General features: G+C 45.8%; 1 protein-coding gene across 1 annotated transcript; it reads left to right on the forward strand.

Moving 5' to 3' along the window:
* Positions 1–21,492: 21,492 nt before the first annotated feature.
* On the forward strand, positions 21,493–51,539 carry LOC115464341. Its single transcript, XM_030194730.1, has 5 exons — positions 21,493–21,498; positions 37,521–37,525; positions 48,060–48,478; positions 49,519–49,625; positions 50,387–51,539. Exons 1-5 carry the CDS (start codon positions 21,493–21,495, stop codon positions 50,600–50,602), a joined length of 753 nt encoding a protein of 250 aa, XP_030050590.1. The 3' UTR covers positions 50,603–51,539.
* The last annotated feature ends 20,550 nt before the right edge of the window (positions 51,540–72,089 follow it).

The following is a 72,089-nucleotide window of genomic DNA, read 5'->3' on the forward strand; positions in this document are numbered from 1 at the left end:
TTGGCTCTCGTGCCCCCAGTTTGGCTGGTGGGTGTCCCCGACCCCAACCCCTGCCAGTTGAAGCGTTTATCTGTCCCGTGCTGGTCTCGCACTGGCCTCCTCTTCTGTTTCCAGTCGCACTGTGCATGCTCTCGTTTTAATAAAACTGAGCATGCTCGCACATGCTCAGTTTCATTAAAACGAGCGTGCAGTGCATGGCGCAAACAGGAGAGGAAGCAAGTGCGAGATCAGTGTGGGACAGATAAATGCTTCAGCTGGCTTGGGTTGGGGAACCCCACCAGCAAAGGTACCTTGCAGCGGTGGCGGGAGCGGGGGTCGTCGGCAGGGGGCGGGTCGTCAATGGCGGGAGGGGGTCAAAGTTGGTGGGGGGTTAGCAATGGCGGCAGGGGTTCAGCAATGGTGGCGGGGGGGGGGGGGTCAGCGGTGCTGGGGGGAGGGCTAAAATGTGCCCCCTCACCTCGGGCTCTGGACCTGCCGAAGTCTGGCTACGCCCCTGACGTTTCCCTCGTTGTTTGGAAAGGGCCAGCTCCCCCTACTCCTTTTCTGTCCTGGTTGACTTGCGTAGGGGTTAAGTGCACCTCCACTTCGTGTGGGTGTTCTCCTTCCACTTTCCTACCATGCCACGCAGGGGTGTTACAGGGGCAGAGGAGGAGCTGGCAGTTTTGTGAGTGCTGGCAGTATTCAATGCCGGCATCTACACAGTTAAACGAGAGAAATAAGACTGGTTTCAGTCCAAAGTTGGGTACCTAATTTTAGGCATGAGGCGCTTACGCTAGCACAAAATCTGGTGTAAATGCTCATGCCTAACTTCATGCGTAAGTGCTAGGCATGCCCCTGACCAGACCATATCTCTCCCATGTCCACACCCCCTTGCAGTTGTGCACGCAAGCTACTAAGTAGTAAACGTAAAACGAATCGGACAAAATATTTCTTCATTCAATGTGTAATTAAACTCTGAAATTCGTTGTCAGAGAATGTAGTAAAAGCAGTTAGCTTAGCGGGGTTTAAAAAAGGGTTGGATGGCTTCCTAAAGGAAAAAAATCCATAGATCATTATTAAAATGGACTTGGGGGGAAAACCCACTGCTTATTTCTAGGATAAACAGCATAAAATGTATTGCACTGTTTTGGGATCTTGCCAGGTACTTGTGAACTAGATTGTGAACTGTTGGAAACAGGATACTGGGCTTGATGGACATTCAGTCTGTCCCAGTATGGTAATGCTTATGTTCTTATGTTATGTTGGAACGGGCCAGCTGGATTGCAAGACCGGTTAGAGCACCGGTCTTGCAATCTAGAGATGGCCAGTTCAAATCCCGCTCCTGCTCCTTGGGATCTTGGGCAAATCACTTAACCCTCCATTGCCTCAGGTACAAACTTAGATTCTGAGCCCTCCTGGGACAGAGAAATATCCAGTGTACCTGAATGTAACTCACCTTGAGCTACTACTGAAAAAGGTGTGAGCAAAATCTAAATAAATAAATAAATGTATGTTCTAACAGCTAATTAATATACACCCCTAATTACTAAGTAGCGCTAAGGGTGCACTAGCATTTTTAGCGCATGCTAACCATTAGCGCATGCTAACTGTGTAGGCACCCATACTATTCCTATGTTAGCACACACAAATTTTAGGTGCACGCTAAATGCACTAATGCACCTTTGTAAACATACCCCATAATAAGTTACGATACGATTCTATACCTTGCATATATTACTTTGCACGCTATCGCCCAGATTCTATTTATGGTGCTAAAAATTGGATGTGCAAATTTGGGTGTGCGCTCAAGTTTTGCACACAATTTAAGTAATGAGCCAATTAGTGCCAATAATTGGGTCATTAATAATCAATTATTGATGTACATTAGCAACAATTTGGATTTGCGCATGCATCTTGCTAAAGGCTATTCTATAAAGATGCGCGTGAAAATCCTTTAGCGTGTAACTGAAAAGGGGACATGGCCATGGGAGGGGCATGGACAGGTTGAGGCATTCACTTAAGATGCGTGCAATATTACAGAGTTTGGGGGATCTGCGCCTAATTTGCGCATGAGGATTTACGCCAGGTTTCACTTGGTGTAAATCCTCATATCAGAACACCATTGACAACAGTGCTCAGTACGCATTTTTTTTCAGTGCCCAAATCTGGGTACCATTCACCAATTTGCTGCGCACTTAATTGGTGATAAGTACCAATAATTGGCTTTAACAATCATTAATTGGCACTAATTAAGTCACTATTCTTTAAATTGAGCGCCCAAAATCCATCACGCGCACCTGCAAGGGATCAGGGACCTGGAAGGGGCATGGGAGGGACAGGAAGTTATGCGCACTGGTTATGGAATACTAACTACCTACAGATAGGCGCAAGTGCTTCCACCAGCCATTGAACTGGCGTAATTACTCACACCTAATGTTGGGCGTTTAAATGCAGACTTATACCCTATTCTATAATGGCAATTGCCGTTATAGAATTCACACTTAGGGCTAAATTCAGTATTTGGGCACCAAAAACAGTAATCGCTAAGCACTATTTTATAAATAGTGCCCCGCGTTGGGCGCCATTTATAGAATAGCGTTTAGCACCGGGATCGGTGCCCAATTTTGGGTGTGAGGATTTCCACCAACTGAAACCTGGTGTAAATCCTTGCGCCTAACTAAAGTGTGGATCCAACATATTCTGTAACAGTGTGCGGAAACTCTAGAAATGTCCCTGAACCGCCCATGCCCCTCCCATTGCCACGTTCCCTTTTCAGATCTGCACGTAAGAATTTACACATGCATAAATTCATGTTGTTGCAGATTAGCACCAATATTTGTTTATTATTGCCCATTTATTGGTGCCAATTGGCTCATTGGTCAATTACATTGCATGCATTAGGCGCAGAAGCGTTGCCAGACTGTGACACCAGGGGGAGCATGCGTGTAGGGGGTAGGTAAAACGGACCACCTGAAAAATAGGCACTGGTGCCATCCGTAGTCCATATTGGGAGCGGTCACTCCCCTTGTGCCCACCTAGTTACGCTTCTGATTAGGAGGTCACCATTTAGGTGATGTTGATATACGATTATTCCTCCCCCCCACCGTGTACCGCTTTGGCTAATAGGAGCCCCTGTTTTTCTGTTTGCAGATTATATACTGCGTGAAGGCATCGAGGTCAGGCTTCATCACTTTTCCACGTTACTTCACCCACCTGGAACTGAGCGACCTGAGCTAAGGAGGACCAGTGAGGGCCTGGTTACTAGAAGTGTTCAAGTAATCCTGAAGGGAAAGGAGATGCCAGATGCAAATCTCCTGTCAATGCACTTTCTAAACTTAGCCGACACAGTCCAGTATTTATTCAAAGGTTTTAATGGACATGAATTGCATCATATGTAAAGACAAAAGTCACTTCCTCCCCTCTCAGGGAGCTCTTGACAGTGGTTCATTCATCATCGGGGAGGATAGTTGATCTCAATTGTGGTCACTGACTGTGACATGGATCGCTTGACCACACCATGACAATTTGGTAACCGTGGTTACTGACTGTGGCAGGAATGGCTGGCCATGGTGTGATAATACTATGATTGTGGTCCCTGACGATGGTGTGACAATGCTGGGGCTGTAAGAATGGTTGACCTCAGCGTGATGATATCGGGACAATACTAACTACAATACACCTAATGGTTATATTTTCTGTACTAACAGTATTTCAGTCTGTAATTGAACAAGACATAGAGAAATGCCCCAGAGTTGGCTAGGGTGACATAGAGGGGCATTTTCAAAAGAAACATCCAAGTTGGGATTTGGACGTCTTTGTAAAACGTTCAAATCTGGGGGTGGGGAAAACCGTATTTTCGAAAAAAGATGGATGTCCATTTTTCGTTTCGAAAATACCAAGGACATCCTTCGATTTGGACGTCCTTAGAGATGGACGTCCTTAGACATGGACGTCTTTGACTTTCGGCGATTTTCGAAACCACAGACGTCCATGTCAAAAACGTCCAAATGCAACCCATTTGGAAGTGGGAGGAGCCAGCATTTGTAGTGCACTGGCCCCCTGACATGCCAGGACACCAACCGGGCACCCTAGGGGGCACTGCAGTGGACTTCATAAATTGCTCCCAGGTACATAGCTCCCTTACCTTGTGTGCTGAGTCCCCCAACACCCCCCCCAAAACCCACTACCCCCAACTGTACACCACAATACCATAGCCCTTACGGGTGAAGAGGGACACCTAGATGTGGATACAGTGGGTTTGTGGTGGGTTTTGGAGGGCTCGCTGTTTGCTCCACAAATGTAACAGATATGGGGGTTATGGGCCTGGGTCCGTCTGTCTGAAGTGCACTGCAGTACCCACTAAAATTGCTCCAGGGACCTGCATGCGCTATCATGGACCTGAGTATGACATCTGAGACAGGCATAGAGGAAGGCACGTAATATTTTTAATGATGTTTTTTGAGGGTGAGAGGGGGTTAGTGACCACTGGGGGAGTAACAGGAGGACATCCCTGATTCCCTCTGGTGGTCATCTGGTCATTTTGGGCACCATTTTGTGCCTTATTCGTAAAAAAAACACATCCGGGTCAAAACGTCCAAGTTTTACTTTAGGACATCCTTGCTTTTTTCGATTATGGCTCAAAGACGTCCAAGTGTTAGGACCGCCTAAGTCCCGCTTTCACCAAGCCTCCGACATGCCCCCTTGAAATTTAGACATCCTTGCGACGGACTTCAGTTAGAGATGTCCAAAATCGGGTTTTGATTATACCGATTTGGACATCTCTGAGAGATGGACGTCCGTGTTCCGATTTATGTCGAAAGATGGATGTCCATCTCTTTCAAAAATGAGCCTGATAGTCTCAAATTCCAGAAAAAATGATTGGTGGACACCATTTTATCTTGAAGCTTTGCAGACGGTAAGGAATCAGTCTTGTGTTGTTCCATTAGAGGTTTCCTCTCACTCCTTAAGGATCCAGCGCTGCCACCAAATGGCCAGAGAGGCCGGTCTCTCCCTTAAAGGTGTTTCCTTTACCTGCTCGGCTAGGTAGAATTGGCTGGAGGCTGCCAATCTGTTCTCCAGTAGGGAACGCTACTCATCTCTGAAGCCGGAGGAGGAAATGAAGTATTCCGCCCTTCCACAGCGGACCGAAGATACCTCGGTGCTGAAAAGCAATCACAGTTGGGACGTGGATCAATTCTGCAGCTTTGAAACCTGTGAATATAAGAACAGTTAAAAAGAGAACTTAATGTAGCTCAGTGCTACCAATAAATTATTTATTATGTCTGCATCCTGTGGTATCATTTTTTTAAAATAGGAGTTTATATAAGACTAGTAAAAAAGGCCCGTTTCTGACACAAATGAAACGGGTGCTAGCAAGGTTTTCCTCAGAGTGTGTATGTTTGAGATAGTGTGTGTGAGAATGACTGTGTGAGAGAGAGAGTGAATGTGCGAGTGTGTGTGTGTGACAGAGAAAGAGTGAGACTGGGTGCGAGTGTGTCTGTGAGAGAGAGTGTGTGTGTGAGAATGAGAGTGTGTGCCATGGGCCCCCCCTCCCTCCCACCCTCCCAGTTCCAGGGTCCCCCCTCCCTCCCTCCGAGTTCCAGGGTTGTCACCCTCCCTCCCTCTGAGTTCCAGGGTCGTCCCTCCGAGTTCCAGGGTCGTCCCCCCTCCCTCCCTCTGTCTGAGTTCCAGGGTTGTCCCCCCTCCCTGCCTCTGAGTTCCAGGGTTGTCCCCTCCCTCCCTCCGACTTCCAGGGTCATCCCCCCTCCCTCCCTCTGATTTCCAGGGTTGTCCCCTCCCTCCCTCCCTCCCAGGTCCAGGTTCCCCCCTCCCTCCTTCCGAATTTCAGGTTCATCCCTCCCTCCCTCCCAGTTCCAGGGTTGTCATCTCTCCCTTCCTCCTTCCCTCCCTTCCAGTTCCAGCACCCCTCCCTCCGAATTTTAGAAGTCATCTTCACTTACCAAGTCGGGCTTATGGCGGCCGTCAGCAGCGGTAAAAGGCGTGCAGGCTCGGCCCTTCTCTCTTTCTCAGCTCTGGTCCCGCCCTCATTTCCTGTTTCTGCAAGGGCGGGACCAGAGCTCAGAGAGAGAGAAGGGCCGAGCCTGTATGCCTTTTACTGCTGCTGCCGGCTGTCGTAAACCTGACTTGGTAAGTGAAGATTTTAAAATTCGGAGGGAGGGGGCCTGGAACTGGAAGGGAGGGAGGGAAGAAGGGAGGGATGACGACACCCTTATGCGTGTGACGTCGCTTTACTTTGCCTGGCAACTCTGCAGCGTTCCCTTCCAGTGATTGGTCACTGCTGCTTGTTGTCCCGTTCCGGGCCCTTACCTGGGGCTCCACGGGCCGGAACAGGTGGTTGGAGCGCCCGAGGAGGACGGGGCAGCGAGGAAGGGCTCCCACGGGGATCGCAGCAGCTGCAACTTGCTCCGAGGCCGGCGATCCCGGGGAGTTAGCGCCGGCCTCGGAGAGGGAGATCCGCCGGCCAAAATGGCGGCGCCGGCGTCGGCATCCTCCTCGCTGCAGCAGGACCAGCGAGGAGGCACCGCCCACTCGCGCCGGATTGGCGCATCTTAGGAGGAACTCCGCCCCGCGGAGGGGAGCACCAATCAGGGCCCCGCTGCCGGCCCCGGCAGCGAGGATTGGCTCCAGCTGTTCCACTGCTAGGACGAGCGGGGAATTTAAACGGAAGCACGGAGGGGATCCAGTGCTTCCGTTTCCTTGTTTGAAGCCACTCAGCTAGCTGTCCTGCTAGCCATTTCAAGCCTGTGTGTTTCCTCGTGGAGCTAGCCGTCCTGCTAGCCATTTCCAAGCCTGTGTGTTTCCTCGTGGAGCTAGCCGTCCTGCTAGCCATTTCCAAGCCTGTGTGTTTCCTCGTGGAGCTAGCCGTCCTGCTAGCCATTTCCAAGCCTGTGTGTTTCCTCGTGGAGCTAGCCGTCCTGCTAGCCATTTCCAAGCCTGTGTGTTTCCTCGTGGAGCTAGTCGTCCTGCTAGCCATTTCCAAGCCTGTGTGTTTCCTCGTGGAGCTAGCCACCCTGCTAGCCATTTCCAAGCCTGTGTGTTTCCTCGTGGAGCTAGCCGTCCTGCTAGCCATTTCCAAGACTGTGTTTTCCTCGTGGAGCTAGCCGTCCTGCTAGCCATTTCCTAGACTGTGTTTTCCTCGTGGAGCTTAGTCGTCTTGCCAGCTGTTTCTTAGACTGTGCTTGTGTCCACCTCCCGCTAGGCCAGCCGTCACCCCGTGGTTCCAGCAGTCCCGCTGGCCGCCAGCAGCTGAGGGCTCAACCCTCGGTGAACGGCGGTCGCCGCGGGTGAAGAGTCGGGGGCGCGGTTATCTCCTGGGACTAGTCAAGCTCGGGAGAACTCAAGAGCTCACCTACCTCAGAGTGGCATCAGGACCACGACAGAAAACGGAAGCCATGAGCTCACCGACGCAACCTGATCTCCGGGACCTGGCCAAGGTTCTCCAGCAGCAACAGGAACAGCTTAATGCCCTGTCTGGGGCTCTCCAGAACGTTTGCTCCCAACTCTCCACGCTTCAGGTACAGAACCAGGCGGCTACGGCCCAAGAGGCCGTAGCCGCTCCCCGTATGGGAGGGTTCCGCGTGGGACCTCGGTTCCCTGAGCCAGCACGATACGATGGGAACCCGGAGGGTTGTCGAGGGTTCCTTCATCAGTGTAATCTAGCCTTCCGGATGCAACCGGAGGCTTTCGCTTCGGATCAGAGTAAGGTAGGCTACGTCATGGGCCTGTGTACGGAGAAGGCCCGGGACTGGGTGGTCCCTCTGGACGAACAGCACGATTCCCTTTTGGGGAATTATAGCGAATTTCAGCGCCGGTTCCGGATGGTGTTTGATATTCCGGGACGACCCTCCTCCGTGGCATCCGAGCTGCTTCGGATTCATCAAGGAGAAGGGACAGTGGCCGACTATGCCATCCGGTTTCGTACCTTAGCCGCCGAGTTGCGCTGGGACCCGGAGTCCTTGACGGCCATTTTCAGAGAGGGGTTACATGAGAGAATCAAGGATGAATTGGCGGGACGGGAGACCCCTGGGTCTCTGGATGCCCTCATATCACTCTGTATCCGGGTGGACACCCGATTCCGGGAGCGGGCCAGGGACCGGGCGGAGCGGCAGAAGTGGGGACGTAGTTCCGCCAGGACGAGCAAGGGACCGTCGCCCCGTCAGGTGAACCGGGACTCTACGGAGCCCGGAGAGGAGCCCATGGTGTTGGGTCGGCAACGTTTGACCCCCGCCGAGCGAGAATTCCGTCAGTCTAAGGGACTGTGTCTATACTGTGGGCAGGCTGGGCATTTCCTCCGGAATTGCTCCCTTCGGTCGGGAAATGCGCTCCCCAAGACACCCTGAGGGGAGGGTTCTTGGGGCACGCTGCTCCCCTACCTGAGACCTTGCTTATCTTGTCAGTGACCTTACGCTGGCAGGAGACCACGGTCCAGACTCGGGCTCTGGTGGACTCGGGATCTGGGGGCAACTTTATTGGGCTTGAACTGCTTCAGCAGGTGGGCTGGCCCACGCTTCCCCGCAGGCCTATCCTGCGGATAACTTCCATCCAGGGCACTACACTTCCCCAGCCGGTCACTGAGATTACGCCTATGCTGGGCCTACAGGTAGGGGAGGGACATTTGGAGGAGGCCGAGTTTTTAGTATTACCCCGGACCATCCACCCGGTAGTCCTGGGCTTGCCATGGCTACGCCGCCACAACCCGGTGATCGACTGGGCCGGGGGAAAGATTCAAGGTTGGGGAAGATCCTGTCAGGAGACCTGTTGTAAGGACCGGGGTGGGAGCTGCCCGGCCTTAAATACTTTGCCCGGGGAGCGAACCGAGGAGCTGGGTTCCCTGCCCATGGATTATAGAGACTTTGCTGATGTGTTTAGTTCCAAGGAGGCAGAAGTACTACCCCCACACAGGCCTTTTGACTGTGCCATTACTCTGAAGACCGATACGGTTCCTCCCCGAGGCCGCCCGTACAAATTGTCCCGAGGAGAGGCCAAGGCTATGCGAGAGTATATCCAGGAGAATCTTCGGAAAGGGTTCATCCAGCCGTCTACATCTCCAGCCGGGGCGGGGTTTTTCTTTGTCACCAAGAAGGATGGGACCTTGCGACCCTGTATAGACTATCGGAGATTAAATGCCATCACTGTGAAGGACCGATTCCCGTTACCACTTATTCCCGAGCTCTTGGATAGACTGCAAGGAGCTCAGATCTTCACGAAGTTGGATTTGCGGGGAGCTTACAATCTAGTACGAGTCCGGGCAGGGGACGAATGGAAGACAGCCTTCAATACCCATGAGGGGCATTTTGAATATCGGGTAATGCCATTTGGACTTTGTAATGCCCCTGCGGTGTTTCAACGGCTCATCAATAGTGTACTAGAAGACTTGCTCAATTCCACGGTGATCGTATATCTGGATGATATCCTAATTTACTCTAAGGACCCCAGGGAGCATCCGGGGCATGTACGTGAGGTGCTGTACCGCCTACGTCAAGCCCATCTGTTCGCGAAGCTAAGTAAATGCGCCTTCCATCAACGATCCTTACCATTTTTGGGGCATGTACTGCTTCCAGGGGGGCTTAAGATGGAGCCAGACAAACTCCGGGCCATTCGCGAGTGGCCCCAACCGAAGGGTCTGAAGGCCTTACAACGTTTCCTGGGTTTCGCGAACTACTATCGGCAATTCGTCCCACAATATTCCCGGTTGACCATCCCATTGACGGAGCTCACCCATAAGGGCGCTAGGGTGAGGGATTGGCCGCTAGAAGCGCAGGCAGCGTTCCAGCAAATCAAAGAGGCTTTTGAATCCGCGCCTATTCTACTAACCCCCGATCCTGAGAAACCCTTCACGGTAGAGGTGGACGCTTCCGCGTTAGGGGCCGGGGCGGTCATTTCTCAGATCAACCCCGAGGGTCGGCGGCAACCTTGCTCCTTCTTTTCACACAAATTCTCTCCTGCCGAGCGAAACTATACAGTTGGAGATAGGGAACTCTTGGCCTTGAAACTCGCACTGCAAGAGTGGAGGCATTTACTGGAAGGAGCAGAGCACCGGTTCACGGTTATCACGGACCATAAAAACCTCCTATACCTTCAAGAGGCTCAGCGGTTGAATCCCCGACAGGCCCGATGGTCCTTGTTCTTTTCCCGATTCCAGTTTCAACTAGTCTTCCGAGCAGCCTCCCAGAACACTCCGGCAGATGCGCTCTCTCGGGCCTTTGAGATACCCGAGGACATTCAGGAGACTCAGCCTATGTTAGATCCCGCTTGTCTCAGCACCGCCACCGGAGAGCTTGCCCCAGCCCAGAGCTTCGTGGCGGTCGCCGATCGGAAGAGAGTCCTGCAATGGGGACACGCCTCTAAGTGCGCGGGACATTTCGGGTTCCACAAGACCCTCCGGTTCATTGCGCGACACTATCGATGGCCTCAGATGAGACGAGACATCCTCCAGTTTGTTACCTCGTGCCCAGTATGTGCTCGAACCAAGCCTGTAGGAGGACCCCCTGTGGGAGACCTACAACCGGTACCCATACCGACCAGTCCTTGGTCGGAGATATCCATGGATTTCATCACCGATCTACCTCGTTCCCAGGGTCAGACTGTGATCTGGGTGGTGATAGATCGATTCTCTAAGATGGCTCACTTTGTTCCCTTCACAGACCTTCCGACAGCTGCAGCGCTAGCTCAAGCATTCGTCCACCACATCTTTCGACTACATGGACTGCCCATTCGAGTCATTAGTGATCGAGGGCCTCAGTTTACCTCTCGTTTCTGGAGAGGGTTATGCAAAGCCTTGGGGATGGAGAATCATTTCTCATCCGCGTACCATCCGCAGACCAACGGCATGGTGGAAAGAGTAAACCAAACCCTGAAAAACTTCTTAAGAGCTTTTGTCAACCAACGACAAGATAATTGGGTCTCACTACTTCCATGGGCCGAGTTCGCCTATAACCAAAGTGACCACTCATCCTCAGGCCAGTCCCCGTTTTTCCTGGTATATGGACGACATCCACGGCTTCCAGGCCCATTCCCGACTACCACCATGACACCAACTGGGGACCAAGTAGTAGCCGACCTACAGAAGGTCTGGAGGATAGCTAGGGAACAATTAGAGAAGGCCGCAGCTAAAGACAAGCACTTTGCAGATCGCCACCGGCAGCCGGCTCCCGTGCTCCACCCTGGACAAAAGGTGTGGTTAAGCACGAAACACCTAAGACTCCCAGGACCCTCCCGAAGACTAGGACAGAGATACGCGGGACCCTTTGCGATCCAAGAACGGATTGGACCTGTAACATATCGCTTACGGTTACCCACCACCCTACGAGTGCATAACGCCTTCCATATCTCGCTCCTCAAGAGGTTTCGAGAGTCCAGGTGGCACCCGCCTCCCGTCCCGGAGAAGGATCTCCAGGTGTCTCCAGAACCGGAATACGAGGTAGAAGACATTCTTGACTCCAAGTGGCGGTGGGGAAGACTGTATTATTTGTTGGCATGGAAATCGTTTGGTCCCGAAGATAATTCCTGGGAATCCGCGGCTAATGTTCATGCTCCCGAATTGGTCAAGGCCTTCCACGCCCGATATCCGTCCAAACCCGGGCCCCGGAGGAAGGGGTCTTCCGGGGAGGATACTGTCCCGTTCCGGGCCCTTACCTGGGGCTCCACGGGCCGGAACAGGTGGTTGGAGCGCCCGAGGAGGACGGGGCAGCGAGGAAGGGCTCCCACGGGGATCGCAGCAGCTGCAACTTGCTCCGAGGCCGGCGATCCCGGGGAGTTAGCGCCGGCCTCGGAGAGGGAGATCCGCCGGCCAAAATGGCGGCGCCGGCGTCGGCATCCTCCTCGCTGCAGCAGGACCAGCGAGGAGGCACCGCCCACTCGCGCCGGATTGGCGCATCTTAGGAGGAACTCCGCCCCGCGGAGGGGAGCACCAATCAGGGCCCCGCTGCCGGCCCCGGCAGCGAGGATTGGCTCCAGCTGTTCCACTGCTAGGACGAGCGGGGAATTTAAACGGAAGCACGGAGGGGATCCAGTGCTTCCGTTTCCTTGTTTGAAGCCACTCAGCTAGCTGTCCTGCTAGCCATTTCAAGCCTGTGTGTTTCCTCGTGGAGCTAGCCGTCCTGCTAGCCATTTCCAAGCCTGTGTGTTTCCTCGTGGAGCTAGCCGTCCTGCTAGCCATTTCCAAGCCTGTGTGTTTCCTCGTGGAGCTAGCCGTCCTGCTAGCCATTTCCAAGCCTGTGTGTTTCCTCGTGGAGCTAGCCGTCCTGCTAGCCATTTCCAAGCCTGTGTGTTTCCTCGTGGAGCTAGTCGTCCTGCTAGCCATTTCCAAGCCTGTGTGTTTCCTCGTGGAGCTAGCCACCCTGCTAGCCATTTCCAAGCCTGTGTGTTTCCTCGTGGAGCTAGCCGTCCTGCTAGCCATTTCCAAGACTGTGTTTTCCTCGTGGAGCTAGCCGTCCTGCTAGCCATTTCCTAGACTGTGTTTTCCTCGTGGAGCTTAGTCGTCTTGCCAGCTGTTTCTTAGACTGTGCTTGTGTCCACCTCCCGCTAGGCCAGCCGTCACCCCGTGGTTCCAGCAGTCCCGCTGGCCGCCAGCAGCTGAGGGCTCAACCCTCGGTGAACGGCGGTCGCCGCGGGTGAAGAGTCGGGGGCGCGGTTATCTCCTGGGACTAGTCAAGCTCGGGAGAACTCAAGAGCTCACCTACCTCAGAGTGGCATCAGGACCACGACACTTGTGACAAACCAGGAAGCACGCAAACGTCAGGACAGGAGATGGATACAGCAGGCAGCACGAACCCTTCAAACCCTTCACTGCCATGGAGTCAGCTTCAGAACGTTGGAGGTGCTTTTTATTATAGTAGATATGATTGGCAGCAATCGTCTATGCGCGTAGAATGATGATTACTGCCCGATTTCCGCTGTGTGCAGGAAAATAAAAATTATTTTCTGGCATGCGTAGCGCACACGGAAAAAATGAAATTACCTCTTGGGGCCACACGGTAGCTGGGCGGTAACTCCAAATTGACGTGTGTAGGATGCACGTATGCCAGGGGTGTAGCTACATGGGGCCATGGGGGCATGGGCCCCCGTAGATTTGGCCCTGGCCCCCCTGCCGACGACCCTCTCGACCCCCCTCCGCCCCGCCAACCTGCCGCCACCATCGCCGTCGGGTATCTTTTTTGGCGGGGGACCCCAACCCGTGCCAGCCGAGGTCCTCTTCTCCGGTGCATCCGTGTTGCTGATCTGCAAGGCTTTGTTCTGTTTCTGAGAGTCTGAGACTCACAAAAACAGAACGAAGCCTTGCGGAGAAGAGGACTTCGGCTGGCGGGGATTGGGGTCCCCCGCCAGCAAAGGTACCCGACAGTGACGGTGATGGTGATGGCGGTGGCGGGGGAGGGTTGGTGGCAGCGGAAAGGGGGGGTCAAAAGGGTTGGCGCTGGGGGGAAGTCAAAGTTGTTGTTGTTGGTGGTGGCGGGGGGGGGGGGGGGGGTTGGCGGCGCTGGGGGGGGGGGCTAAAATGTGCCCCCTCACCCCGGGCTCTTGACCCCCCTCCCGCCGATGTCTGGCTACACCCCTGACGTAGGCACCTATGCGGCTTAGTAAAAGGGCCCCTAAAAACTCAAAGATTTGATATTCAAAGCGATTTAACAACTCGAGAGGCTCCTGGCCGGTTAAACCCCTTGTTCTGGACTCTGCTGATACTCAGTGACACTTAACCAGTTGAATATCACCGTAGAGCAGGGGTTCCCAAACTTTTTCTCCGTACATCCCCCCCTGCTACATGGGTCTCCACAGCCGCCCCCGGCCACAAGGTTGTCCCTTTCCCTGCAGCCCCCTCTTCCCAGAAAGTCCAGCACACCTCTGCCTTCCCCAAAGCCAGCATCGTTAGCTACAGTCCTTCCTGCAGGTCCAGGATCACTGCCACTTCCTTCTCCTTCCCCTGCCACTGCTGCAGTGCTTTGCAGCTTACATTTTCAGGCCATCCACGATTCACACAGGTAGGCACTCCGAGGCCTTCCCAGTCTGCCGCGTCCGGCCCTCTCTGATGCAACTTCCTGTTGTGAGGGCCGTACGTGGTAGATGGAAGTCTCTGCAGTGTCTGTGTGAATCGTGGACAGCCCAAAAATGCAAGCTGCAAAGCACTGCAACGGCAGCGGGGGAAGAAGCAGGAAGCAGCAGATTCTGGACCTGCAGGAGGGGAAGTAGGGATTGGGTTACCATATTTTGTCTCCCAAAAAGGAGGACACATGCCCCGCCCCCACCTCACACCCACCACGCCCCCTTTCAGACCCCACCCGCCCCCTTTCACGCCCTCGCTCCGCCCCCTGTCACATTTTCCCCTCCCCCCTATCACACACCCCGTCACCCCCCTCCCTGTCACCCTCCTCCCCTTACCTTACTACTGCCCTGGTGGTCTAGTGACCTCTTCGATGCAGGAAAGAGCCCCCTCTTTCCTGCCCGGAGCGCTGCCCTGCATGCATCCTTCCTGTTGCTGATCTCGGCGCTGATTCAAAATGGCCACCGAGAGTTGACGTCTCGCGAGGTCACTTCAACTCTCGGCGGCCATTTTGAATCGGCGCCAAGATCAGCAACAGGAAGGAAGCATGCAGGGCAGCGCTCCAGGCAGGAAAGAAGGGGCTCTTTCCTGTCCCGAAGGCAGAAGAGGTCACCAGACCACCAGGGCAATAGTAAGCAAGGGGAGGGGAGGCTAGCAATCTGCCCGTTTGTCCGGATTTCTGGACAAACGGGCAGATTGGCAAAACCTGCCCGGTTGCCTGGACTTGTCCTCAAAAAGAGGACATATCCGGGTAAATCTGGACATATGGTAACCCTAATTAGGGAGCAAAGCTGGATTGTGGGCGGTGAGAGGGAGGTCAAGATGTGCTGCGGCACACCTGAAAGTTCACTGCAGTGCACCAAGGTGCCGCGGCACACAGTTCGGGAAACGCTGCAATAGACCACTAAAGTGAAAGCTGGCTATTTTGTGGGCAGTCGGGGGGCGGAGTCAACACTTATGCGGTTTAGTGCCTATATTTATTACTCACTGGGTGGTAGAACAGAGCTAGCATTAGGGGTGATTGCCCTGTGCTCTCATATCACAGGGGCCACAAACCTGCAGTAAGTTAAAAGATCCACAGTCTACAAAACAAGTCTTGGGGCCCCTTCCCTAGCATCTGCCCCAGGCCCCATCATGTCTATCACCGATCCTGTGGTGGAGAAAAGGTTCTAGTTTTCCCTTCAGGGTGCAGATGAGAAACAAATTCCAAATCTTCTTGAATATTTATTTTACAAGGATTATATGTCATGTAAACAGTTCCTTTTAATCTTGCGGTTTGGAAATCTGCAAGCTATTTCTTTTTGTTTCTGTGACAGGTATAACAGCTCTTGCAGACAAGGGTTTTCCATCTTGGGCCATTACCAGTGATTTGAGGACCCCCTGTTCTGCAATGCACTAGAACGGGGGGGGGGGGGGGGGGGGGGGTGTTGTCTTCAAATTACCGATTCTCAACTCACTGCTCTAACCATTAGGCTACCCCTCTGCTCTGCGTGACCACCTGTGTGGCCATTTTCTAAGATGGATGCTCATCAGTGGCAATCCTTGGTCAGCTGCGCACCCCCCCTCCCCCCCGGTGCAGCGGTGTCCGCCCCCCCCCAGGTGTAGCACAACCCTCCCCCCCCGAGAGCAGCATGTCATCCCCCCGGCGCATCAGTGTCCCCCCCGGCGTATCACCCAAGCCCCCCCCCCCGGGTACATTCTTACCTGCTGGGAGCAGTCGTGCGGCTGTCGGCTCCGCTGGTTCCTGCTCCCTCTGCCCTGGAACAGGAAGTAACAGCAGAGCGAGCAGGGAACCAGAGGTGCTGACAGCCACGCTGCTGCTCCCTGAACCCCTCCAGGAGCGCGAACCCGGTGTGGACCGCCCCCACCGACCCGCCTTCGGTATGCCACACAGATGTCCATACCCCTTGCTTTTCCCACTCATAATTTGGGAATTTCAGTTTGTACAAATGGACGTTCGTGCTGGATGTTTTCCGTTCTAAAATACACATGAGACGGACGTCCATTTATGAGGTACTAACTAAAACGCTGCTCAGAGTGATAAAACAGTCCGAGGAAAAAAAAAACATTGCAGGAAAACATCACCATTTTATAAGTACATAAGTATTGCCATACTGGGACAGACCAAAGGTCCATCAAGCCCAGCATCCTGTTTCCAACAGTGGTCAATCCAAGTTACAAGCACCTGGCAAGATCCCAAAAAAGTACAATATATTTTATGCTGCTTATTCTAGAAATAAGCAGTGGATTTCCCCCAAGTCCATTTTAATAATGGCTTATGGACTTTTCCTTTAGGAAGCTGTCCAAACCTTTTTTAAACCCCGCTAAGCTAACTGATTTTACCAAATTCTCTGGCAATGAATTCCAGAGTTTAATTACAAGTTGAGTGAAGAAACATTTTCTATGATTCATTTTAAATTTACTACTTTGTAGCTTCATCGCTTACCCCCTAGTATTTTTGGAAAGAGTAAACAGATGCTTCACGTCTACCCGTCCCACTCCACTCAGCCGTCTTCCAATTTACCATAAGCCTGAGTCATGAAAAAAGAGCCAGGTTTTAGTGTATTTTTCTAAAATTTATAATTAACACCATAACAAATATATAGCCCCTTGCTCCAGCATTTAATCCCTCTCCTTCCTAATCCCCCCAACTCTGACCCCAGGAAACATCTTTTGCTAAACTTTAATCATTTTCATAACAGCTAATTCCCCCTCCCAATTTATTCCAGACCTTATAGAAAGAGGCAGTTATATTCTTCATGGAGGGACACAAATTCTATGAATGACACAACAACAGAGGCTAGATCTCACCACTCCTTAAACAAGTTTAAACCAAGGCGTTTCCAGGTTCTGAAGATAATCCCTCTCTGCTAATTGCGATAATATTTTGCACTCTGCTAGCTGCCTAGCTCCAAGAAAGATGTAACTCTTTCCCTGTCAGACAATAGAGCACTTTTTGCCAAAAGGTTTACACTTCAGGGCAGGATCAGATCATGCGTATAAATGCTCCTTTTTGCGTTTTGTCAGCCAGTGCCTCGGTAGGGGAGGGAGTTTGTGTTGCTGCCCCAGACCTAATTCCCATATAAGAGGATTTTGCTTTCTGGTGGTAGGGCTGAGGGCCAAACAGGTTTATAATATATGTTCCACCGGGAGGTGATGTCGCCAAACAGATTGGTCTAGCAAAAATGAGGACGTTCTAATGCCTTTGTATTGCTCCATGGTGTGACCGCATCTCGAATATTGTTCTGGTAACCGCATCTCAAAAAAGATATAATGGAATTAGAAAAGGTACAGAGAAGGGCGACGAAAATGATAAAGGGGATGGGGCGACTATGAGGAAAAGCTAAAGCAGCTAGGGTTCTTCAGCATGGAGAAAAGACGGTTGAGGGGAGATATGATAGAGGTCTATAAAATAATGAGTGGAGTGGAACGGGTAGACGTGAAGCGCCTGTTTACACTTTCCAAAAATTCTAGGACTAGGGGGCATGCAATGAAGCTACAGAGTAGTAAATTTAAAATTGGAGAAATTTTTTCTTCACTCAACGTGTAATTAAACTGTGGAATTCGTTGCCAGAGAATGTGGTAAAGGCGGTTAGCTTAGAGGGGTTTTAAAAAAGGTTTGGACGGCTTCCTGAAGGAAAAATCCATAGACCGTTATTAAAATGGACTTGGGGAAAATCCACTGCTTATTTCTGGGATAAGCAGCATAAAATGTTTTGTACTTTTTTGGGGATCTTGCCAGGTGGATTGGCCACTGTTGGAAACAGGATGCCGGCTTGATGGACGTTTGGTCTGTCCCAGAATGGCAACACTTATGTACTTATGTGCTTGGGATTCTGAATGGAATCTTGCTACTCTTTGAGATTCTGAATGGAATGTCGCTACTCTTTGGGGTTCTATATGGAATGTTGCTACTCTTTGGGGTTGTACATGGAATGTTGCTACTCTTTGGGTTTCTGCCAGGTACTTTGGACCTGGATTGGCCACTGTTGAAAACAGGATGCCGGGCTTGATGGACCTTTGGTCTGTCCCAGTATGAGGAGTAGTCTAGAGGTTAGTGCAGTAGATTTTGATCCTGGGGAACTGAGTTCAATTCCCACTGTAGCTCCTTGTGACTCTGGGCAAGTCACTTAACCCTCCATTGCCCATGGTACAAAATAAGTATCTGAACATATGTAAACTGCTTTGAATGTAGTTGCAAAAACCTCAGGAAGGCGGTATATCAAGTCCCATTTCCCTTATGTACTTATGTATCATGTCAGCAATGAACTCCTAAGCCGGGCCATGTAAAGTATGATCTCAGTCTCTCAAATTTACTGCTAATGCTCGCTGTATTATTTGTATTGCGCCAAAGACAGCTTCTTTCTGGCGTTCATAAGATGTAACATGTATAGGCAACGTGTGCACCTATGCTTGGAAATTCTTTTTCATCAAGTTTGTGACACCCAAAATGATGGGAGATATTTTTGTATCTTCTTAACATTTAGGGGCCTTTTTACTAAGGCATGCCTAAAAGTGACCTGCGCTGTTGTAGGCGTGTGTTTTGGACACGCGCAAGTCCAATCGCTCAGCGCGCCTGGAAAAAAGGCATTTTATTTTGTGCCGGAAAATGGACATGCAGCAAAATTAAAACCAGCACGCGCCCGTTTTCAGGCTGAGACCTTACCGCCACCCATTGACTTAGTGGTAAGGTCTCACATGCTAACCAGGCAGTAAGCGGCCAGTGCGTGTAAACTTCAAATTACCGCCAGGTAAGCGCCAAGTGGTAGAAAATAGAATAAGTTTTCTACCGCGTGTTTTGGGCACGCGTCAAAATTGGAATTACCATCTGGGGTACGCGGTAGCCGGGCATTAGTGCCAATTTGACGCATGTTGGACATGCGTAGGTGCCTATGCGCTTTAGTAAAAGGGTCCCTTAGTGCACGCTAATTCCATTAGCCCATGCTAAGCTTTAGTATCACTATATACTATACATCATTCATCATCCATCTTGGTCCACCTGGATTTCCACCGTCCATCTTAGTCTCTCTTCCCTTTCCCTTTTCCTTCTTACCCTGTTCTTTCTCTCCTATCTAATGTAATTGTAATTGATTTATCTGTGCATTGTAAGCCACTTTGAGTCTGCTTCATGTGGAAAAAAGTGGGGTATAAGTGTTCATAAATAAATAAATATACTATACAAGCAAAAAAGCCCGTTTCGGAGCAAATGAAATGGGCCCTAGGAAGGCTGTCATCTAAGTGTTTTCTCATCTCTCTCCCCTGCCCTCCCCTCCATGTCCAGCGATTCTCCCCTCTCCTCCCCTCCCCTCCCTGTCCAGCAATTCTCCCCTCCTCTGCCCTCCCATCCCATCTCCTCCATGTCCATCAATCCTCCCCTCCCCTCCCCTCCACTCCATACCTGAGGTCGCAGCGGCGGCTTGCGTCACCTCCAGCCTTCCCTTGCCTTCCCTCTCAGCGTCCTGCCCTCCTCTGATGGCATTTCATCTTTCCGGGAGGGCGGGACACAGAGGGAAGGAAACGCTGGAGGCGAGCTGACGTAAGCTCATTAGCATACGGCTATGAACCCAGCGAGCCAGCCACCCAGGGACGCAGATTGACCAATTATTATATAGAGAGATAGGAAAACGTGGTACATCATTTAAAGCTTATTACAACTTACTATAGTGCCCAAGCTGACTCACAGATCTGGGTGGTTTATAATCTAAAAACAAACAAAAATTAAAAGAGGTTAAAAAGAACTAATGTGTGGATACTGAGCAGTAAAAACAGACTAACCAGCAGACAAAGAAACAAATAAAAAGAAAGGGTCAAGGGGAGGGGAAGGGGATAATCCAAAAAGGGAAAGAAAAACCGGGATTAGGCAGGGAAGAGGAACGAGCAGTGGAGATGGTACAATGTACTCTCAACCCCCCTTTAATCTTCTAAATCAAATGACTGTTTAAATAACCAGTTTTTCACGGCTTCCTTAAATTGTGTCAATGATAATTCCGAAACGAAAAATAAGCAAGAGAGTTGCAGCAAAAAGGTGCCTTGAAATAAAAAGCGCGACGGTGGGTTGATTCTAACTGGGCTTGTTTCGGATTTGGTAGAACAAGATGGGCGATCACTAATCACGCGGAGCTGAGTTAAGAGTTGAGTTGAGAGATAGTCTGGTAGACCAACCCTATGTGCTTCGAAAGTGAGTGCAAGTAACTTGAAAAGGATGCGTTTTTCTACAGGTCACCAATGAAGTTCTTGAAATAAGGGAGGAGTGTGGTAGCCGTGTTAGTCCACTCTTAAGGTTATCAATAGAAATCAAACAAAATAAAACATGGAAAAGAAAATAAGATGATACCTTTTTTATTGGACATAACTTAATACATTTCTTGATTAGCTTTCGAAGGTTGCCCTTCTTCCTCAGATCGGAAATAAGCAAATGTGCTAGCTGACAGTGTATATAAGTGAAAACATTCAAGCATTACTATGACAGTCTGACAAGGTGGGACAGCACTTCACAGAACCAGGACACTGTACCAGTGACTTCACAGTGAGAATCCTGAAAGGTAACTTTAAAACCATACAAGAACGTAAGACCTTTGAAGTCAGAATGATTGAATATTTTAACACCCAACAGAAAGGACTTAACAAGGATCTGGGGTTCCTAGCCCATTATAAACCATAAAGCTGTATGTCTCTGTTGATCACCCCACCCCTCAATTATCCACACCCATCCTGTTAGAATATCAATGATATGCTTTGATGTCCCCATGCATACTTCCTACCCATCCCCCTCCTCCCACCCTGTCAGACTGTCATAGTAATGCTTGAATGTTTTCACTTATATACACTGTCAGCTAGCACATTTGCTTATTTCCGATCTGACGAAGAAGGGCAACCTTCGAAAGCTAATCAAGAAATGTATTAAGTTATGTCCAATAAAAAAGGTATCATCTTATTTTCTTTTCCATGTTTTATTTTGTTTGATTTCTATGAAATAAGGGAGAAACACGGTCAAATTTGCATGTGTGGCAAATAAGTTTAACAGCTATATTTTGTATTAATTGAAGCCAAAGCCGCAAAACTTTAAAACTGCCTACAGAGGCCAAATTGATAGAGTTGAGTACATTGTGATAAATCTTAATCCTTATAAACACTGTACACTCATTATACTCAACTTAAAGCTACCGGATGTGCTTCTTGTCACATAGCCTAGAGTGTGGTCTACTAAAATTTGAATGTACATTGAAGATTATTTTCTGGAAAATCATTTTGTTAATCTTCCCATAGGGCTCAGAATTTGCAGGAGGTCTCCAGTGCCTTCAGGTTCTCTCTCAAACTGCTGGGGTTGGGGATAAAGGATGTGGATAAGATTAAATTAGAGTGAGATTTATTTATTTTTTAAAAATTTGGACAAGTGTCAGGCGAACTGATTCTTTAACAAATATTAGCCAGATGGATGTGGGAATCGCCACCTCTTAGACATGAGGGTACGAAACAGCTGGATATTTTCTTCCCAGTGATCTGAACTAGCCGGTGTCAGAGCCTGGATTCTGAGCCTGACAGCCCTTGGTCTGATCCCACATGGGTAGTTTTGTAAAGGTGTAAAGCCAGAGAATGTGGTAAATACAGTTAGCTTAGCAGGGTTTAAAAAAGGTTTGGCTAGCTTTCTAAAAGAAAAGTCCATATGCCATTATTAAAATGGACTTGGAAAAATCCACCGCATATTTCTGGGATAAGCAGCATAAAATGTTTTGTACGTTTTGGGGATCTTGCCAGGTATTTGTGACCTGGATTGGTCACTGTTGGAAACAGGATGCTTGGCTTGATGGACCTTTGGTCTCTCCCAGTATGGCAATGCTTATGTACTTATGTACTTCTGAATGGAATCTTGCTACTCTTTGGGGTTCTACATGGAATGTTGCTACTCTTTGGGGTTCTACATGGAATGTTGCTACTCTTTGGGGTTCTGGAATGTTGCTACTATTTGGGTTTCTGCCAGGTACTTGTGACCTGGATTGGCCACTGTTGGAAACAGGATGCTGGGCTTGATTGACCTTCGGTGTGTGCCAGTATAGCAACACTTATAAAGTGTGGACCTAGTTTTAGAGAATCTGGGGTGAATTCTGTAAAGTCCGCCAAAGTGCTGGATGCTAAGGGCTAGGTTCTATAAGTGGTGTCTATAAAATCGGAACTGAAAAAAACCTGCTTATGTGGTAAGTATAGAATAAACACTTAAGCGGACAGGTCGCTCATAAATGTAGGCACCGACAAAACCATGATGCCTGCGCCTAAATTTATACATGGAGCACCATTATTCGATACCTATGCTTGTAACTCAAAACCACACCCGTATCAGTCCTGAAACGCCCATGACTCTCCCATTTCCACGCCCTCTTTTCAGGCCGTGCGTAAATTTTAGGTGTGGATCCCACATCTAACTTTATGTGTATATTCTCCAATTAAATTTAATGAGGAAAACAAAAGGGAGAGAGAAACGGCCGGACTAAGTTAAATTGCTGAATTATTATAATTAGTACAGAATGCAGAGGAAACGAGCAGTTTACTTTTATAATATTAACTTTGTGGAGTGGGCCTTGTGCCCATGAGGATTTTATATTGTATATCTGCACACGCATCTGTATGGAAGATTGATGGCGGCAACTGTTGGCAACTTGTGTTTTTGTTCTTATATTTGTATTCGTATGGTGTGTTTCTCCACTCTATAAAAACATTAAAAAAAAAAAAAAATTAATGAGTGCCAATAATTTATTTATTTTTATATATTTATTTTTATATATTTATTTTGACATTTATATCCTGCATTTTCTTGTTAAAAAGCCAATTCTTGGCACTAATTGACTTGTTTTCTATTAAATGGCGGGCGCAAATCGAGAACACGCCTTAATTTGTGCGCACAAGTTTTGGCCATCTTTATAGAATTGGGGAGTAAGTGCAAATTCTATAATGTTTACATTTAATCAAGTGTTCAATATTTTGCTTGCCACAATCTGATCTAAGTGGTTTCCAGTTGCATAAACAGCATTACTAAGTTTAGGAAAAGAATGCCATTACTCGGATAGGACAGTTAACACAATCACTCATGAGGGGGTAGATAAGAGGTTTAAAACAAGGTACAGAGAGAAAGAAAACGGGCAAGCAGTACACCTTCTCCCTAACAACTCAACAAAGAATTCATGGCTTTACCAGCCCATAAGCCAATTCGTAAAAGTACGTTTTTAAACAGGATTTAGAATTTAAAAAAAATGGTTCTGATCTAATATAATTTGGTAACTCATTCCACAGTCTTGGAGCCAGGTAGAAAAATGCCGAGGCTTGAGTACTTTCATAATGGGAGATCTTTAATGGAGAAAGAGTAAGTCGATGATCATCCCACGAGCGCAAAGGATCTTAAATTGCGCATGGAACTCAATAGGTAACCAGTGCAGAGAGCGCAGTAAAGGAGTGGCATGCTTGTAGCTGTTGGCACGATGTAGAAAACGAGCAGCTGTGTTTTGTAAGGACTGTAGATATTTCAGTCGATGCTTGGTAACACCCACATAAACTGGGCTGCAACAGTCCATATGTGAGATGAGAAAAGCTTGGACAAGAGTATGCAACATTGGAGGTCTTAGAAGACGTCGCAGGTAAATGCTGGTGGTCAAAAAAGGTAACATAATACTACTGAATACTGACACTGGCCACAATAATTCAAAACAGCTGTGGTATTGTTAGCAGTTTGGAGAAAAGCCCTCAGAAACCAAAGGCAGAAATACCTTTTTTTTTTGTTACATTTGTACCCCGCTCTTTCCCACTCATGGCAGGCTCAATGCGGTGGGCAATGGAGGGTTAAGTGACTTGTCCAAAGTCACAAGGAGCTGCCTGTGCCGGGAATTAAACTCAGTTCCTCAGGACCAAAGTCCACCACCTAACCACTGGGCCACTCCTCCACTTAGATATGTGTTTGTAGTGCTTAGTTTCTATCATTGGACTAAAAAAACTCCAAATGATTTTTATCATTTTTTAACAATGCTTTTAATGTTCAAATAAAGTGCAATGTTGAAAGTGCAATCATTTATAAAGCTTCTCGCAAGTCTTAGTGTGCAATCTCATCCAATCCCACTAACAGCTGATTTAAGACATGTTAGGAGTGGCCTAGTGGTTAGAGCACGGCCTTGTAATCCAGAGGTGGCCAGTTTAAATCCTGCTGCTGCTCCTTGTGATCTTGGGCAAGTCACTTAACCCTCCATTGCCTCAGGTACAAACTTAGATTGTGAGCCCTCCTGGGACAGAGAAATATCCAGAGTACCTGAATGTAACTCACCTTGAGCTACTACTGAAAAAGGTGTGAGCAAAATCTTAACAAATGAATAACAGTGAGACCCAAGGTATTTCTGCCTTTGGTTTCAGAGGGCTTTTCTCCAAACTGCTAACAATACCACAACTGTTTTGAATTATTGTGGCTGGTGTCAGTATTCAGCAGGTCTTAGAAGACCCCAAAAGGAATGAAGCCGACAAATTGTCATAAAAGCCTAGTTGAATTACTCTGGAAATTTGCTTTTCAAAAATAAGATGAGAATCAAATCGTCTCCCTAGTTAGCGGAAGAACTGCACAGGCAGTACGTCCATGTCAAACAGATGGGGTACTTATGATGGAAGTGAACGATAACCAGGCACGTAGCATGCAGATGTTTTTTCTGGGTTGAAGACTAGTCTGTGGAAGTGTAGCCAATGTGATGCAGTGGTGATGAAAGGCGATATTTAGTGACACTGCCCAGTTTAATGCGGTTGAATATCGGGGTGGGGGTGGGTGGCCACAGGTGATTCAAGCACGCAGAAGCCTTTCCTCTCCACTTAAATCTATTTGAATATCAACTGGATTGCGTCTGTCTACGTTTTGCAATATTTTTTTATTGTGATTGTACATTGCTCTGATATTCTTCTGAACAACAGTATATTAAATGATGCAAATAAGTAAATAAATAAAATAAATAAGGCGAGCTACATTCAGGTACTGTAGGGAGTTCATCCCTGTTCAATGCAGTGCGCGATTGGAATGGGAAGTTCTCTCTCCTGGGGAATGCTGGCATCTGGACAAGCTCCCATCCCAGGTCTGGTCTTGGGGCAGGAGGGTGACTCTTATTTTTGCCAGGGCCGGTCCGACCATTACACTAGTCACTTAGAGGCCCTTTTACTAAGCTGTGTAAGCGTCTATGCGTGCCCAGCAAGCGCCAAAATGGAGTTATCACCTGGCTACCACATGGCACTTACGGTAATTTCATTTCTGGCGTGCGTCCAATACGCGCATCCGAAAAATAGTTTTGTTTTTTTGATGCGCATATTGGATGCGTGCCAAGTGGCATTTAATGCGCATAGGTCATTACCGCCCTATTACCGCGTGAGACTTTACTGCTAGGTCAATGGCTGGTGGTAAGGTCTCAGACCTAAATGGTCACGGGGAAATTTTCATTTTGCCGCACGTCCATTTTCCGGGAAAAAGTTTTAAAAAGGCATTTTTTTACAGGTGCGCTGAAAAATGATTCTGCGCGTGCACAAAACACGTGTCTACACTACTACAGGCCATTTTTCAGTGTGCCTTTTGTAATAGGATAAGACCCTGGGAACTCCCCTTGAAGCCAATGGAGCTGGAACTACCATACCCAGAATCCAGTAGGAGAGGGAGTGGAACCCAAACCCCGGGTCAGATTCCCCTTCCAGGAACCGGCATCAGCAGCAGTTGTGAAGGGAAGCAGTGGCCTTCCTAGGGTGGCTGACACTGAGGACTGAGGTTCCTGGCTGGAAGGAGGACAGCATTGAGCTGTTACTGCAGAGAACTAAAGACTGATATAACTGGAGGTAAAGTGTTTATTCTGAAGAGGAAGAGGAGAAGCCTGTCTATTGCTTCCAGGAGGGCAGAGGACTGTACTGGGACTGCTTTCCCAGGTTGAGGACTGTTGGGGGGGGGGGGGGGTACCTAAACTTGTTCATGAATGGTAAATGTGGACTGCATATAAAGGGTTTTTCCCTCAACTGGCATTGTGGAGGTGTGCATGCACTTGCTGTGGCTGAGAGTGGCGGGCTGAGCCCGGGAAGGTGACCTGGCCCTGCTGTGGAAGGAGGGAGTTACACTTTGTAAAAGGACCCCCTTAGGGCATCAGCTTCTGAGGGACGGCAAAGAGCAACAGCAGTCAAAGCAGGATAGCAGATCTTGACAGCTACACAAATTCAAAGAACTCCCTTGCATTCATTTACCTGCAGGGAGAGTGGGCACCAGGGGCGTGTCTGCGTGGGGCCACAGGGGCCTGGGCCCCCGCAGATTTCGCCCTGGACCCCCCTACCGCCGTTAACCCTCCCTCGCCTACCGCCGTCACCTACCCCCGCCGAGGTCCGCTTCCTCCAGTCTAGTGCCTTTAAAAATATTACTTCAGCTGGCGGGGGGCCCCCAACCCCGCAAGCCCAGCCGAGGTCTTGTTTTAAGAAGTTCTTCCATCCTCGTGCTATTGAAAACTGCCTGCCTGCATCCCTTCCAGTTTTGGACTGAGTCTGACATCGCAGCACGTTGACGTCCTGCACGTACAACGTGCTGCGATGTCAGACTCAGTCCGAAACTGGAAGGGATGCAGGCAGGCAGTTTTCAATAGCACGAGGATGGAAGAACTTAAAACAAGACCTCGGCTGGGCTGGCGGGGGTTGGGGGCCCCCCGCCAGCTGAAGTAATACTTTTAAAGGCACCGGACCGTAGGAAGCGGACCTCGGCCGGAGTAGGTGACGGCGGTAGGCGGGGGAGGATTGACGGCGGTAGGGGGGGGTGGCGGCCAGGGGGGCTATAATGTGCCCCCAAACTCTAGCCCCTGCCCCCCCCTACCGCCGAACCTCAGATATGCCCCTGGTGGGCACACAGGTATATATAAAGCAAAGGATTATTCCTCCTGGGGGAATCCTGCTCATCAGCGTAACACAGAATTTGCACAAAATTCCCATGCAGAATTCCCTGCAGGCAGCGGCAAAGGTTCAAAAGCTTGGCTCAGCTTCCCTTCCTCCCTTTCTCTTTGCTGCAGTTAAAATCCAAACAAGATATATAACTGAGGCCACTCCCTGTCCAGTTTTTGGTTTGTGTGACCTTAGCCTAATTAATTCAGCATAGAGTATCACAGCACTTTAATTATAACCAAGCAGAGAGGTGACTTCACCGTGAGAAATGCACCAGTATAGTTTGTAAGTGTGTAAACATTTTAATTTTTTTTAAATGGACAAATTCTATGCTGGAACTGTCATTCTTTTTGTAAAATAGATGGCAACATTTTTTTTTTGCTGAAGGTTCATCACTGTAGCAATTTTCTTAAACTATGGAAAAAAAAGTTCTGGGTCAGGGCCAGCAGGGGAGGGGGAGTAGCACCTTACATTCTGAAGGTTCCAGATCAGTGACAAAAGGTTCTAGATTGGTGGCAAAAGGTTCCAGATTGGTGTCTGAAGGTTCTAGATTGTTGACAAAAGATTCCCGGTCAGTAGTGATTGGACAGAGTATATTACTGTTCCTTTATGGAATTGGATCCTATTAAGTGCTCAGTTATAGAATTATCTTGATCATGAAACTGTAAATGCTCTGAAGCCCTCGGACTAAATGCGATAGAGAAAAGGGACATGATTAGAGTTAAAGGTTAAGTCTGTCTGGTTTGGCAGTCCCACAGTTAGAATCCCTCTAACTCAGCTCTCCTGGATTTAGGCTACCCTGGCTCTTAGTCACTATTTCTTTTAGGCTGGAAATTTAACCTTGAAGTATTATTCTGGGACTATAACGGACATTTCTTGGACCACAATGGCACGCACCTTGACTAACAGAAATCCCAATTGAGTTCTACACCATCACACCCTAAAACATTGGCGCTTGAAAAAATACACCTAGGCATAAATCTATAAAGTACGCCTAAATTCAGGTGTGGTTTACAGAATATGCCTAGCGCCCGTCTCATGACTAAATTTAGTCGCGGGCAGTTACGCCAAGTAAAACGTGGTGTAATTGCTGATGCCTAAATTAGGTGCGAACCGGGCGTATTCTATAACAACCACACGTAGATTTTTGAAGCGCCCACATCCTGCCCATGCCGCATCCTTGGCCATGCCCCTTTTTCAACTATGTACCTTAGAATTTACGCGCATGCACTTTACAGAATACAGCTTGGATGGTTGTGTGTGTAAATTCTAATTAAGGGCAATTAGTGGTCAATAATTGCTTGTTAATTGGGCAAGTATTGCTGTTGATTGGCCTTGTTTAACTACTTAAGCTGCTGCGCAAATCCAGATATACAACCAGATTTGCCGCGCAACTTAATTTGCACTATATAGAATCCAGAGAGGATTTGGGGTAGAATGTACTCCACCTCTGATCCAGCGAGTTAAATTCCCAGAGCAAAAAAGCAACATGAGCATTGTAAGATTCCTTCACTGAGGAGTAAAAGTTTATTCCTTTATGATAGCATGTGGTCTGCATAATAGCACACTAATTTCCGGGCATATTTAATTCCCATTATCTTATTTTTTTTTTTATAGTACAGATGCTTTACTCAGGGACCCTTAGTACTAAGCTGTCGTACGCTCTACGCATGCCCAATACATGACAAAATGGAGTTACCAGCCTGGTTACTGTGTGGCTATTGCGGTAATTTTATATTATTGCAGCTTGAAAAAATAATTTTTATTTTTGGAAGCAGCGTAAATCAGGTGCATGCGCCAAGTGGCACTTGGCGTGCATAGGTCATTTACCAGAGCCGGGTTACTTGCATGTAGACTTTACCGCTAGGTCAATGGCTGGGTTGTAAGGTCAGCAGACCCAAAATGGATTTTGCTGACGTCCATTTTCAGCAAAAATAAAAAAAAATCATTCTGTACATGCCCAAAACATGCATCTACACTACCGGCAGGCAATTTTCAGCACACCTTTGTAAAAGGACCCCCTCAGTTTTACACTTTTATATAAATACAGTGGAACCCTGTTATAATGCGGTCCCGCCAAAACGTGAACTCGCATAGAACACAGTCATTCATGGTTCACCCTTTTTTCACATAATCTCCTACGTCCATACACTTCACTTTGGTTCTGGCTACCCCTGACCCACATGAGAAACACTGGACAAGATTTGCTAGGATGGCGGGGACTGCTATAATGTGACCTCACTTTTTACATAATAATATTTTATGGACCCCAATCACTCACGTCATATTAGGGTTTCATTGTAAATAGTTAATAAATTATAAGTTTCAGGTGTGTATATAATAACTGCATAAGGTCCAGCAAAGTAGACCAAAGAACACAATGATGAAATAATTGCCACTGATTAAAGAATAATCTTATTAAAATTAAACAAATAAAACACCTAACATACCATTTTCACCCGCATGGCTGGCATCAATGGAAACAGAAATAAACATCACAATTAAAATCAATTAGGAAAAGAAGAGAAATATAAAAACGAACGAACGAACCAATAATAAATAAGAAAGCATTTAAAAACATAATACATGAAAACATAAACCATCATAAATGCAAAATAAATCATTCTAAGTGCCTGACAGCATCAGAGCCCTATGGGCTGAAATTTACATATCAAGCTGATATGTAGTACATGCTAATAGTAAAACCCAATAGATTACATCAGCTATGAAGACCAAAATTAGAAGGAAAAAAAACGCAGCTCAGAAGGCTGTCTTCCTAAACAAAAATGTAGTGTGTAAGTGATTATTCATGAATAGGCTCTCGTACCATGTGACACTCAGTTTCAGGGAGAAGTCAAACTCTTATGCTTTGTGCTATGCATATGATGACTTACCCATGTGCAAAGTCATCCCTGGACACCTGAATGGATAACCTCCAGCACTAAATTTAGCCAGTGCTGTCCACCTTTGATGACATAGGTAAGAAATCATTTCTTTTACCAGTCACAACAATCTCATGCTAAAGTATAAGACATACCGAGTGTTGACTGTGTATATTTTTGACCCTGCTTCACGCTAATCCTATTATTAGGTTTCGATTCGCTGTTTTCCTCTTTGATTGTATTAATGTTTATTCTTGGCTATTTTACTATTGTTATGCTGTTAACAAAATTATAAATTTGATATTAAACTACCTACTGTACACTGCCTTGGGTGAATCTCTTCATAAAGGTGATTAATAAATCCCAATAAATAAATAAATAAATAAATAAATAATATACACAGAGCTCAACATTCAGTCAGTAACGTGAAGCGTGTTTACTGTCTGCTGTCTGCATTAAACCTGGATATTGAATGCCATGCCATTTCTGGTGACCGGCATTGAATATTCGAGGGTTTTTTTTGGCCACTGAAAGGTTAATCAGTTATGCCGAAATTCAGCGCTAACCGGTTAACTTTTTAACGGTCAAAGATAGGCCTGCTATTTATTCAGCCTATTTTGGCCACTCAACATAGACAGCTTGGCATCGAATACCCAAGACTCTGCATCCCCAAACAATTTGGGTGTGTACTCAAGATGTAGATGCAAATTAATGGAGTAACAAGGCCTTGACTTAGACTCGTAAGGGGCCTGTTTTGGACCTGAGAGAACTAATCTGTTAGAATCGAGAGACCTAAGAGCATGAGCTGGCACAGAGTGGGTGTATTCTATAATAATGCGCAAAGATTTTAGAAACGCCCATGGCCACGCTCCCTTTTCAACTGTGTTATAGAATATGCTTAGCAAGTTGTGTGTGTAAATCTTGATTAATGCCAATTAGTGCTGATAATTGCTTATTAACATCCTATTAACAGAGCTGATTAGCTAGCTAACCAATTAAGTTATGCGGAATTTCAAGTGTCATATGTAGAATCCCAGGGATAGGGGACAATTCTATAAGAGGCGCTAAAATTTAGGAATTCTATAATGGCACTGGGCATCCAGATTCAGTTATAAAATACAGTCTAAGCTGGCATTTGGGCACTAACATTTAGAGTATTCTATAAATTTAGCACCTAAGCGTCTGACCCACCCATGCTCCACCCACATGACCACCCCCCCTTTAAAACTATGTGCTAAAGCACTTAGGCGCTGATTTATAGAATTGCATCTAAGTGCTGTTAGGTATCTAACTGCCGTTGGCCCTCCATTTGGGTGCTTAACTTCCATTTGAGCATCTAAAGTTAGGCACCTATTTGTGAATTATGGGGACAGTGCATTATGCTGGCAATTCAATGAAGAGCTGGCTAGATGTGGGCAACCTGGTGTAGTGCAGGGAGCAGCTATTTTACAATGGCATCTCAGAACCCAGATTCCAAGGTAGAACACTAAGGTAAATGTAAATGATTGTCGATTAACATCTCTGGGCCTCACCAGAGACTTATACAACGGCACTATCACCTCCTTTTTCCTGCTGGTCATGCCTCTCTTTATGCACCCAAGCATCCTTCTGGATTTGGCTGTCACTTTTTCTACCTGTTTGAAAGCTTTAAGGTCGTCAGACACAATCACTCCCAAGTCCCGTTCTTCCTTCGCACACTGAAGCACTTCACCCCCTATACTGTACTGTTGCCTCGGATTTTTGCGACCCAAGTGCATGACCCTGCATTTTTTGGGATTAAACTTTAGTTAAACTTTAGTTGCCAAATATCGGTAACTAAAGTGCGAAGGAAGAGCGGGACTTGGGGGTGATTGTGTCTGATGACCTTAAAGCTTTCAAACAGTTAGAAAAAGCGATGGCCAAAGCCAGACGGATGCTTGGGTGTATATAGAGAGGCGTGACCAGCAGAAAAAAGGAGGTGATAGTGTCGTTGTATAAGTCTCTGATGAGGCCTCATTTGGAGTACTGCGTGCAGTTCTGGAGACCGCACCTAAAGAAAGATATAAACAGGATGGAGTCGGTCCAGAGGGCGGCTACGAAATTAGTATGCGGTCTTGAATGCAAAAATTATAGGGACAGGCTTATGTATACGCTGGAAGAGAGGAGGGAGAGAGGAGACATGATAGAAACGTTTAAATATCTCAAGGGCATTTATGTACAGGAAGAGAGCCTTTTTCAAATGAAGGAGAGCTCTGGAATGAGGGGGCATATGACAAAGTTAAGAGGGAATAGGCTTAGGAGTAACCTAAGGAAGTATTATTTCACAGAAAGGGTGGTGGAGGCGTGGAATGGCCTCCTGGTGGAGGTGGTGGAGTCGAGGACTGTTCCAGAATTTTAAAAGGCATGGGATAAGCATGTGGGATCATTTGGGAACAGGAAGAATTAGGGGTTACAGAGGATGGGCAGACTGGATGGGTCATGCGGCCTTTATCTGCCATCATGTTTCTATGTTTCTATTACAGGCAATAATTAGTTTACGCCAATTAGCAGTTAATTATTATATTAAGTTACATATATAACTGGTAGTAGTCTACAACTTGCATGCGCAGCTTTGCGCACTAAGCATAAAATTGTACACCCAACAGACAGGACTTAATAAGGATCTGGGTTTTCTAGCCCATTATAAACCATAAAGTTGTATTTCTCTGTTTATTTCTCTGTTTATCACCCTCCTCTCACCTACCCACATCCATCCTGTTAGAATATCAATGAAATGCTTTGATGTCCCCATGCATACCCCCCCCTCCCGCTGTCAGACTGTCAAAGTAATGCTGTGATGTTTCTCTTATATACACTATCTGCTACCACATTTGCTTATTTCCGATCTGACGAAGACGGGCAACCTTCGAAAGCTAATCAAGAAATGTATTAAGTTATATAAGTCCAATAAAAAAGATATCATCTTATTTTCTTTCCCATGTTTTATTTTGTTTGATTTCTATTGATACACCCAAGTTTAAACAATTAAAAGGTAAAGGGCTAGATTAAGGAAATGGAACCCGAATTTGGGCATCGATAAAAAATGCACACTGAACGCTATTCTATATATGGCATTCCGAGTTAGATGCCAGCCGGTGCCAACTTCAGGCACAAGGATTAACACCATCTGAAACCTGTGCTCTTCTATGTGTTAAAAACTTTGGGCCCAATAGTAAAAAAATAAAATAAAATCGGAGTTTCTAAATTTGTGAGCTATTTTCAGCCAAACTTAGGAGACGTGGAGGGGCATAATCGAACGGTGCCAGCCAAATCGATGGGCGGCCATCTTCGGGGCCAGCTCCATGAAGGGGCGGAACAAAGTGTATTTTCAAAATATGCTTGGCGCCCGCCAAATCGCTCACCGGGGTTAGATGAGATGGCCGACTCCAACTTTCAGCCATAATGGAAACTGGAGCCGGCCATCTCAAACCCGGCAAAATGTAAGGCATTTGGACGTGGGAGGAGCCAGCATTTCTAGTGCACTGGCCCCCCTGACATGCCAGGACACCAACTGGGCACCCTAGGGGGCACTTTTAGAAAATTTTAAAATAAAACAATTAGCTTCCAGGTGCATGGCACCCTTCCTTTGGGTGCTGAGCCCCCCAAATCCCCCCCAAAACCCACTGGCCACAACTCTACAGCATTACCATAGCCCTAAGGGTTGAAGGGGGGCACTTACATGTGGGTACAGTGGGTTTTGGGGTTTTTTGGAGGGCTCCCATTTACCACCACAAGTGGAAAAGATAGGGGGGGAATGGGCCTGGGTCCTCCTGCCTGAAGTGCACTGCACTCATTACAAACTGCTCCAGGGACCTGCATATTGCTGTCAGGGAGCTGGGTATGATATTTGAGGCTGGCATACAGGCTGGCAAAAAAAGTTTTAAAGTTGTTGTTTTGAGGGTGGGAGGGGTTAGTGACCACTGGGGGAGTCAGGGGAGGTAATCCCCGATTCCCTCCAGTGGTCATCTGGTCAGTTGGGGCACTTTTTTTGGGACTTGGACCTGAAAAAAAAGGGTCCAAATAAAGCGGACCAAATTCTCGTGATGGCCGGCTTTCTTTTTTCCATTATTGGGCAAAGCCGGCCATCTCAACGCACGCCCCCATCCCGCCCCCAACCTGCCTTCGCTACCATGCCGACATACCCCCTTTGAACTTTCGCCGGCCCCGTGTCGGAAAGCAGTTGAAGCCGGCTAAAATCGGCTTTCGATTATGCCGATTTGGCTGATTTCAGAAGATCGCCGGCCATCTCCCGATTTGTGTCAGAAGATGGGCTGCGATCTCTTTTGAAAATAAGCTGGAAAGGGGCTCATTTTTGAAATAGAAAAACATCCAAAAAATGGCACAAAGCAACAGATGGACTTTTTTTTTTTTGCAAAAACGTCCAAATCACTATTTTTAAAACTAAGTTTTAAGTCGTTTTTCTATGCAATTTGCTTAAATCTCAAGGGGGCATGTTGGAGGCGTGTTTTGGGTGAGACTAGGGCGGGCTTACGATGTGGACATTTTTCTGCAATAACAAAACGTTGTAAAATTGTCCAGAGCGGAAAAAAAAATAGGATGTTTTTGGGTAGACCTGTTTCAGTAAGGACTAACTGCCAAAAAGGTGACCAAACTGACGAGATGAGCACTGGAGCAAGGTTGCCAGATGGGAAAAATTTTCCCAGCCCAAAATCAGCCCTAAACCCGCCCAAAAAATGCCCAAAGTCAAACCTCGCCTCCCACGTCACCAACCCCGCCTCCCACGTCATTAACCCCGCCCCCTGACGTCGTTAACCCTGCCCCTGATGTCAACCACGCCCCTGAAAAGCTTCTATTGGACCATATCAGATCAATAGAAGCCCCGGGAAAGCTTCTATTGGACCAAATTGGACCAATAGAAGCCCCGGAAAAAAGCACACAGCGGCCACAGGAAAAAAAGCCCAAACCCGCATCCTGCAGCCGCCGAAAATTTTCCGCAGCTGCTCGCAGAAAACCCGCCCAGTGTTGCGGGAAGACCACAACCCTGACAACAATGCCCTGGAGGGATAAAAGCATGACCTTCCCTTCCCCAGTGGTCACTGACCCCACTTCCTAAAGATGTGAAAGAAACAGTACTTGCCAGCCTTTATGAGAGCTTTAAATGTTACGGCCAATCCTATTAGAGCAGCAAGCAGGTCCCTGGAGTAGCCTAGTGGTTGGTGAAGTGAACTGTAGAGAAGGGGACCCAGAACCATATCCCACTCTAACTGGTACACTTGTGGTGAAAAGTGTGAGTGCCCCTAAAACCACAAAATAGCTACTGAACCAACAAATAAGTGATACCTGCAGGCATATGGGCTATTGTAGTGGTGTACAGTTGGGTACAGTAGATTTTTAGCTGTTTCTGGAAGGTTATGTTAATATGTGATGTGCACCTGGGACCTTTTATGTGAAGTCCACTGCAGTGCCCCCTAGGCTGCCCCACTGCTCTGCTGACATGTTTGTGTGGCCAGTGTAGTAAGACTGCAGGTTCCCAGACATCTCAATGGCTTGTTTTTTTTTTGTTACATTTGTACCCCACGCTTTCCCACTCATGGCAGGCTCTATGTGGCAGGCAATGGAGGGTTAAGCGACTTGCCCAGAGTCACAAGGAGCTGCCTGTTCTGGGAATCGAACTCAGTTCCTCAGTCCCCCAGGACCAAAGTCCACCACCCTAACCACTAGGCCACTCCTCTACTCTTGTGTGTTTCCCTTGGACATTTTTTGTTTGAAAATGGCCCTTAAAGAAAGACGCACTGAGCACAAAATCGTCTAAAACAGGACGATTTTCGAACCAAAAATATAGATGTTTTTCTGGTTTGAATATGACCATGTTTGGCACTGGATTTTTGGATGTTTTTTTGCAAAATGTCCAAAATCAGATTTGGACGTGATATCGAAAATGCCCCTTTAAGTGTTGGGCTGAAAATTCATCTTAGCTTACAAGCTTAAAAGTTATGCCTGACATTCATTTTTCTAGGTTTATGAAACAAGAAGTGAAAAAAGAGGCAGGTGCATCACAAACATATACAAAAATGAAAAAGTTGCAGACTACAAAGAATGGACAGAGTTCTGTGTTTGCATAAAAGATCTTTATTTAGCAATGAACCTGACATGTTCCGCCAACAGGCTGCTTCAGTGGTTAACATTACCTGCTTCAGTGATACATCATTTATATATTCCTCCTGGATACAAATAGTAATAGTAACAAATCTTGTTAAAGTGAAAAGACTGTTCACCAAGAATGCAGAGAATCAAAGCTTTACGAGCCTATGTTATGAATCTAGTGCTGAAAATCTGTGCTAAGCTCCTAACTTCTTTCCCCTGCCCTATCCTCCCAGTTGCCATCTACTTTTTATGCTCCTAAAATTAGGAGTTTAGTGAAATTTTGAGTATAAATTTAAGCACTCAGCCCTAGTACATTTTCAAAGAGGCCAATTTAGGAGCTGAACTCTCAGTTAAAAGCGTAAACCTCTTTAATATCAGGTCACTTAAGTTTAATGTATAAAATTACGCACTACAATAGGAATACACTGGTGGGCTAAGCTTAGCATACCTTATTACGCTGGCCTCTATGTTTATAAATTAAAAAAAAAAACTTCTGTTCCAAATGATGAACACACAAATAAAAAAACAAAAAAAATTAAAAATTGTAAAAATAGGAAAAAGGATGTCAACACAAAATGAAACTATAAATAATTTCAAGAACAATATCTAAAGTATTTCAAACAATTTAAAGAACTCAACGTATCTTAAATAATTCATAAAATCAAAAAGCACACAATCTAAAGAAACAAGTTGAAATGAAAAAGAAAATAAAAAAAAAGAAAACCATTCTAAAATTAAAATAAAATAATAGCGAAAACTGTGTAAATTACCAGATTCTGACAAAGGGAACATAAAACTCTGAAAAATCTTATCGGGTAACTTTAAGACATTTTGCTGTGCCACATTCTTCTCTGCCGGTGATCATTTTTGGCATCTACCACCCTCTCAGGAAAGACGTATGAATTCACATTTCTTCCGAGCCATTCTCCTTCCAACTTCATATCACAGCCCCTTATCCCGGCGTGTCCCATTCTAAGGAAAATGCTATCCTCTCATCCTTTTCTTGTCTGGTGTTTCAGGATGTTGCTGTCCATGGATTATGTACTCCAATTTTCGGATGTTCAATTGTCATTCAAACAGCAGGTCATTTAAGACACAGGAATGACACTCCCCCAACTGCAAAAGATGACCCGAACCATCTCGAGACCACAGGCAATTCAGGAAATTAATAACACCATTTCTGCTGTTTCACTAGAGATTTTATAGACATTTGTCATTCATTCTCTCTCTTCTTTCTGTTTCCCAGTTTAATTAATTAGCTTAATTTAACTAATTATCCCAGCTAAAAAAAAATGACTCTATGAGGTGATGCCTCATATTTTGGACTAAACCTGAGTCATCCAGCTCAGGATAGTAAGGAGGGGACAGGTATCTGTGTTGTCCTGGGTATAAAAGTGCCAGCTTCAGGAGCAGGTATTCTGTAGCTGCTAAACATTGTTAATCAAGTATATTCCTCTGTGAGAGGCTCAGAATAGGAACAACCTTCTGTAAAGGACTGTGCTGAGGATGGGACGCAGAATGGACACACCTAAACTTCTCAGGACTATAATCATTTTGATGCTTCTGTTCATTTACAGGGCAGGTAAGTGAGCCTCAAAGCTTCAGTAATGAAATCTGCACAGGGGCCACCGCTTTCATTTATATGGTTAGAAAAAAACGTATTTGCTTTTCTTTAAAGAGGTGAATTACTGGTGAATTAACTCCAGAGGTAGGAATGATTCTGCCATAGTTACTTATAATCCAATTGTTTCACTCAGGGCCTGTGGCAGAATTCTGTGCTCTGTATATTATCATAAAAAAATATTTATGACTGAGAGATTAACAGCCAGTTTATGAGTTTATTTAAATCCTTATGCATCTTATTTTTCTTGTTCAATTATCGTACACAACACTTTACAAAGAGGCCCGGAAAACATGATTCTGGGGAGACACTCCTTCTTTCACAGCTAGAAAGGTTCTCTTAATACTGAAATCTCATAGGTTTAATTTAAGCCTCCGACTTGCTGCTGGCACTGGAAGGTATTAGGTATCCTAGCCAAACCCAATTAACAAGACTCAATTAACTTTTAGGCCTGTAGGATCCTTCCCAACCCCTGCTGTAAAAGTGGATAAAAGTGTTGCTTGAATTTGTCTGGCTGAAACGGTTCTGGTAACATCACAGGCCGAAGGGAGCTCATGGCTAGGTAGAGGGCAAAAGACAGTATCGCTACGATTCAGATTTATCGAGCGCATTCAATTTGGTACTACTACTACTACTTAACATTTCTAGAGCGCTACTAGGGTTACGCAGTGCTGTACAGTTTAACAAAGAAGGACAGTCCCTGCTCGAAGGAGCTTACAATCTAAAGGACGAAATGTCAAGTTGGGGCAGTCTAGATTTCCTGAATAGAGGTATAGTGGTTAGGTGCCGAAGGCAACATTGAAGAGGTGGGCTTTGAGCAAGGATTTGAAGATGGGCAGGGAGGGGGCCTGGCATATGGGCTCAGGGAGTTTATTCCAGGCATGGGGTGAGGCGAGGCAGAAAGGGCGGAGCCTGGAGTTGGCAGTGGTGGAGAAGGGTACTGAGAGGAGGGATTTGTCTTGAGAGCGGAGGTTACGGGTAGGAATGTAGGGGGAGATGAGGGTAGATCATCATTTGCTGTTATCTATTATAAATGAATTTGGAATTGTGGAAAAAAGGTACTTAACTGGTTTAATGTGTTTTTGTCTTTTAGAACATATCAAGTGAAATTTAGGGGTGCTCTTTCTGATTCATGGACAATGAGATGTGGGGTTCCTCAGGGTTCAACAGACAGAGACAAATGGGGTTCACACTCTCCATAGGAACGGAACACGACAGTAAAGGGTGGAAAGGACCCAAAATCAAATGATCAGTCAGCCACACAAGGGTAAGATGCTCCGAAAGAACCCTTTTTTCAGACCCAACACGGTCCGTGTTTCGGCTAGAACAGCCTTCTTCAGGGGTCAATCTATTGGTGTTCAGTAATATATTAATTGATTGATGGAACATTTAGATATCAGAGAGAACAAAAGACCAGCCAACTGATCAGCAAACACCATGTGACAGGAAAAACGTTTTTCCTGTCACATGGTGTTTGCTGACCGTGTTGGGTCTGAATAAAGGGTTCTTTCGGAGCATCTTACCCTTGTGTGGCTGACTGATCATTTGATTTTGGGTCCTTTCCACCCCTTTACTGTTGTGTTCCTCAGGGTTCGCCACTTTCTCCGATGTTATTCAATGTTCTTATGTCCTCATTGAAGCTAGTGCTACAAAATGCATGATATAGATATTTAGTTAGGCAGATCTACCATCTTTGTACCTACTGTTAAATCAGCACAGGAGACTTCTATGCAACTTGTTGAAACTTGGGTATTAAATCATCGTTTGAAACTCAACAAGGGCAGAACAACAATGTCTGGACTGTCGAGATTTTAACTAGGACCTGCCAGAACTTTCACTTTAAGAATATATAAAACTTTTAGGGGTAACTTTGGATAGTCAATTGTCACTTGAGACTCAAGTAAATATGCTTGTGAAAAAGTCTTTTTTGGTGATGAAAAAATTGAAGAGGATCTGTTATCTGTTTGTTTGATTGACCTGTTCTTGGTCTGGTAGTATGAAGTTTACTTATTGCGTTTATATAGGATGTCAAAAATGATTATTAAGAAACTACAAAATTCACCTGCAGGTTTAATCTACCGTGCCTGGTCTTGCGACAGAGACACTCCCATTTTGATTGATCTGCACTGTTTAACGATGGAGACCCGTGGGTACATTGGTTTTAAAAATATTTTACGGTTTGGCTCCAATGTATTTGATAGAACTAGTACAGCTGCCTTCGCAGAACGGACTACGTGACTTTGATGTTGCATTTTCCATCGCCAGAAGGGGTTAAATATAAATCTTTTCTTAATTCTACTTTCTGGTATCAAGCATATTTTCTATGGAATTCTATTCCTAGACATGTTAGAATCATACAGAATTATTCAATATTTAGGAAGACGTTAAAAGTTTATTTGTAAGTATTTGCTTAAGTTATGCGTCCTAGTAAGCTGTTAGTTGGTTTGTTCGTACTGATTTGTGATTCTCAGTGATTGACTGGTTTTCTTAATATGTAATCCACACAAAACTTACAAGGTGTTTGTGCAAAATAAGAATCTTTGTATTGTAGTGTTTTGCTTTGACCATAGCCACTCTTGGCTGCCCTAGGCAACTGCCTAGTGTGTTTCACGGCTACACTGGCTTGTTTTCCTGCTTACCCCAAGTGGAGATGGTGAATAACCAGCTCCTATTCTATCACTCCCTTTTTCATGTATCCAAAGACGGGCCTTGGCCAAACCTCATTCTACTAGACCCAGATCCTTCATCTTCTCTCCACCAAACGTTCTCTTAACAACTTGAGGCTTAGAACTGGAAAAGAGTCTCCAATTTATGTCCTCGCCAGTGGTGGGCATCATGGAGGAATAACTTCTCTTGCCTGCTTCTGATGCTCCTTTTTACAGATTTAGGGATCTTTACGTAAACCCTGGCCTGCCTTCAGAGGAGTCCTGGAAACTTCCAGGCCTTTCTTTTGCTGTATATCAGAGTGTAGCCAGCCCTACATAAGTACATAAGTATTGCCACCACTGGGAGAGACCAAAGATCCATCAAACCCAGCATCCTGTTTCCAACAGTGGCGAATCCAGGTCAAAAAAATGACCTGGCAAGATCCTGAAAAGTTCAATACATTTTATGCTGCTTATCCCAGACATAAGCAGTGGATTTTCCCCAAGTCAATTTAATAATGGTCTATGTGGACTTTTCCTTGAGGAAGCCGGGCAGTAACTTTATTAAAACCCGCTAAGCTAACTGCCTTTACCACTTCTCTGGCAATGAATTCAGAGTTTACTGACAAGCTACACTGGGTAGTACATACCAGAATTAACAGTTAACAAAAATTTGTTTTGAAATAATAAGTCTTGAGACATTTACGAAAGAAATTATAAGAAGATTGCTTCTTCACAGATAGAGGGATATCCTTTTGAAAATCAATCTAACTGCAGTGTTTTGTAGAAGTTGGAATGATTCTGAAATCCCAGGAAACAGAGAATTAGAATCATCCGGTTGAAAAATGACTAGAGCCTGAACTAACACAGCGAATTGACTTACATATGGATGCAAAAACAATGGAAACAAATGCTAGAGTGGCTATTCTGAAATATTTGCAAATACAATATTCAAAATTGCAATAACTCTAGTTAATGACATTTTCTGTGGATACTTCAGTGGTCTTATAAGAACATAAGTATTGCCATACTGGGACAGACCGAAGGTCCATCGAGCCTTTCCAACAATGGCTAATCCAGGTTACAAGTACCTGGCAAGATCCCCAAACAGTACAATACATTTTATGCTGCTTTATCCTAGAAATAAGCAGCGGATTTCCCCCAGTCCATTTAATAATGGTTTATGGACTTTTCTTTACTACATTCTATGGCAAAGAATTCCAAAGTTTAATTACCCATTGAGTGAAGAAATATTTCTCCGATTCGTTTTAAATTTATTACTTTGTAGCTTCGTTGCGTGCCCCTTAGTCCTAGTATTTTTGGAAAGAGTCTCATGAGTGCATTCATCCCACAGGCCACAGGTTGCTCACCCCTGGATTAAACGATTGATTATTTTCCAGGGCAAAATTGCTCTTTGGATATTAATATGAACAACTCTCCACCAGTGGCGTACCAAGGGGGGGGGGGCAGTGGGGGCGCTCCGCCCCAGGTGCACGCCGCTGGGGGGGTGCCGCGGCGCGCGCCTGTTGCCCTGTTTCAATCTGATTTCGCAATTCACATGTGTTCATTGCTCCCTCTGAGTCTGCCCCGGAACAGGTTACTTCCTGTTCCGGGGCAGACTCAGAGGGAGCAGTGACACATGCGAATTGCGTAATCGGACTGAAACAGGGCAACAGGTGCGCGCCGCAGCACCCCCCCCAGTGACGTGCACCCGGGGGGGTGTCATTTTGCCGGGGGGGGGGGGGGGGCGCATCGGCGATCCGCCCCGGGTGTCAGCTAGGGTCGGAACGCACTGCTCTCCACTTCCCGTCTCCATCTTATTCCTTCTTAAAGCTACTGTGCCAAAAAAAAAAACCTCCAACTTGTTTTGAAGACCTCCCATATTGTCAAACAATTGAATGAAAGCAGGGAATGTCTGAGATTTTATAGCCCACTCAATGTCAATCCCTAAGGAACTTTACCTATGTCAAACATATCTCCTTCAAGGCTGGCAAGCAGCCTAGGAGTCTTGAAACATGCATGAAGAGCCCAGGAGAACCTTCAGCCACTTTAAAGCATATTGCATATTGGATACAGAAAAAGATAAAAATATTTAAAGAAGGCAGAGCAATAGTCATGGACGATTGCATAATAAAACTTGCCACTATTCTATTCTACTGCACAGGCACCGTAGGAAATGCCTGTGATTCAATAAGCTGCTATTCTGTTCCCAGACCACTATTTTGCAACTGGTTTTTAAGTTAAAAAAAACCATTTTGGATAGAAACTTCGCCTTGCTTACTTACCCTGAGTGAATCAGTGAATTTTCAAACCTCCATTCATACAGTGGGGAAACCAAAATTCTCACTATGAGGATATAGCTGCAGGGACAGGAGGTGTTTGTCTGCAGAAGTGACAGGGAGGAACCTGCCTGCCCTTTGCTCTGTTCTCTAGCTGTAAAAGAAGCGCGTCACCGGTGATTCCTTTTCTTAAAAAACAAGGTCAGATTTGTGCCAGAGGTCAGAATGCTGGGTAGAGCAGAGACTACACTAGGTAAGGCAGAGATGACTCTGTAGCTTAGATTAGTGACAGATGGTCACAGTTTTATGTTTTATATTCATGGCTACTGCAGAGCAGCAATTGAATGCAAAGTGTGGAATGTGCTTTATTTCTACAATTAATGTGATCAGGCAATGAGAGCCAGATGAGCAAAGGAGTATGGATAGAAAGCCTAAGAAATCATGAGTGGGGTGAAATGTGTAAATTGGGAATGGCAGTGCCCCGTGAAACTAACAGGGAGCACATAGAAAGAAAATCAGAGGACGTTCTTTTCCACACAGCATACTATAATTCTGTGGAATTGGTTGCTGAAAGATATGGTCAAGGGAGTTAGCCTTGGAGGAGTGGAGTGGCCTAGTGGTTAGGGTGGTGGACTTTGGTCCTGGGGAACTGAGGAACTGAGTTCAATTCCCACTTCAGGCACAGGCAGCTCCTTGTGACTCCGGCAAGTCACTTAACCCTCCATTACCCCATGTAAGCCACACTGAGCCTGCCATGAGTGGGAAAGCATGTGGTACAAATGTAACAAAAAATAAAAATACCTGGGTTTAAAAACCATGGATGTCTGGAATAAGAGGCTTGGGGAGGTGAAGCCTTCCCACAGCCCAAGGAGGCAGCTACAAACCAGCACTGGAACATTAGGTGACATGGGCAGCCCTGGGGTGGGGGGTGGGGAATTCTATAGACAAATACCTATAGTTTGGGTGCCTATGGCATTTGTTGCCTTACCAGGACAGACTGAAGGCCCATCAAGCCTTGTATCCTGTTTCCAAATCCAGGTCACAAATACCTGGCAAGATTCCAAATGAGTACAATAGATTTTATGCTGCTAATACCAGAAATAAGCAGTGGATTTTCCCCAAGTCCATCTTAATAAACCTTTTTTAAACCCCACTAAGCTAACTGCTTTTACTACAATTTCTAGCAAAGAATTCTAGAGTTTAATTACACATTCAGTAAAGAAATATTTTCTATGATTCATATTAAATTTACTACTTTGTAGCTTCATTGTGCCCCCTAGTCCTAGTATTTTTAGAAAGAGTAAACAAGCGATTCACGTCTACCCGTTCCACTCCACTCATTATTTTATAGACCTCTATCATATCTCCCCTCAGTCGCCTTTTCTCCAAGCTGAAGAGCCCTAGCCGCTTTAGCCTTTCCTCATAAGGAAGTCGTCCCATCCCCTTTATCATTTTTGTTGCCCTTCTTTGTACCATTTCTAATTCCACTATATCTTTCTTGAGATGCGGCGACCAGAATTGCACACAGTGCTCGAGGTGCAGTCGCACTATGGAGCGATACAAAGGCATTATAACATCCTCATTTTTGTTTTCCATTCATTTCCATTGCAACACTGTGGCAAAAGGCAGGGTATAAATGTACTGAAATAAATAAATAAATAACATCCTATTTGCTTTCTTATCCACCACCGCACACTGAACAGAGGGTTTCAACGTATCATCAATAATGACGCCTAGATCCCTTTCTTGGTCCGTGACTCCTAACGTGGAACCTTGCATGACATAGCTATAATTCGGGTTCCTCTTTCCCACATGCATCACTTTGCACTTGCTCACATTAAACGTCATCTGTCATTTGGACGCCCAGTCTCGTAAGGTCCTCTTGTAATTTTTCACAATCCTTTTGTGATTTAACAACTTTGAATAACTTTGTGTCGTCAGCAAATTTAATTACCTCACCCATCTCTAGGTCATTTATAAATCTGTTAAAAAGCAGCAGACCCGAGCTGATCCAAGATGGTGACGGTCTGAGACGCGCCTATCAGACACGTCCTCACTCTCCTCCATACACGCTGTAGCGGCTGGCTCCTTACCTGACCCTCGCTATGGGGAAACGGAGAGGTAAGTCAGGGAGATTCCCTCTCTCCCTGGCGGATCTAGCCAGCTTCGTCAAGCGCGACTGGAGGACTTTGGAGTTGTGCTGGGACCCGGGAGAGTTTCTACTCCTTCTGAGGAGGCTGGCGCTTTGGCGTTGGCCGACAGTGCAGACGGGGCTTCCCTGAGCCCTGTCGAACGTGCGGCCCCCCCACAACCAGGAAATGGAGGCTTTCTTCAGAGCCCTTGCGCTCCAGCCCAGAGTGGAAATCGGAGTGACCAGGGAGGGAGCCTGTTGGAGCCAAGTGAAGATCATGGTGCTGTCAACCTAGAAGCCCCAGAAATGTCATCTTCTCCTGTGCTGTTGTCTCAGACAGTGAGTATTCTGGAGCAGGCTGCTAAAGCACCGCTTCCAGTGTTGACTTTTGGGAAAATGGAAAAGCCTGCCGTAGTGACCTTGGAGTCACTTTGGGACTTAACCTTTACAGCACATGCTTCCCTACAATCTTTGGCGGTTAAAAATGCGGTAAACTATAAGTCTTTATCAGAAACTGCACTCTCTCAAATGAAAAAGACTGATTCTCAAGCCAGGGAAGTTAAAGCTCTTACCGAAAAAGTTTCAAAATTGGAACTTGTGGGTCAAACACTAATTAAAGATAAGAACTTTACCTCTAGACGGCTGGAATATCTCGAGAATCAGTCTAAAAGACTAAACTTAAGGCTGATAAACTTTCCCAGTTCACCTTTGATTACACCTATTCAGATGGTTAAGAAATATCTTATTGAAATACTGGGTATGTCAGATACCTCCCTACCACCAATAACTCGTGCTTTTTATCTACAAACTGATCCACGTAAGGAATCAGGGGAACTTTTTCAGGATGGTAGGGAGTTGAATCTGACTTCCTTTTTGGAGTCGTCTCTTGAGGTTGTAACAAAGCGGGCAACTTTATTGGTCACATTTGCTTTGGAAATGGACAGAGATGCAGTATTGAGGCTCTCACTAAGACACTTGGATTCAAATTTTTTGGGGTCTAAAATAAGAATTTACCCTGACTTATCTAGAGAGACTCAAAAAAGGCGTAAAGCCTTTTTGGCTTTGCGCACAAGAACTTTGGCAATAGGAGCTAACTTCCTATTGAAATTTCCTTGTATTTGTAGAATTGTATTCAATCTAACAGTTTCCATTCTTTGACCCTAAACAATTGGAGGAATTTTTACTAACTAGGGAAGAAGTAAATGTAATGGTATAGCCCCATATGTTCACTGTTTAACAGACATGGAGGGAACACCCGGGATATATTTTTTGGCGCATCATATATTTGTACTACCTTAAAAATTTCTTCTAGATTAGTATATAATCTTGCATCTTGGATTATTCTTTAATTTGTGGTCAATAGTCAGTGAAACTTGAATTTAAGAATTTCTATTGTTATATTATGTATAATTTCCAAGTAGTGTATTATCACTCATAATTGTAAATTTATGTTTGTTAAAAAGCTTAATTAAATAAAAAATTTAAAAAAAAAAAAGCAGCAGACCCAGCACAGACTCCTGTGGAACCCACCCTTCTCCATTGAGAATACTGATCTTAACTCTACTCTCTGTTGTCTATCTTTTAACCAATTTTTAATCCACAATAGAACACTACCTCCTATCCCATGACTCTCCAATTTCCTCTGGAGTCCTTCATGAGGTACTTTGTCAAACATCTTTGGAAAATCTAGATACAGAATATCAACTGGCTCACCTTTATCCACATATTTGTTCACCCCTTCAAAGAAATGTAGTAGATTGGTGAGGCAATATTTCCCTTCACTAAATCCATGTTGGCTTTGTCTCATTAACCCATGCTTTTGAATATGCTCTGTAATTTTGTTCTTTATAATAGTTTCTACCATTTTGCCTGGCACCGATGTCAGGCTTACCAGTCTATAATTTCCCAGATCCCCTCTAGAACCTTTTTTAAAAATCAGAGTTACATTGGCCACCCTCCAATCTTCCAGTACCATGCTTGATTTTAAAAATAAATTACATATTACCAACAATAGTTCTGCAAGTTCACTTTTCAATTCTATCAATACTCTGGGATAAATACCATCTGGTCCAGGTGATTTTCTACTTTTCAATTTGTCAAATTGTGCCATTACATCTACTACAACTCTTTTTTGTAAATGTGATCCCTCTAGGACTTGAAATATACCTACTGTTTCTGAATGTACACCACTTCAATAAGCTTTTAGGCTTTCAAGTGTCTTATACATGTAGGTACAGTAGGTATTTTTCTGTTTCTGGAAGGCTCAGAATTATAAACAAATAAAACTTGAAGTGGGACTTGAACCTGGATCCGAGGATCACATTCTAACACACTAACCACTAAGCTACTCCTTTGACCTGTTTGCTGCTTTCTTCAGAATGGCCATAATCAACTTATGCATCCAATTTCTCCTACATAAGCACACAACTGTGTAGCGCATTACCAAAAGCCTCGAAAACAAAGTACAACCACTTAAACCTCCGGAAATCACTAAAAACTAACCTGTTTAAAAAGGCATACCCTACCAATCCACCTTAAATGCCTGATCTCTGCAACACAACAAAGCTAAAGTATGTAATAGACACAACACAGCTCTTCCACTGACTGCTCCACATGAACTTTATTCTGCCACAACATCACTTTGTATTTGCTCACACCGGAGTCTGCGAACGCATCTCCGGTACTATGTAGGCCACATTGAACCTGCAAATAGGTGGGAAAATGTGGGATACAAATGTAACAAATAAATAAATAATACCTGCAGCTGATAGATAGTCTGGTTTTCATTTCCAGTTTCACTTTCAGGGGAGAGGGAGGGGGACAGTAACCACCGGGGGGGGGGGGGTGGTGGATTAAGAAGGGGTCATGCATTAATCCCTGCAGTGGTCAGCTGCTCGATTAAAGCGACTGTTTGTAGCTTGGATATGACTGGAACAGGTCTACATAAAAACTCCCTTCTTTTTAGACACGGATTTTTCTTCCCATTCAAAAATGCCTGTTGGACGTCTACTTTAGGGCCCTCCCTAGTCCCACCGAAAATAAGCCCACAACACTCCCCCCTTGCTATTTGGACCGAACTGCAGTATGAAACAATCCATATTCTGACTTTCCAGAATCAGGAGTTTTAGACCTTTTTTTGTTTTAGCAGATGGACTGTTTAAAGGCATTTTAAGACGTCCACTGCTTTGAAAATGAACAGCTATGTGTATGTGATGAGGAAATCAGGAGTCGGAGGGGACAAGAGTATGTGGATGGGCAGAGAAGAAGAATTAAGAGCGTGTTGTGTGTGTGTGTGTGTGGAAGGGGCAATTAGAAGAGTGCATGTGTGTGTGTGTGGGGGCGGGGGGGGGAGCAAGAATGTTGGGGTGAAAGTAACAAATGAGTGAATAACCATTTAAATGTCTCCTTCAATTCACAATCTAATTTCACCACCCTTGCAGCATCTACAGACCCCACCACAACAGCAGCAAGTACAACCACCTCCACCACTCCTTCTACAGCCACAACCTCTGTTTCATCCACTTCCACAAGCTCTGGAACAACAACAAATACTGCCACAACCACTGGCACTGGGGACAACACACACCACTGGCACTGGGACAACCACAACACCGGAACTGGAACAACTACAACCACCGGCACTGGGACAACTACACCACCGGCACTGGGACAACCACAACCACCGGCACTGGTACAACTACAACCACCGGCACTGGGACAACCACAACCACCGGCACTGGGACAACCACCGGCACTGGAACGACAACCACCAGCACTGGAACGACAACCACCGGCACTGGAACAACGGTTACTGGGACAACTGGCACTGGTAGTACCACCAACCTCTCCGGAAGTAGCAGTAAGTTGTCTCCTCAATCTTTGTCCTAGGTTTCTCCTTCCCGGCAGTGGCCAAACAGGTCAGATCCTGCTTTTAGTGAGCAATGTGGCTGGTGGTCAAGAGCAGGGGCATAGCCAGATGGTCAATTTTGGGTGGGCCTGAGCCCAACGTGGATGGGCATGGAATTTGTCTCCCTCCCCTCCCCAGCTGCACTCTCCACCTGCCTGCCAACCCAAAATATTAAATAACTGAGATGGTAGGGATCCCAAGCCCCACCCATGCCCTACCCGTGCTCCTCCCATGCTATGTCCATGTGAACGTCATCTTGCATTTACACACTATCCCCCGGATTCTATGGCACGCTCCTGAGATGTGCGTGCAACTTAATTGGCTAACAAGCTGTGACCATCAATAATGGGATGGCTAAAAATCAATGACTGATGTTAATTGATGCAAATTAGGATCTGTGCACACATCTGGCTGTGTGCTGTTCTGTAATGCTGGGTGTCTAAAGGGGGCGTGATCACAGGAAAGGCATGGGCGGGTCAGGGGAGTTCCAAAAAGTTACGCATGGTAACGTGCCAGCATTTATACCAGGTATAAGTCTGGTGCCCAGAGTCAGGTGTTGGAATTGGTGCATAACGACCTTCTTCTATAAATTTGTACGCCTAAATTTATGCTCCTAAATTACGAGCGTAATCTGTGCTCCGAAATAGATTACGCTCGTAATTTAGGAGAGTAAACGTTATAGAATAAGACCCTAAGCGCTCTAGGGCTGATGCTTGAGCGCCATTTATAGAATCCCCCCCCCATGCCAATTACACTACCCTTAAAGAATCATGTTTTGGTATTTTTGCTGCTACTTTTGCATGAAAATCCATATTTATCTACAAAAGTGACAGTATTCTGTAACTTGTGCGCTCATGTGGTGTGTAAATATGGCTGCCCTGTCATATAATTTCTCTTTATGTAACCATTATATATTTGTTCAGTTCTCTACACCTCAGCTGCATAACAGAATTATGCTCTTAATTTTCATTTTACTCATGTTTTCATTTTAGCTACTGGAGGAGCTGCTGCTGAGAGTGGACTGGCAGTTTGGGCCATTATTCTGATCTGCTTGGCCTCGATACTGGCGTTCGTGTTGTTACTGTGCATCTGTTTCTGTGTAAGTATTGCAGAGTGTGAGCAGAGAAGGAGTCAGGGATTCACCTTCCTCTGTCAATAAACATTTGGATGAGGCCTTGGAAAAGTCATTCGATTGTCTTGAGAACAGGCTGAAAATTCTGGAGTCTCAGGCTAAATGTAGAAAGTGTAAGGGCTGAAAATACCAGCAAAGAGTGCAGGGGCTAAAAATGTCATAGGAGACGTCAGCAGAATGTGGTGAGTGCAGGGGCTGAAAATGCCAGGGGAGATGTCAGCGAAATGTTGAGAGTGCAGGGGCTGAAAATGCCAGAGGAGATGTCAGCAGAATGTGGAGAGTGCAGGGGCTGAAAATGCCAGGGGAGATGTCAGCGAAATGTTGAGAGTGCAGGGGCTGAAAATGCCAGAGGAGATGTCAGCAGAATGTGGAGAGTGCAGGGGCTGAAAATGCCAGGGGAGATGCCAGCGAAATGTTGAGAGTGCAGGGGCTGAAAATGCCAGAGGAGATGTCAGCAGAATGTGGAGAGTGCAGGGGCTGAAAATGCCAGAGGAGATGTCAGCGAAATGTTGAGAGTGCAGGGGCTGAAAATGCCATGGGAGATGTCAGCGAAATGTTGAAAGTGCAGGGGCTGAAAATGCCAGAGGAGATGTCAGCGAAATGTTGAGAGTGCAGGGGCTGAAAATGCCAGAGGAGATGTCAGCAAAATGTTGAGAGTGCAGGGGCTGAAAATACTAGAGACATATGGCCAATTGTATGACTCACAGAGGTCCTTTCTGATCTTACAGGTCCTACGAGGGAGATGTGGAGGGGAGAGTCATTGGAACTCATCTTTCCCAAATACGAGCCTCAGCAGAGACGACTGCAGAAACCCCTCTGCACCTACATACACATCAGACTGTGGCCGAATGTCTGGGATGACACTTGATGAGATGGGTGGATCTTCAAGACCTGCACACTGTCGGGGAGGAAGCATTTCGAGGTCCACATGTAATGGTTTTTAAGGGGTATCACGTCTTTCCAGCAAATCAATTTTGGCTAGCCTTGAGTGTCGACCCACGTTCACCAGGAAGAATGTGGGAACCCACACCCCATCATCACAGAAGGACATCTGATGCGTGGTGCGTGCCATGATTTTCTGGATAAGACTATATGACTCATTTAGTTTTCTGTACGAAAAGTAGATGGATTCCTACAGAATTGTATTAACAGTGTTTGACATAGAGATGCAGCATGGAAATGATCACACAGAGGAGAAAGAGACAGAGTGGAGAATTATGGCTCACAATTTCCATTGTCAGCCATTGCCAGCTATGGTCAGTGTGCATAGTCACAGTATGATCATGCCACGATCCACCATTTCCAAGCCAAGGCTAGTGACCACAGAAACAGTATTATCACACACTCTCAGCCACAGTCAGTATTGCAGTGCCACAGTTAGTGGTCACAGTAACAGTGTTTCTATAACAATGTCAACCATTCCCAGCCACGGTCAGTATTGCAGTACCACGTTTAGTGACCACAATAATAGCAATACTGTAACATCGTCAGCTATTCCCATCCACAGTCAGTGACCACAATCATAGTATGGTCATAGCATAATCAGCCATTCTTAGGTACGGTCAGTGATCATAATCTGTCTTCCCAGCCACGGTTAGTGACCGCAATCAGCCATTCCCAGCCACGGTCGGTGACCACAATATCAGTGTTGTCACACCAGAGTCAGTCATTGCCAGTCCTGTTTGTACACGTCCTTAGCTACTGGTATTCCTTATTTTTTTTTGGTTGATTTAAACCACAAATCCCTGCATGCATTAGGGCACAATCAGACATGGAGTGGCCTGTTGATATGACGTGAGGTGGCTTCTTCAATTGCTACTACTACTACTACTATTTAGCATTTCTATAGCGCTACAAGGCATACGCAGCGCTGCACAAACATAGAAGAAAGACAGTCCCTGCTCAAAGAGCTTACAATCTAATAGACAAAAAATAAATAAAGTAAGCAAATCAAATCAATTAATGTGAACGGGAAGGAAGAGAGGAGGGTAGGTGGAGGCGAGTGGTTACAAGTGGTTATGAGTCAAAAGCAATATTAAAGAGGTGGGTTTTCAGTCTAGATTTAAAGGTGGCCAAGGATGGGGCAAGACGTAGGGGCTCAGGAAGTTTATTCCAGGCGAATGGTTCAGCGAGACAGAAGGCGCGAAGTATGGAGTTGGCAGTAGTGGAGAAGGGAACAGATAAGAAGGATTTATCCATGGAGCGGAGTGCACGGGAAGGGGTGTAGGGAAGGACGAGTGTGGAGAGATACTGGGGAGCAGCAGAGTGAGTACATTTATAGGTTAGTAGAAGAAGTTTGAACAGGATGCGAAAACGGATAGGGAGCCAGTGAAGGGTCTTGAGGAGAGGGGTAGTATGAGTAAAGCGACCCTGGCGGAAGATGAGACGGGCAGCAGAGTTTTGAACCGACTGGAGAGGGGAGAGGTGACTAAGTAGGATGGATGGGGGGTTAGGAGTCCTCCCAAAAATGGAAATGCTCCCGTATAGTAGAAAATCATAATGAACTTATAAATCCTCGGCATACAGATTTGCTTTTCATATGTGCATCATTTGTACTCTGCTGCCATTTGTCATATTCCTATTAATATGATTGTTCTACTGTGATATTGTAATGCGTATATTTCTGACATTGTATATCATGCTATTCTTATTATTAATATTTAATTTGCCTGTCTCCATGTTTACCTCATCGATTGTATTTATTCTTATATTTAATCATTTCAGTATTATTCTGCTATATAACAAAATTGAAGTTTTTATATCGAATTGTACACTGCCTTGGGTGTCTCACTTCATGAAGGCAGTTAATAAAAACTAATAGATAACATTTAATACAGATTACAATAAAAACTATAAATGTAACAGGAAACGCAAGATGTTCCTTTTCATTATAAGGTTCACACCCCACAGTATTCATTTTGAAAAACAGGGGGGGGGGGGGGATGAAAAGAGTTAAGGGGTAGCCAGTGTCATGTCTGATGAGCCCTCACTCACCTGTCTACAGTGAGTGATGGTTCAATGAGGCATTTTGGATTGCTACAGGGCTTTCCCAGAGCCAGTGCAAATGTAGAGGGGAACACTATGCAAATTTTCAGCTTTACACTGCCCCTCAAATTAATTTTCAGGTCCCTAGCCGCCCCCAAGATTTTGCTAATTAAAACTCAGGATGAGCTGGTGTGTAAATTTTAAGGGGCGTCGACGTCAGCTTCAGAACTTTTAGTACAGGAACAGTGCTGGGCAGATTTCTATGGTCTGTGCCCTGAGAAAGTCAAGGACAAATCAAACGCAGGTATAAAGTATCACATACCATGAAAAATGAGTTTATCTTGTTGGGCAGACTGGATGGACCGTTCAGGTCTTTATCTGTCGTCATTTACTATGTTACTCCTTGGGGTTCTACATGGAATGTTGCTACTAATTGGGATTCCGGAATCTTGTAACTCTTTAGGATTCCAGAATCTTCAGAACTTTTAGTACAGGAACAGTGCTGGGTGGGTGGGAAGGGTGTTGGGTTTTCTCATCCAGGGACCCTCTAGGACCTTAGCCATCTAATACAGAGATCAAGGAAGCATAAAAAGTCAGGAGCAGTGGAGGAGAGATAAAGGGTTTAAGTTTGACCCACAGCTGAATCCCGGGCACAGTGTGCCTTCATGGAGGAAAAGCAGGGGGGTCAGTGAGGAAGTTCCCATCTCTAAGAGAAGTAAAGAGAAGTCTAGAGTCCAACAAGGGGAGAAGGATTGGAGCACAGGCGTAGTGGAAAGGACCATTGCTGAGGACCAGAGTGATAGAAGGTAGGATCCAAGCTCTCGATGAATCTTTTCTGCCAAGGCCAGAAAGGCTAAGCGTGGGATAAGTGAGAGGTGGAGAAAGTAGAAGGGACTTGAACTGTGTGGAGACACTGCACTAAGGCTGAGGAGAAAGGGTAGATCAGGGCATATCTCTGATCCTAGACTTCAAAGCTCAGTGAGCACCAGGAGGTACCAGGAGTAGGAAGGAAGAGAGCAGGAACTGCAACCAGTTCCAACAGGAAAGAGGCCATGACTGAGGAGCAGAAAGGGTGCTAAACCTATCATCAAGAGAAAGTTCAAGAGATGCAGGAGAACAGAAGTGACCGCACACCACAGAGGAGACCACAGACTGTAGATATTGGGGTACATTCTATAAGTTGCACCTAAAAAAAGAAACACACAGCATGATTCTATAAAGAGTATGCATTCTTTATAGAATCACGCTTATCACTAAGCTGAGCCTAACTGTACACGGCTGCAATTTGGCCTGCTATAATCAGGCTTCAATACCGATACCTAAGTTAGGCATGATTACATACATAAAATCTATGAATGCCCCCCCCCCCGCAGGAATGCCCCTAAATGTCCCCATTCCATTATAGAATCAGATATGCGTGTAAATTCTAATGATTGCCAATTAGTGCTGATAATTGGCTGTTAATTGCCATGTGTCAGGGAGCATTGACCGCCACCCACTGAGGTGGCGGTCAGGGCTCCCGCAGTAACCCAGAGGTAACCAGGCAGCGTGATAAAAATTACAAAAATATTTTTTGTTCTGCTGGAAATGGCGCACATCTGTGTTGGGCCGGCAGTAATTCTGGGTTGCCATGCGGCAAGCTTATTGCCGCGTGGCAATCTTTTAATAAAAGACCCCCTGAATTTGTTGCTCTCCCTTATGCATTATGGCACTTATGCATTACCCTATAGAATAATACCAGTTACTAGAACTCATGATGTCCATAAGTGACGCCTACTTCTGGCCACCAATTTTTAGAATGACTTCCTCCATATTTAATTTTTTTTCATTGCTCTACTTTTAATATATTTTGAAGGAAATTCTATATGCAACGTAGTGAAAGGACCCCTTCATTATTTTTCCGATGTGGGTTGTTCATGCCTGTCCAGAGATCATACAGAGAATTATACATTCACCAACAGGAATTCTTTATTTTGTTCTGTGTGCATGAGAAGGTACTGGCCACAGACATCAACAACTAATGTATGCGCTCACCACAGGGTCACTCAGTCCCTACCAATCACGGACCCAGCTACATAAATTTATCCTGTATACAGTCATAGTTTATCATTTATTTGCCCTCATTATACTGCGTTTACTGACAGGCAGGCCAAAGTGGTATACAGACTAAAAAACAAGGAAAAGAGCCAGTCTGCCAAGGAATCACATTATTCAACTTTAAAATAAAACATAGATAAAAATAAAATAAAACTGATCCAAATGACAACATAATAATAATAATAATAATAATAATAACAAATGCAAAATATAACAGCAGATTATGTAAAACATAAAAGCAAATGCCTTCTTAAGCAAAATGTCCTTAGGGCAGTTCTGAATTTTTAAAAATGATAATTCTGCTCTAACTTCCAAAGGTAGACAATTCCAAGACGCTGAAGGCACAATGCCGTGTGGATTCATGTGTAGATATTGCTGGACGAGAAAGCAAAACCTTATACTCATTCAGGGGCCCTTTTACTAAGCCGCATAGGTGCCTATCAGGCTTATTTTTGAAAGAGGACACCCATCTTTCGACACAAATCGGGAGATGGGTGTCCTTCTCCCAGGGTCGCCCAAATCGGCATAACCGAAAGCCGATTTTGGGCGTCCAAAACTGCTTTCCGTTGTGTGGATGACCAAAGTTCCCGGGGGCGTGTCAGAAGCGTAGCGAAGGCGGGTCTTGGGCGTGCCTAACACATGGGCGTCCTCGACCCATAATGGAAAAAAAAGGGCGTCCCTGATGAGCACTTGGATGACTTTACTTGGTCCTTTTTTCCTTACGACCAAGCCACAAAAAGGTGCTCGAACTGACCAGATGACCACCGGAGGGAATCGGGGATGACCTCCCCTTATTCCCCCAGTGGTCACTAACCCCATCCCACCCTAAAAAAATTGTTTTTAAATATTTTTTGCCAGCCTCTATGCCAGCATCAAATATCATACCCAGCTCCATGACAGCAGTATGCAGGTCCCTGGAGCAGTTTTAGTGGGTGCAGTGCACTTCAGGCAGGCGGACACAGGCCCATCTCCCCCCACCTGTTACACTTGTGGTGGTAAATGTGAGCCCTCCAAAACCCACCCGAAACCCACTGTACCCACATGTAGGTGCCCCCCTTCACCCATAAGGACTATGGTAGTGGTGTACAGTTGTGGGGAGTGGGTTTTGGGGGGCTCAGCACACAAGGTAAGGGAGCTATGTACCTGGGAGCTTTTTCTGAAGTCCACTGCAGTGCCCCCTAGGGTGTCCGATTGGTGTCCTGGCATGTGAGGGGGACCAGTGCACTACGAATGCTGGCTCCTCCCACAACCAAATGGCTTGGATTTGGTTGTTTCTGAGATGGGCCTCGTTAGTTTCCATTATCGCCGAAAATCAGAAATGACCAAGTCTAAGGACAACCATCTCTAGGGATGACCTAAATGTCAAGATGTGGGCGTCCCTGACCGTATTATCAAAACGAAAGATGGACCCCCCATCTTGTTTCGATAATATGGGTTTCCCAGCCCCTTCGCCAGGATATCCTGCGAGGACGTCCTCAGGAAAACTTGGGCGCCACTTTCGATTATGCCCCTCCACGCGTGCCCAAAGTCCGTCAATTTGGAATTACCATGTAGGCCGGGCGGTAATTTCATTTTTTTATTCTTATTTTCTGGCGCTAACCGGGCAGTAAAAGGCATGCAACACGCGTAGATCATTACCGCCCGGTTAACGTGTGAGACCTTACCGCAAAGTCAATGAGTGGCAGTAAGGTCTCAGATCCAAAATGGATGCACACCAATTTTCATTTTGCCACACGTCCATTTTCAACCAAAATTTTAAAAAGGCATTTTTTTACAGGTGCGCTGAAAAAATGGATCTGTGCGCGTCCAAAACACGCGCTTACATTAGCACAGACCATTTTTCAGCGCACCTTAGTAAAAGGACCCCTCAGTGAATGAAGTAACCATGGTGGACAGTATGGTATCAAAAGGAAGGCAAGATATTGCGGGAAACCTAGACACAAAGCCTGACAAATGCGGGATAAAACCTTTAAATCAACAGTGAAGATATATGTGATCGTTTCTGGGAAAAGGTGACTAAAGTCTTGCATCCAAAATTTTGAGAATGGCCAACTTTTCATGTCATGGATCCTTAAGCAGTCTGAAAAAGTTACGTGTTTGAACTTCTGTAACTTTTAATATTTTTTCATATAAATGAATGGGATTTGGACTGTTGTGTTACAAATCGTTTTCTCTAACAGAATTCATTAAAACCTTTTTTTTTTTTTTGTTTCCGGTGACCTTAGTCACCTTTTCCTAGAGTTGATCACAAAGATTCAAATTTGTCAGCATGACTGAGAAGTCGTACAGCTGTATTTTATAATGTTTCAAGCTTTTAAAGGTTTATTTGTGATGCCTCAGAGTAGACAACATTACAAAAACCCATTGTGAATATCCTGCAAAACTGAGCGACAGTGGAGTTCCCAACACAGATTTGGCCGGCCCTGGCTTAGGGGTCCTTTTACTAAGGTGTGCTGAAAAATGGCCTGTGGTAGTGTAGATGTGGGTTTTGGGCGTGCGCAGATCCATTTTTCAGCGTGCCTGTAAAAAAGGTCTTTTTAAAATTTTTGCCGAAAATGGACGTGCGGCAAAATTAAAAATTGGCGCGTGCCCATTTTGGGTCTGAGACCTTACCGCCAACCATTGACTTAGCGGTAAGGTCTCATGCGTTAACTGGGTGGTAATGACCTACGCGCATCAAATATTTTTTGGATGTGTGTAGTGGACGCACGCCAAAAATGAAATTACCACAAGGGCTTCTCGGTATCTCCAAATTGGCACGCATTGGGAGCATGTACATAAGTACATAAGTAATGCCACACTGGGAAAAGACCAAAGGTCCATCGAGCCCAGCATCCTGTCCACGACAGCGGCCAATCCAGGCCAAGGGCACCTGGCAAGCTTCCCAAACGTACAAACATTCTATACATGTTATTCCTGGAATTGTGGATTTTTTCCAAGTCCATTTAGTAATGGTTTATGTACTTGTCCTTTAGGAAACCGTCTAACCCCTTTTTAAACTCTGCTAAGCTAACCGCCTTCACCACGTTCTCTGGCAATGAATTCCAGAGTTTAATTATGCGTTGGGTGAAGAAAAAGTTTCTCCGATTTGTTTTAAATTTACTACACTGTAGTTTCATTGAATGCCCCCTAGTCCTAGTATTTTTGGAAAGCGTGAACAGACGCTTCACATCCACCTACATGGCTTAGTTAAAGGGCCCCTTAGTAATTCTCTGAGAACCAGCAGTCCTGGATGTTTGCACCTTGAATTCCAAGCTGATTTTTTATGATGCCCATCTTCTGGAGGTATCCTGGGTCCTGCGATTCTGATCTCTGCCTGGGTGAAGCTTTCAGCTTCTTCAAAGCACTGGGATATGGACAGTGGTGTGCTGGAGCGCGGTTGTTACATTTTGTACCGACTTGCGAGCCGGTTGTTTCCCACTGCGAGCCGGCTCTCCTCCCTCCCGCCCGCCCGATCCGGTCCCTCACCTGACTCTTCTAATTCTTCGGCGGGGCTGCCCGCTACCAGCGCTGACTCTCCCCTGCCGGTTTGCGCTTTAAAAATGGCTGCCGAGACTTCCAGAGGCGGCCTTGCGAGACTTGTACTGAAGTCTCGGCGGCCATTTTGAAGCACGAACCGGCAGGGGAGAGTCAGCGCTGGTAGCCCCGCCGAAGAATTAGAAGAGTCAGGTCGGTGAGGGATGGATCCGGAGGGAGGGAGGAGAAGTCGCCGGTGAACAACGCGGGAGGGGTGGCAGGGGAGAGAAGGGAGACCTTGGGCATGGGTGGATGGAGGGCAGGGGAGAGGAGGGTCACTGCTGTGCATGGGTGGATGAAGGGCAGGGGAAAGAAGGGTCATTGCTGGGCATGGGTGGATGGAGGACAGGGGAAAGAAGGGTCACTGCTGGGCATGGGTGGATGGAGGGCAAGGGAGAGGATGGTCACTGCTGGCATGTGTGGATGGAGGGCAGGGGAGATTAGGGTCACTGCTGGACATGGGTGGATGGAGGACAGGGGAAAGAAGGGTCACTGCTGGGCATGGGTGCATGCAGGGTAGGGGAGAGGAGGGGAGAGAGAAGAAATGCTGGACATGGATGGAGGGGAGAGAAGAGTGAGGAAGGAGATGAGATGAAGGAAAACTGCACATGGATGAAGAAAATAGGCAATAGCTGAAAACCCGAAATGAAGAAGAAAGGAGAAATGGAAAGAAATAAATGGAAAGGAAGCCCTGGAAACGGAGTTAAGAGGACAGATAGCAGCAGAATTGGATACTGGGCCAGCATGATCAGAAAAACAGTCACCAGACAACAAAGGTAGAAAAAAAAATCATTTTATTTTCATTATAGTGTTTGGAATATGTCCACTTTGATAATCAGGTGCTCAACATTAAAAGTTTATATTTATTTACTTATTTATTTATGGCATTTTATCCCACATTAAACATGAATTAGATTGGAAACTGGGATCATTTAATTTTTTTTCCTGGATAATGCATTGCCACCCCCCCCCCCCAGGCTCTCTCCCCGGCTATAGTCAGCTCTGCAATTTGGGGGGGGGCACAGAGGGGGACGGGGGGGGGGGGGGGCGCAGAGGGGGACCGGGGAGAAAGCCTGTTGTTAAACATTTACCAGCACACCACTGGATATGGACCTTTGAAAGAAAGGTGGAGGATTTGAGACCAGCTTGTTCCTAGATCCATATGCTCCAGGCCCTGGGCGGGTCCTGCCCTGACATCTGTAGAAGAGCGAGAGGGAGGGGAAAGAGAGGAATACCAGGGAACTGGGTTCAACTGGCTAGGGCAAGGCTTGCAAGAGATGCCACACCCTTCCTGTGATTTTAATGTACTTTTCCATTATCCCTCTCTAAGGAACGCTGGTTCTGGGTGAACAACTGGCATAATTACCTGCAATACCTGGTGACTAACAGAAAAAGACGATGCCCCTGCTTACAGCCATGCAGGAGCTCCCAGGCTGAACCAGCCGCTTGCCAACCTCATCGGCAAAGCTTACATAAGTATTGCCATACTGGGAAAGACCAAAGGTCCATTGAGCCCAGCATCCTGTTTCCAACGGTGGCCAATCCAGGTCACAAATCCCCGGCAATATCCCAAAAATGTACAAAACATTTTATACTGCTTATCCCAGATATAGTGGATTTTCCCTAAGTCCATTTAATAATAGTCTATGGACTTTTCCTTTAGGAAGCTGTCCAAACCTTTTTTAAACTCCGCTAAGCTAACCGCCTTTACCACATTATCTGGCAACGAATTCCAGAGTTTAATTGCACGTTGAGTGAAGAAAAACTTTCTCCGATTCACTTTAAATTTACTACATTGTAGCTTCATCGCATGTCCCCTAGTCCTAGTATTTTTGCACGTACAGGACGTCAGACTCACAGAAAGAGAAGCCTGCCCTTGCAGATCAGCAATGCAGCCGCGCTGGAGAAGAGGACTTCAGCTGGGGGGAGTTGGGGACCCCCGCCAGCAAAGGTACCCGACGGCGGTGGCTACGGGGGAGGGTTGGCGACATGAGGGGGGTCGAAGGGGTTGGTGGTGGTGGGGGGGGGCCAGGGCCAAATCTACTGGGGCCCATGCTCCCATGGCCCCACGCAGCTACGCCCCTGGTTAGAGCACTGGTCTTGATATCCAGAGGTGCCCAGTTCAAATTCCACTGTTGCTCCTTGTGATCTTGGGCAAAACACTAAGGGTTCCTTTGACTAAGGTGAGCCAAAAAGTGGCCTGTGCTGGTGTAGACACATGTATTGGATGCACAGTTTTCTGCAGGTATCGGGGTAAACCCAGGACTGCATCAACCCTGTCGGGCAAATCTGGATCCAATTGGCAACCCTCAAAACAGCCTATAGCCTACCTCCCATTTCAAGCTCTGTCACACAAGGGGAGGGATCAAGTGAATGCTCCTCTGGCAGCTAAGCAACAACTCAGCCACAGGGCCACCGAGAGGGGTGAGCAGGGGGGCAAAATTCCCCAGGCCTGGCCTTCAAGGGGGGCCCAGCGCCAGGGTCTCTCTCTCTCTTCTGCTCTTGACTGGCCCCAGTGATCGCGTCTCGACAGGAGCAGTAGAGAGAAAACTCCGGTGCTGGGCCCCCCTTCAGCGCTGCTCTTCACTCACCTCTACCGTCATGCCGAGCAGCTGCTTTTCCCCTTAGGTGCGTGCTCAGTTGAAACCGAGCACTCGCGACGAGAGAAGAGCAGCCGCAGGGGCAGGGCAGGCGCGGAGTGAAGAGCTGCGCTGGAGTCTTCCGCTGGCGGGGCCTCAGGATCCCTGCCAGCCTCAAGGTTGGCAGCGGCAGTCCTGGGGGGAGGGGCGGCAGCGACAACGATCTGGAGGGGGGCGGCAGCAGCCCTGCCCCGGGCCCGGCTCAGTCTCTCGGCTGCCCTGCCTAGCCATGTTCAAATACTTTGCACAGAGTAAGCGACAATCCTGTCTGGAACTAGTCTGAACTGGGAAGAATTCCTGCCACCAATGGTGAGATCACATTACCTAAGATGGTCCCACTTAACAAAACCAAATGCAAGATTGCAACCTACAATGACTAAGCTCTGTGCAGACTCTCTTCCATTGCAATCCTTCTTCACCAATAACACCGGCAACAAAACAAATCCATTCTGAAATTATTTGCACCACTCCCTCAATGGCTCCCAGCCAGGCTGAAAGGGGACCGAGAACAATGAGCCAAAAGATGAATTGGTGGCGCCCTGCATGTTTGCGAGAGGAGAAGAAATCAAGAACAATGCCTCAATGATTGCTGAAGAAGATATATTGTTGGAATATTAGATGGGGCATGTTGGCAGCAGACCATAGTTCCTTCTTGACTTGAGCAAAACATTTTCTTTGTTTGTAAAAAAAAAAAAAATCAGTTACATTGCCCTGTGAACTCTACTTACTATTATGTAATATGGTAGTTCATTTAAGTGTAATGACCTGAAATTGTCAAGGTGTTCACCTTTTAGACGGTTTCTCATTTTAGTTTTAAAAGGTGTTCATTAAACTGTATCCTCTTTCATAATCAGCACTGGGGAAGGAGTGAGACAGACGCGTCTGGTACAGGAGGGAGCCAGGAAGTTGCTCCTTGGCCCAGCTGGAAGCTTTTCACCTGTTTGTCTTTAGTTGTGGACACCTTCTGTTTATCTTCACAGGCCTCTTCCTCCTTTTGTTGACTATCAGGCTTATTTTCGAAAGAGAAGGACGCCCATCCTTCTCACAGGGTCGCCCAAATCGGCATAATCGAAAGCCGATTTTGGACGTCCCCAACTGCTTTCCGTTGCGGGGACGACCAATGTTCACGGGGGCGTGTCGGAGGCGTAGTGAAGGCGGGACTTGGGCGTGCCTAACACATGAGCGTCCTCGACCCATAATGGAAAAAAAAGGGCATCCCTGACGAGCACTTGGACGACTTTACCTGGTCCTGTTTTTCTTACGACCAAGCCACAAAAAGGTGCCCAAACTGACCAGATGACCACCGGAGAAAATCGGGGATGACCTCTCCTTACTCCCCCAGTAGTCACTAACCCCCTCCTACCCTCAAAAAACATCTTTCAAAATCTTTTGTGCCAGCCTCAAATGTCATACTCAGGTCCATCGCAGCAGTATGCAGGTCCCTGGAGCAGTTTTAGTGGGTGCAGTGCACTTCAGGCAGGCGGACCCAGGCCCATCCTCCCCTACCTGTTACACTTGTGGTGGTAAATGTGAGCCCTCCAAAACCCACCACAAACCCACTGTACCCACTTTTAGGTGCCCCCCTTCACCCATAAGGGCTATGGTAGTTGTGTACAGTTGTGGGTAGTGGGTTTGGGGGGGTTTGGGGGGGGGTTTGGGGAGCTAAGCACACAAGGTAAGGGAGCTATGTACCTGGGAGCAATTTATGTCCACTCCAGTGCCCCCTAGGGTGCCCAGTTGGTGTCCTGGCATGTGAGTGGGACCAGTGCACTACGAATGCAGGCTCCTTCCACGACCAAAAGGCTTGCATCTGGTCATTTCTGAGATGGGTGTCCTTGGTTTCCACTATTGCCAAAAACCAGAAACGACCAAGTCTAGGGATGACCATCTCAAAGGACGACCTAAATTTCAGGATTTGGGTGTCCCCGACCGTATTATCGAAATGAAAGATGGATGTCCATCTTGTTTCGATAATATGGGTTTCCCCGCCCCTTCGCCGGGACGTTTTGTGAGGGTGTCTTCAGCAAAACTTGGGCGTCCCTTTTGATTATGCCCCTCCACGTTTTTTTTTGGGGGGGGGGGGGCAGTAGGAATTACTGTTGTTTTTTTTTGGCCACCTCTTCTCCTCCAGTGCCATGCCCACTGTCTCTGGCACTGTGAGTGAGGTGAGTGATTTTGGCTGTCGAGGAGCAGGAGTGAGATGCTGATGGGTGTCAGTCCCTTCTCCTGGTGCATAAGCCCTGCCATGGAAGGAGGAAGGGTGCAGGACATGCATGAGAGCCAGCACTAACACAGGATGGGCATGAAAGAGAGCAGCAGCAGGGTTTGTTCCCACTGTGAGGCAGCAGCAGAAATGGTGGAACTGGAACCCGTGGCGTAGCCAGACCTGACATTTTGGATGGGCCTAGAGTTAATATGGGTGGGCACTATGTATATAGGTATGAGCCGTGTTTCATTGGATAGTCTAAATAATGCCTTAGCGTGCACTTGATGACCAAATTATCTGCCAAACAGATGTCCTGCATCAACATAAACCAGATACATACTTTATGGAACACAGAAAATTTTAAATAAAGGAATATACTGAAATTAAATTGAAACTCTCCTTTCATTGGGGCATATGGAATCATATCTTCACTTCATCTCTTTTGTACAAATAGATTATTCCATTTTGAACATGTTTCAGGGACAAGTGGTTTTCATAAGTCAAAATAATAAAAACATTTTCTTTCATGCAGATCTCTCATTTGTGTAAACATAGCTACATGGGCTATAAGCTCCTAATGCAGTCCATTGGTTTTCTTATATTTTGTCCTTGTGATGACTTATACTGTGCTAAAACTGGAAATGCAGTGAGACAGAGTTGTTCCTCCTTGGTTAATTTTAGGCAAGAAGCTAAGAAATTATTTACTCTGGTCTTACAACAAGGACATCCCATCAAGCTATCATCATTTGGAAAACATAAGTGTCATTCAGCTCCAACTGTTTTACTGCTGCTTTCCCTTAGCCATCATTATTCCTGGGACTCATCTATATACAAACACAGAGCTTGGAGACAAAGATTAACCCCCCACCCCCCCACACCCAAAAAAAAAAAAAAAAAAAAAAAATATATATATATATATATATATATATGCCTTTCACAATCAAACAGACTTTACAGAACTGGAAAATGTTGGCACACACCCAGACTGATCCTTGACTTCAGTATGATGGTAGCTCTGCCCCATCACCCACTATTTCTTTCTTAAATAGCAGCAATAAACAATATTAAGTGCACCTTTATAATATACCACCGCACCCCACAAAACAAAAGGAGCAAGTTCCCACAAACCATCCCCTTCACTTGACCCAGACACAGGAAAAAAAATAAAAAGACTTCAAATACTCCCATGTATCAACCCAATTCATATCCCTTAGTGCATGTCTTGGCACATAAAAATGTCATAAAATAAGTAAATAGATTGATAGAAACTCTGAATGTCGAGCACCTGATTCTCATAATGTCTACTTTAGTGGCCCTTCACCAGGAGGAAAATATCTCCACACGAATACATCACGTGCTAGGATGTCCCCACAAGCAGCCTCTCCAATTGACACAATAAATCACAACTCTACCCACAAAATGTTATCCCGTTATTATACCTCTGTGTACATCCTCATACTGCTGAACAAGCCGGCTTACTGAAAACCACAAGCGAGATTTAAAAAAAAATGCCACCAGCACCAACAATAAAGAACAACAATGTGGATGCAGCAGCCCACAGGCCCGTTTGCCCTGCCCCGAGTGCACCGGGATTATGGCTGTGCGAGGGAGGGAAAACATAGACCAACCTCTGAGTCCGTGGTCTCAACCCTTTGACGCCATGCTGTCTCCCGCTCTCAATTCAACCTCTTGGGTCCTGGGGGCTCACTGGAGAGACGACGAAATGAAATCTGGCCATGCCAGATTGACGCATGCACTGCACGTGAGGATAGGCTAGAGGAGCTGCAGCAGGCAGCCATAGGGAACGGAAGCAGAGCGAAGTAAACCACCATAGTGCGCTGCGGAGCGGAGCAGAACCTCCTCCCCCCCCCCATCCAATGCTTGACTCTTGACTAGTAGGAACAAGCAGGGCAGTAGGAGGTGCTTCACTAATACGATTGGACTACTGCCTGAAGCTGTGCAGGATTGCTGGCAGCTGATTGGTGATCAATGAGACTGGGTGGGCCTGGGCCCAGGCCCACCAGTAGCTACTCCCCTGACTGGAACTGCGATCAGCAGCATGCTTTCCTTTAAGCTGTGCTGCTGAAAAATGGTGTGCACTGGGACATGTGATGGCATGTGGCGACGCCGGTAATTGGAGAGTAAAACCAATGCTGGCCGGACTTCTACGGTCTGCGCCCTGATCGTGGCTGAATAGATATGGATGGGCTGGAGTGTAAATTTTTAAGGGGCATCGATGTTAGCTTCAGAACTTTTAGTACACGAACAGTGCTGGGCAGACTTTTACGGTCTGTGGCCTGAGAAAGGCAAGGACAAATCAAACTCGGGTATACATTTAAAGTAGCACACACCATGTAAAGTGAGTTTATCTTGTTGGTGTTGGATTATTTGTAGTAAATAATTAGCAGATTTTATACACACAGCTTCAGCTTTAGAAATGTTAATTTCTTTTCTTCATCTCTCTCACATACACCCCAGAATAATTCACTGCTGAGTCACTTTAAAGTTGAAGTAACAAAACATCTGTTTACTCACAGTTTGTAGTTAGATTATATTCAGACAGGCTTATATAACATAATACTATACATTTGGATTATCAGCTCTTTCCATGTGCTTAGATGGTAATGGATGCTCACACCATAGATCCTCAGCTTAGGAGAGACCATGAGCTCCATGTGCTGTGCCTAACCCCCACAGGAAGTTGCATGGGTGTGACCTCTCTAGGAAATTCACATCAGAGGTCACAGAGTAATCACAGAGAAAAATTGGTGACAGACAATGCATGTAAAATACAATACATTATTCCAACAAACCCCTTCTCATGCATAACTGTCATGCAATTATTAATTCATACAAAGTCCAAGCTTTATACGCAGATTCTCAAAACGTTCTCTGGGTAACAGTTTGGTCATGATGTCAGCTGTCATCTCACTGGTGTGACAATAGTGTAGACTGATGACCCCTTCTTTCGCCAATTCTCGCAAGTTGTGGTATTTCGTTGCGATGTGCTTGGTGCGTGACTGAACCTTGTCATTCTGTGACAGCCTGATGCAGCTCTGATTATCTTCCATTATCTGGATTGGTCTCTGTTCAGCTATTCCAAAATCCAGCAAAAGTTTTTCAATCCACATCAGTTCTCTGCATGCTTCTGATACAGCCACATATTCAGCTTCGGTAGAAGACAGACTCACAATACTTTGTTTATGACTGGCCCAAGAAATTTGTACATTTCCATACATAAACACATATCCACTTGTGGATTTATAATCAGAATGATCCCCTGCCCAATCTGAATCACAGTAACATATTAGTTTTGGATTACTATTGGCTGAAATCTTTAATTTACAATCAATGGTACCTTTTAAATACCTTACCATCCTTTTAACTGCAGTCCAATCTGACTTGGTAGGTGAGCTGACCCTTCTGCTCAAAATTCCTACTGCATTTGCTATATCAGCCCTGTATGTGGTAGTTAGATATAAAAGCTTACCTATGGCTGATCTATATTGGATGTTATCTGGTAAAGGTTCTCTTACTGTTTCATCCTTCAGAAAATCAGTGATCATGGGAGTGCTTACAACTTGGGCATCTTGCATACCTAAACTTTCAATAAGCTCATTTATTTTCTGCTTCTGGCTTAGAAGATAAGAACCATCATTTTGTTTCTCAATTTCTATACCAAGATAGTATGACACATTACCAAGTTCTTTTATCTCAACATTCAGGTTTAAATATTTTACAATGTCCTTGTACTCTTGCTCACTTTCGCTTGCAATGAGCAGATCATCAACAAAAGCTAAAATGTATGCATATTGTCCATTTCTGCACCTAGTGTACAAGCATTTATCTGCTTCACCTTGCTTAAATCCTAAATTTGTCAATATTTCATGCAATTTGTCATTCCAACATTTTGCACTTTGCTTTAATCCATAAAGACCTTTGTTTAATTTACACACTAGCTGTCTTTGTTTTGTATTTATGAAACCTGTTGGCTGTTCCATGTACAAGTCTTCAGTTATATCTCCATGAAGAAATGCTGTTTTCACATCAATGTGGTTGACTTGCATGCCTTTTGAGACTGCAATGCTCAGAAGTGTTCTAATTGTTGTGTGTTTCACTACAGGTGCAAACACTTCATCAAAATCTTCTCCATATTTTTGAAGATATCCCTTTGCGACTAATCTGGCTTTATACCTTTCCACTTTTCCTTGTGCATTCCTTTTTAACTTGAATACCCATTTGCATCCTATAGCTTTCTTGCCAGGAGGTAATTTTGTAAGAATCCAAGTTTTATTTTTATGCAATGCATCAATTTCTTCTTGTGCAGCTTTACGCCATTCAGCAGCTTCTTCTGCTGGCATTTTCTCAATCTCATCCCATGTTAAGGGCTCTTGAGCTTCTGCTGACTTTGTTAGGTAAGACAGTCTTGGGGGTGGAACACCTTTGTTTTCCCTGGATGAGCGTCTGACAACAGGTTGGTCCGACCTTTCCGCATCCTCTAAATCTGAGAGTCCTTCTCCAATTGATTCCCCTTCTCCAACTGTACTGTCTTCTGCAATGATCCTTTCTGTGTCTGCTTCCTCTGCCTGTTCCTCGTTAGATACAGATGAGTTGCTTTCAGACATCTGCCTTGGTATGGCATTTATATACACTGGCATGTCTATTATGGTTCTAGTTTCATATTCTGGATGATAAGGCTCATCTGGGATAATCCAGCCTTTATCAACCCTTTTGTTTTCATCAAAATATGTAACATGTCTTATTCCAACAATGCCAGTTTTCAGATTCAAAATTCTATATCCTTTGTGTCCTGGAGCATAGCCAACTAAAATGCCCCTTTCTGTTGTGGAATCCAGCTTATGCCTTCTTTGCTTTGGTACATGAGCATATGCTGTACTTCCAAATGTTCTTATGTGTGACAGGTTTGGCTTCCTACCATGCCATGTCTCATGTGGTGTGCGCTCAGCGCCTTTAGTTGGCATTCTGTTTTGTAGGTACACTGCTGTGAGAATGGCTTCCCCCCATAGTCTTTTAGGGAGATTGCTATCTGACAGCATACATCTGGTCATTTCCACAAGTGACCTAAATTTTCTCTCTGCAACAGAATTTTGCTCTGGTGTATAAGCTACTGTTGTGATATGCTGAATGCCTTCTTGTTCTAGAAATGTGCGCATGCTTTGTGAAGTGAACTCACCACCATTGTCGGTCTGAAGAACCTTTGGTTTTCTTTCAAATTTATTGCTCACCATGGCTACGTATTTCTTCAGCATGTCTGTGACTTGACCTTTTTCTTTCAGCAAATAGGCCACACAGTATCTAGAGAAATCATCCAAGAATATTAGCACAAATCTGTTATTTCCCAATGATGGGATATTAAACGGTCCACATAAGTCACTGTGTATTAAGTCCAGTACTTTATTACTCCTATTTCCTGTGTATGCAGGAAATGAGGGTCTCACACCTTTTTGAGTAACACAGTCTATGCATTTCTCCATTTTACCAGTATCTGTACTTATCTGAATGCCTGTGGCAAGTTGCTTACTGTAAAGATCCTGGATCACCTTAAAATCACGATGTCCCAGGCGGCGGTGCCAGATTTCCAGACTACATTTACCATCATTCTTCCTTACTTGCGCCAGATGTGAGGCTTCACCTGAAATGCTCAGTTTATAAACATCATTATGCATAAAAGCTTCAGCATACACTTCATCATTTTTAGAGATTGTGCACTTACTGTTTTCAAAATGAATCGCAAATCCCTTCTTATCTAATGTAGATACACTAAGCATATTGCAAACTGCTTGGGGAATATACAAGACATCACTTACAGGAATTTCTTAAACTTCATTAGACACTTTGCATTTTAAGAATCCAATGCCTTTTGCTTGGATCTGAGTAGTCCCTGCGTTTGCAGTATGAAGAATTCCTTCTTCTGGACTCACTTCCTGAAAGAAATCCTTACAATTGGTTAAATGGCATGTGCTCCCCGAATCCAAAATCCAAGTACTTTCATTTGAATTATTATTTACCATAGTCAAAGATTTTTCTGCCATTAGAAAGCTCTTATGTTTATCATTGTCTTTTGTACATGTCCTGCTTGGAAAATTCTTTTGTTCCATTGGCTTAGGTGAGCTAGAGGGGGTGTTTTGTATTTCCTTACACCATTTAGATACATGTCCCTCCTTTCCACATGAATAGCAAATCAGCTTGCCCTTGGGTGGAGTTTTCCCATAGGTCCGCCTTCCTCTATTCTTTGCCAAGAAATTTGTTTCATTTCTCTCTGACTTGCTTTGAGAACACATCTCCTCAGAATCATTAATTATGCATTCCTGCCTCAGTTTTGATGCTGCCTGTTCAAAAGATTGCCCTTCAATGGCTTCATTTACAGACCTAAAAACATCAAACTTCTTTGATAGTGAGGTAAAAAGAAATGCTCTTTTCAATGCATCACACATGGGAATTCCAGAAAGTTCTAACTTTTGAAATGAAGACATAAGATGCATAATGTGATCATTACATTTACTTTTATCCCTTAATTTGGTCTCATTTAACTCTGCTAACCAAATTGGTTGCTGTTTTGCATATGTAGTTGCATACATAGTTCTCAGTTTATATAAAATTTCGTTTGCTGTATCTTTTGCCTCCACCAATATGGCTTGTTTCTCTGAGAGAGCTTCAAAAAACATGCACTTCACATAATAGTTTGCATTGTCCCATTCAGCCATATTTTCAGCTGTTCTGTTTTGGTCTAAACATATACTTAATTTCTTTGCTTGAAGGAGACATCTGAATCTTAGTTCCCACTGCTGATAATTAAATGCAGTTAATTTAGGCACCTTGAGAGAGTGGAAAAATGGTGAATTTCCTCCCTCAGCCATTTCTTAGCCTTGCCTTCTGTTTAGTGTGTGTGGGGGGGGGGGGGGGGGGGGGGGAGAGAGAGACAGACTGAATCTTTCTTTTAAAACTTAACAGAAAAATGTGGCTTTTTCACTGCCTGGTAATATTTCTCTTCCTTTTCAATTCCTGGGCTGGGCCCATAACCCTTTTGTTGGATTATTTGTAGTAAATAATTAGCAGATTTTATACACACAGCTTCAGCTTTAGAAATGTTAATTTCTTTTCTTCATCTCTCTCACATACACCCCAGAATAATTCACTGCTGAGTCACTTTAAAGTTGAAGTAACAAAACATCTGTTTACTCACAGTTTGTAGTTAGATTATATTCAGACAGGCTTATATAACATAATACTATACATTTGGATTATCAGCTCTTTCCATGTGCTTAGATGGTAATGGATGCTCACACCATAGATCCTCAGCTTAGGAGAGACCATGAGCTCCATGTGCTGTGCCTAACCCCCACAGGAAGTTGCATGGGTGTGACCTCTCTAGGAAGTTCACATCAGAGGTCACAGAGTAATCACAGAGAAAAATTGGTGACAGACAATGCATGTAAAATACAATACATTATTCCAACAGTTGGGCAGACTGGATGGACCGTACAGGTCTTTATCTGCTGTCATTTACTCAGAGGCGTAGCCAGGTTTTGATCTCAGGGGGAGCAGACCTTTATAAAATAGGCGCCAGTTGGTGTCAGCTAGATAGCAGTGTCTGTGTTGTTGCTCAGGGGCTGTGGCGGGCAATGATTAATACAGGCTGTCTCTGTTGTGTCCTGCCTACAAGGAAACAGTAAGTTACATCAGGAGGCAGGATGCAGAAGTCTTGAGCATTTTTATTTTGGTTGACGAGGGCCCTTGCCCCAGAGCCCACTTTCAAATAGGGCTAGACACTTTGTGAAATAACACAAACCCCTGCAGAAAGACACCCAAAACCTATACTGAAAACTTACCACACCATAACAGCCCTAACCCATCTATGAAAAGACAGTGCTATAAATATTACAGTGGGACATAGGGAAGTGTTTCCATAGGTGGTCCTGGAGTATCCCCTTGCCATTCAGGTTTTCAGGCTATCCACAATGAATCTGCATGAAAAAGATTTGCATGTAATGGAGGCAGTATATGCAAATCAATGTCATGTAGATTTATTGTGGATATCCTGAAAACCTGACTGAAAAGGGGGTACTTCAGGACTGCCCTAGAACACAAAACTTACCACACCATAACAGCCCTAACCCACCTATCAGACGACAGTGCTATATATAGTACACTGGGATCTGGAGCACCAATATACTTTCACCTCAGTCACACATGCAGAACATGAACAGACCCTATCTATATAACATAAGAGTAGCCATACTGGGTCCGACCAATGGTCCGTCCAGGGGCGTATCTGCGTGGGGCCACAGGGGCCTGGGCCCCCGCAGATTTCGCCCTGGCCCCCCTCCCCGCCGTCAACCCTCCCCCGCTGCTTACTTTTGCTGGCGCCGAGGTCCGACCCGCAATCTCCGTTTTTCGTCTTCCTCCGTGGCCATGCTTCCAGGAAGTAACGCTGCAGTGCTGATTCGTTGAATCCAGTTCGGCGTCTGACGTCAGACGTCGAACTGGATTCAACGAATCAGCACTGCAGCGTTACTTCCTGGAAGCATGGCCACGGAGGAAGACGAAAAACAGAGATTGCGGGTCGGACCTCGGCGCCAGCAAAAGTAAGCAGCGGGGGAGGGTTGACGGCGGGGAGGGGGTGGAGAGAGGCGGCGGCGGCGGCGGCGGGGGGGGGAGGGAGGCAAAAATGTGCCCCCCCTCTCTGGCTGTGGCCCCCCCTACCGCCGGATTCCAGATACGCCCCTGGGTCCATCTAGACCAGTATCCTGTTTCCAATGTGGCCAACCCAGGTCACAAGCACCTGGCAGAAACCCAAATTGTGACAACATTCCATGCTACCAATCTAATGCAGAATAGGGAGCCACAAAAAAAAATATAACAACAAAAATTGAAATAGAGACCCTTCCCTGCCCAAGGAAGCCAGACTCTAAACAGTGCAATACTGGTAAAAAAAAAAAAAAAAAGAGAGACAGACATGCATTTTCT

The sequence above is a fragment of the Microcaecilia unicolor genome, chromosome 3 (assembly GCF_901765095.1).
Source record: "Microcaecilia unicolor chromosome 3, aMicUni1.1, whole genome shotgun sequence".
NCBI lineage: Eukaryota > Metazoa > Chordata > Amphibia > Gymnophiona > Siphonopidae > Microcaecilia > Microcaecilia unicolor.

What these genes read in the sequence shown, in the direction of transcription:
- LOC115464341 (XM_030194730.1), top strand. An exon ending in CAACCTCTCCGGAAGTAGCA is followed by an intron (nt 48,479 to 49,518) that starts GTAAGTTGTCTC and finishes TTTTCATTTTAG; the next exon opens with CTACTGGAGGAGCTGCTGCT. An exon ending in TACTGTGCATCTGTTTCTGT is followed by an intron (nt 49,626 to 50,386) that starts GTAAGTATTGCA and finishes CTGATCTTACAG; the next exon opens with GTCCTACGAGGGAGATGTGG.